Source organism: Helianthus annuus, chromosome 9 (assembly GCF_002127325.2).
Source record: "Helianthus annuus cultivar XRQ/B chromosome 9, HanXRQr2.0-SUNRISE, whole genome shotgun sequence".
Classification (NCBI taxonomy): domain Eukaryota; kingdom Viridiplantae; phylum Streptophyta; class Magnoliopsida; order Asterales; family Asteraceae; genus Helianthus; species Helianthus annuus.
The window spans coordinates 27,343,325-27,397,056 of record NC_035441.2 but is presented as its reverse complement, the minus strand read 5'-3'; the positions used below and the strand labels follow the sequence as shown (position 1 = coordinate 27,397,056).

At 39.4% G+C, this 53,732-nt stretch overlaps 2 protein-coding genes across 2 annotated transcripts; both read right to left on the bottom strand.

Moving 5' to 3' along the window:
* Positions 1-26,008: 26,008 nt before the first annotated feature.
* LOC110875442 (proline-rich receptor-like protein kinase PERK12) lies at positions 26,009-29,706 on the bottom strand. The gene is made up of 5 exons (XM_022123640.2): positions 28,573-29,706; positions 28,241-28,470; positions 27,523-27,658; positions 27,270-27,421; positions 26,009-26,613 (listed from the first exon to the last, which is right to left on the bottom strand). The coding sequence occupies exons 1-5, from the start codon at positions 29,639-29,641 to the stop codon at positions 26,248-26,250; spliced, it is 1,953 nt and encodes a 650-aa protein (XP_021979332.2). The 5' UTR covers positions 29,642-29,706; the 3' UTR covers positions 26,009-26,247.
* A 3,050-nt stretch (positions 29,707-32,756) lies between these two features.
* Positions 32,757-33,950, bottom strand: LOC110875443. Its single transcript, XM_022123641.1, has one exon. The coding sequence runs from the start codon at positions 33,948-33,950 to the stop codon at positions 32,757-32,759; it is 1,194 nt and encodes a 397-aa protein (XP_021979333.1).
* Positions 33,951-53,732: the final 19,782 nt, after the last annotated feature.

Below are 53,732 nucleotides of genomic sequence, written 5' to 3'. Positions count from 1 at the left end.
AGTTCAACCTAGAACTTGATTTCGCAAACCCCATCCCCATCACAAATTCAAGTTCAATTCCATCATACATTCCATATCAACGATGGTGCAGAACTAGGAACAGTACCAAGAGCAACGATTAACAGCAATTGAAGCCATTTTAGACTCCTTAATAGCCCTGAAGAACGATGTTGCTGCCATCAAGGAGGCGTGGATGAATAACATGAAACCTGAGGATGTACCACAAGGTCCATTGACAGATCGGGTGAAGGAGGTCAAAATCAGTGACAGTTCCACAAGGTCCATTGAACCCTATATTTCTTTTTTATGTTCTTGTTGTAATCCACATCTTAGACTTCAGATAACAAGCTTGAGCCATAGATGGAATAAGTTAGAGAAGATATTATCAAATTACATAAGGTATATTGTGATTCCTATATATATGCAAGTTGAATTTAATTATATGAGAGCCACGCTTAATTGTTCTTGAACATTTTCATGTTATTTACGCTCGTAGATAAAAGAAGCAAAAATTTGTAGTGTTGAGGAGAATTATTTTTTAAAAGGCCTCATTTTTCGAGTTTGCTTTAGGCCTGTAGGTCCCAAAATCGGAGGATGGATAACACAACCTAATCCTTGTTTATAGCAAACAAAATCACGTGTGCGGAATCCACGTAACTAAGCCAAATCAAACATGTAAGAAAGTAACGAGACAGTTTAACCAATGAACCACAATCTATTGATTAAACTGGATGAGAATACAAACTGATACAAAGACAATTTTGACAGAGTGACACTAAGGGTATGCTCTCATCTCTAACTTCTAAATGAAACAGACAGTGCTTATATATAGCAGCCTGGGCCAGTGTTTGACGAAACACAAGGTGGGTCGACGAAACAGAACTGGGCCATAACATTGGGACATGAGAAGCCCATCAGACGACGAAACAAGTCCGTTTCGTCACTGATCATGACGAAACAGAATGGAATTGTCACAAGCCTGTTTCGTCGATAAGTGTTCGACGAAACAACCTGTTTTGTCAATGGCTGCAAAAGATCAGTTGTTTGCTGCAAACAGACAGCAAACAGCAGACAACAAATAAACACTAACATATTGACAGGACTACCCTTACATGCAACATGCATTGTTCATAGACCATTACATAACAAAAGGAGACAAACAAGTCAGACACAAGCGGATAGGAGGATATCCGACTTGGTCGACGGCAAATACAGACTCGATAAACGATAAAAGACCGTACAAAATACATCGTAAATTACAAGACTAGTGACAGACACAAAAATGCATCAACAAACTCCCCCTTGTCTGTTACTCGTCTTCGGTCTTTAAATCTTCTTTCTTCAGTGTCGTTCGGACCACGAACTGCCCGAATGTATTCCCCGGTAGTAGCAGAAACAAGCGACGCGCTGAAATTTCAACGCCTGATGCGCGTCCTTGTCTTCATAGAAAATTCGTGCCGGTATAACTTGTTAATGTCGGATGCGGACATGTTGACAATCCACATCGGATCCAGCATCCTGAAATTTTCTTGATCGCCATTAAAAACGATCAATGCCTCGTGTGTGTCGGAATCATAACACCATAATCGCATTTCACCAAGAAAGTCTTGCTTCATTAGCATCAAGGGAATCTTATCCACCACTTTCGCTGGCTCATAAACAAGCTTGTATCTGCCAGTGTTGGTTGCCGGATCAAGCGTAAACTTGATTTGTTGATAGATGGGGAACTGAGGTTTGTATGACTTGTCTTTCCACCCAGACTTCTTGTTCAACTTAATTAGTCGCTCGAATAACGTTGCACCATCATATTTTGAGCGATTTATGAGCTCTATCTTTGTCAATGCGGCCACGTCATAAAATGGCAAAGATAGAATGCTCAGCAAAGAAAGTACTGGATTCCAAACTCCCGCTTAATGGCAACGCAATGTATTTCCTTCACAAACATCCAACATCGGATTCTCCCTCTAGGCTTCGCTTTCTCAAACCATAAGTAGTCAACTTGAGCAGCCTCTGGCACGCGCTTGGAAACCTTTGACAAGAACCGTTGGCGCCACGCAGAGAACGCATCCGTGGCATTTTTTGATGTATCATGGTTCTTTAGATGTTCATCAATGTTTTCTACATTTTCCTTTAGCCAATCTTCATCAAACGGGGCGAACTCAGTTCCGTCTTGTCGAACATACGAAGATTCTTCACATTTCCCTCGAAGACAATTTCTTCAATGTTTTCAATATTAGTAGATTCCGGCTCACTAGACATCTTTTCAATCTCATTGTCATCAATATCTCTCATTGCATTTAGGGTAATCAATTGCTGATGTGAGAGATCCTCGACAATTTCACCTTCTTCAAGCAATTCACCAGTGAATGGATGAATAACCTACAATGCAAGATCAGCATAGGAACATAAGATGTACCTTCAATCTGTTGTACTTCTTCAGCTGTTCCAGAAAAAGTTCCTTGAGTAGATTCAACTGCTGGTGGCTGAACAACAATAATTGCGGAAGATGTAGTGGCTGTCGGCTGCTGTGATGTAGCAGAAGGATCAGGATTCCCTTGATCCTCAGGATCATCATCCCTTTTCTTCATGATTTCTTGTTGCTTACATCGATCCTCCCACAGAGTAGCAACCCGAGTTCGAAGAAACTCATAGCCAGCATTTATCTTCTTAGCCCCCTCAAGTATTGTGGTATTTCGTGAGTCGTACCACTCTTTCATGTAGTCACATCTACTTTTAAGATCTTCAGCCAGCTTTTGAAGTATAGAGCTACTTCTTTGTCTCTCTTCGTCTGCAGCTCTCAAACGGACGTTTTCAGCTTTAAGTTGATCAATCTCAGCTTGTTGGCGTTGTATTACAGCTTGTTGTTCGCCAACAGTGGACTTCAACCGATCTATGTCCACCTGATGACTGATCTGATCATTTTTCGTGATCTTAATGAAATCAGTCTGTCTCTGAATACGATCCGCAGCCGCTTCAAGTTGCATGAATAGAAAGTTATTCTTCTCGTTTTGAAACATTTCCGAGAATATCCTTTTGACGGTCAGCACTAGGCTGAGAACTAGTTGCTCTAATTGCTTCAACCATTGATCTTTGTGAAACAGCCTGAGGAGATACTATTTGAGTTTCAGGAACTGAAGATACCACAGGAGGTTCTTGAACTGGTGCTTGAGGAACAGATTCCCGAGCAGAGGTACTCAAGTATCTTCGAGCTTTCTTCTTCTTCTTCTGATGTTCTGCATATTTTTCTTCTTTCCTTTTCTTTAAACGTTCCGCTTCGGAATCAGAAGGAACGTATTCTGGATCATCTTCCTGTCGAATCTTCCTGAATCTTTTAACACCACGTTCATCGAGATACATTTCGTATCCAGGCTCGATTAGATGATCATCATCAGAATCGGAATCAGCCTTGTCATCGCCACCGGCTGATGTATCACCTGCTGATGCACCACCCGCTGATGTACCACCTCCTGATGTACCACCTGCTGATGTACCACCAGTAGTACCAACACTATTTGGACCAACGGCACCTGTATCGTCACCATCATCACCATCATCACCTTCATCATCACTCTCCGACATGTCCGAATCAAACGGATCTGGACCAAATTTTTCACTCATTTTTCTTTTCAACTCCGGCTCTTCATCATCTGATTGACTGTCATCGTGACGCCATTTATTTTCTTCAGGAGCAACGTAGGCAGTATTTCCTAGCGCACCGATCAACTTTCTTGGAGGATCGCTTTCTTTGTATCTTTTGTGTGCAAGATTCTTGATTATCCTCAAGGAATTGAAGTTCATTGCCTCTATCTTCAGAATATCATTGTCAGCTTTAGGAAGACCATGATGTTGAACATTCATAATCATTTGAAGAAACCGCGGATACATCCAAAACTTGTTCCCGGTTATTCTACTTCCAGTTCTCGTCATGTTCTCCTTCATATTGCCGAAGATGTATTTTGAGATACTAAACGGTTTGTTTAGCACCAACGCCACCATGAAACCAACTAGATCATTGCCAGCCATGTCATATCTGGCACGTCTATTGCTAAGGCACTGAATGAGAACGTGTAGCAGAAACTTGTAGCGTAACGGCAGATCACCCTTGTTGATTTGAGTGCTGAAGATGTCTCCTGTACACTTCATACGTAACAAGCAGCCTCGCGTACACATGATTGGAATAGAATCTGGAGCGTCCGGATGGTCTTGTAGTTGTAACACTTCGTTCAGGATATCGGGAGAGACTATGACATCCAAATCGTTCACACGGACCCTAATAACATCCTTTCCATCCACTTGCACAACGCTTGTGGAATCCCAGAACGCTTTGATTAGAGACTTGTAAACCGGCGTCGAGAAAGTGACAGCATAATTGATCCGCGACTCCCTGATCCATTTCGTGATATCTTTCAGTTCAGCAAGCTTTTCTTCCGGATCCAGATAAGCGATTTGATTATGACACTTTTCAGACATAATCTCCTCTTCCGTCTTGTTTTCTTTCTTTGTTGCGGGTTTCTGTTTGCCTTCTTTCGGTGCCATCTGAAATTGAATATGTCCACAATAAGCAATAATCATATCACATATGCATTTAGACATGTATGGATACAAGTTCATGTATCCAATTGGCAGTTAACCTATCCAAACACATCTACTGTGAACACACACCAAACTGTGAAATCTGCTAAGGCATGGACGACGAAACAGACATCATTCGACGAAACAGAATTATATTCGACGAAACAGAATTTGACAGTTGACCAGCTCTGTTTCGTTGACCATTTCGTTTCGTCGATCAGTTCCTCGACGAAACGGAACATTTTGTTTCGTTGACCAGTTGTTCGACAAAACAGATCCTTTTGATTCGTTGACCAGATACTTGACGAAACAGACCATTCCGTTTCGTCGATGGTTTGTTTCGCCGACTGTCTGTTTCGCCATGAATGGGGTTTTGAACAGTTAGGGTTCCTCTGTTTCATCGATTTTGGGGGTTTCTCTGTTTCAACCGATGATCAACAATCACACCATTCATCTATTTGATAGTTATATACCCAAGACTAACAGAGAACAATCCTAGATATAACATGGACATCAATTTTTAATCGAAATCATACCTAAATCGACAAACAACAAACAAACCCACATCCCCTGTTTCTGTTACATAATCCCAAACCCAAATCAAAGCATATATCAACATGTATATCCTAAATCTATGTGTTTTTTCAAGCACACAAACAAATATCTAGGATGCATATGCAGAAATCAAGCAAAGAGGGGTGTCCGAGGGTTTCAAACAAAAATACGCGGTTCAAAATGTAAGAAACATGAACATGAACATTTTTGTACCTTTGAATTTTGTATGATTTCAAGAAAAAATGAGGATTTTGAGTGATGGTGAAAGGGTATGGTAAAAGGGTATGGCAGGGAGTGTTTGGAGAAGATGAACAGGGGGTTGCTTGAAAAAGTAACCAAATATCTGACCTGGGACCCTTATAAACCGACTCACTCGGCGAAACAGATATCTTCGACGAAACGGGACATGGGCCTCGACGAAACAGAAATTTGGGCTTAGACTTGGGCTTGTAAACTTAGCCCGCGTCGAAACCGACATTGGGCCATTCCGTTTCGTCATAACCTCGATGAAACGGCCTGTTTCGTCGAAAACCAAACTGGTTTGACCAATTTTCTACACTTTGACCTTTGACCAAGCTGTTTCGTCGCATCCAATCTGTTTCGTCGACCATACTTTTGATTCGTCGACAACATTTTTCAGAAATACCAAAGCATGACAATTTTGCACACTGACAATTTTGATTAATTGAACATTTTGCCATTTTGTTTGAGTTTTCAAATGCAAGGACGTTTTATGAAGTAGGTTTCAGGCTTCCGGCAGTAACACCAAGCTACAACTTTGGCTTAATCAAAAACGAACTTACACACTACACTAAAAACAAATTTAAAGCGTGGAAAACTAAACGAAAAGCAATTGAAAGAAATAAACAACTGTACAAGTGCAACTTTTTGTGAGTTTCAAGGATAAGGAATCATACTGTAACAACCCGCACCTTCGTGCGTTGTTACTACTCGACACACTCGTTACGCCTAGCACCGGAGATTCGGATCATAATGTAATCATACCAATTATATCGCTAAATCGAAGTATAATCGAATAATTACGCATATTCTATCGCTATTACAAACCTATTTTGCATAACACTCACGATGATGTCGAGTAAAGGCCTAATCTACCCTTCTCGATGAGCGTGAGGTGTCAAAATGTGAGTAATCAACGCTAACGAGGGTTATCGGGTGAGTACTATGACTCTAACCGTCATGACGATGATGGCAATATGAGTAAGTGGTGCCCCGATAATCATTGTGGCACATCACATCGAAGAACGCACTCGAAGGCACGCGTAACTCGATCACCGCACTGAGAATTGGATACATAAATACGTATATACGGCCCTTTTGTGATTAATTATAATAAATAAATTAATAATTATATAAATATATAAAAATATGGCTTAAACCGTCGAAATCGCACCAAAAACGGGATCAAAAGGCTTCCGAACGGATCAATTCGATCAGGCTAGTCCAATTGGTCAGACCGGCCCAATCAGATAGGCCAGTCCGATCGAATGGACCAGCCGATCGGATGGACCAGTCCGATCGAATGGGCCAGCCGATCGACTGGGCCAGCCGATCGACTGGGCCAGCCGATCGACTGGGCCAGCCGATCGACTGGGCCAACAGATCGACTGGGCCAGCCGATCGACTAGGCCAGCCGATCGACTGGGCCAGCCGATCCAACTGCTGTTTTGCCTTCCTTTCCCCTTCCTTGCCTATAAATACCCCTCCATTCCCTCCCAAACACTTGTGTTGCTGCTCCTAACCGACCAAGACGTTCCAGCCCTCAAATCTCTCGATTTCTTCCGATTCTTGTAAGTTTTCAACCCGAATCTTGTACTTTCTTGATCCAAATGCAATCCTTCATCTTTCTACCTTTCAAATCTCAATTTTTAACCGTGAAATCAACGGATTTGGGGTGTTCTAAGGTGATGTCACCACAAAGTTCTTCAAAGGTGATGACATCCCATGAAGAACAACTCAGATTCGGATGATTTACATACGATTCTTCATGAATCTCAACCAAATCAATGTTTTTCTAATCAAAAGGCCACGGATTTGGGATGTTCGGATAGATTTCATCACAAAGTTCTTATGAACTTCAAGTGTTGACCTCATATCATCAAGAACAACTCAGATCCAGGGCATTTCCTAAGTAAAATCAAGGTTTTTACATCAGATCTAGTGATAAAATGATCGATTTCGAGTTAAACACGGAAAAACCGACAAAAACGACCAGTTCCGACGAACGGGGTGATTCCCGGCCGATGAAACAGGTTGGAATTGACGGGATTTCAGTTGCTTAACACCTCATCGTAACGTCCTAACCCAAAACGCCGAAAAACGCTCGAAAAATCATCGAAAACAGCCGAACAGGATGGCCAATCGAGTGGCCCAATCGATCGAACAGCTAGTCGATCGAGCAGCTAGTCGATCGAACAGCTAGTCGATCGAACAGCTAGTCGATCGAACAGCTAGTCGATCGAACAGCTAGTCGATCGAACAGCTAGTCGATCGAACAGCTAGTCGATCGAACAGCTAGTCGATCGAACAGCCATTCGATCGATCAGGCTGTCCGATCGATCAGGACCAAGCCCATTCGATCGATCAGGCCCAACCGATCGACCAGGCCCACTCGATCGAGTGGCCTGTTCGACTGGGCCAGCCCAATTACAATTTTCAGCCCAATTTCACTATTTTGTCCGATTTTAACCCAATTTCGCCCGATTTCACGCAAATCGATACCGTTTAACGCATAGTAATCTATCACTCACATAAATTGTCTGAAATCAGGACATTCTCCGGCACCGATTCCGCAAACCTAACCGAATACGCGCTGTGAGTATACTTGACCCTTTTTATCGAATTTTGGGTGTAACATACGTTCCATAAAAACCAAACTTATCAAACGAATGATTTAATTGGACTATTTATCACTTGCGAATAACTGTTTGCATAGATATACGTGATGCTAGTACATGTATGCTAGGACTTATACTCGTGACGTCCCACCAAGACTAGTATAGTACTATTTCGCCCGACGGGGTCTAGTTATGCCATCAAGAGTCGAGCATCGAGGACTTAGCTGGTAGTATCAGTTTTGTGAGTATATATGTCGTGTATTACGTTTATGCATGTGGAAATTCGCAGCACTTTTAATCTATCATACTATACATATCAAACCTGTATACTCGCCAATACTTTTGTATTGACAAAGTTTTAACGTATGTTGCAGGTTTAGCCGAAGTTTACATCAAATCAAGCTAGGAAGTCTAGAAACGCATCTAAAATCTAGGTTGTCGGATTTGAATTGTTCGAGAGGACAAGAAATCCGTGATAACTTACGTGATTGTATTGTTTGTTAGTATGGGATGACAAATGTAATAAATATTATCGCAATATAGTTGTTATGGATTCTCTTGAGCAATCTGATTCGCCTAGTGCCGCGCCCCGATGATTCCGCCATCGGTTGGGGTGTGACAGATTGGTATCAGAGCCATAACTATAGGGAATTAGGCAAAGTTTGAGACTCGACCTAGTCCGGGTCGATGTCTTAGAAAATTGACCTAGTCTATAGTCTAAGTACCCACAGGCCGACTCTTACGAACTCGTTAGGGTTTGTTTGGGCCAACTTGCTACTCTCGATCGAATCTGTTGAAAGTTACAACTATTGTGTGAACACCGCATACTATAGCTTCACACAAAGAGCCTTTCCTAAGGCTAGAAGGTTACTTAGCCTTTCCTAAGGCTGACACAATACACATGTTTTCAAAACTACTCGTATAACAAAACCGAGTGATCTAGTCGAGACCAGGTGTGAAAACCAATAACTCTCGATAGGATCACTCACTCAGCGTATTTTTCTAGCACGAGAACTCTTTGTTGAGCTAGGAGTGACATCTACATCTCGACAAAAGGTCTCCATTTCGAAATTCTGGTGGAACTCTCGGATTTATTCGATGAGCACAACCACAAATGGGAACGAAGTTGTTAAGCCAGGGGTGAAACCCATACCTTAATCAACTGTTCCACTCTATAAAATGGTTTACAAAAGCTCTCACCAAGGACACGACCATAACAACGACTCAGGTTGTGCGAAGACTAGAGAGACGAATGTTAGGAGCTGCATCCCAGTGGAAGCGTGAGTCCTCTAGGTCAACGCGTATGCCCGAACCTGTTGGTTATAGTCGGGTTACTTGGGTAGTCAACGCCTAAACACCCAAGGCATTCCATCTAAATTTTACGTGTATGGATTACGTTTATGAGTTTTCAAATTTAAGCTTTACGATTTATCGATTTCTCGATTTATCGGATTTACGAACCTCGATTTACAAAGCGCACAACTTGCACAGCCATCGCAATCTAAAACAAAGACCGAATGATCGCAACAAAACCAACGTCTAAGTACTCGAATTCGCTTACGCTATTTCTCTCATCGCGTCCTCACAAATTCTGAATCAATATCTATGTATAACCTACAACTATATCTATATATGTATTAAATACAAAACGAATCAATTATGTGAGAGTTTAGGAACCTAGAATTTTCCTATGTGGCTCCTATGTGTTTAATTAAATTCTATACCGAGTTTTGATCGAATCAAATCGCATCAAAAGCTCAAAAATCATTATGATCGAATCTCATTCCGAATCCTTCTGTCTAGATGCCTTCCAACAACTCGATCTCGAGACGAGTAGCTAGGAGAAGAGCCCAACGACGCACCGATAAGAGGATTGCCTCAATTGTGACCAAGGAAGTGGTCAAGCTCATTCCTCAAATTGTCGCGCAAGTGCACTCTCAAAGCCACTCTCGAGCCCCGGAAGACGTCAAGACGGAATCTGCATTCCTCTACAAACACTTCAAAGCCTGTGATCCAATGCCTTTCACGGGTGAAGGAGATGTTTCTCAATTACTCCAATGGTTCGATGCCATCGAGGTTACCCTTCGTCAGAGTGGGTGCCCCGAGGACCTTCAAACTACTTGCGCCACCGGAGTATTTCAATCACGAGCACTCGATTGGTGGACCGCCGAACGCAACAAACGTGGGATCTCCGCAGCTTACGCCCTCTCATGGGACGAGCTGAAGGAACTCATGAAGGAAGAATATTGTCCTCCTCACGAAGTCCAGAAGCTAGAGAACGAATTTTGGGAAATCAAGCAAACCGAAGGTGACAATGCGAGCTATACAGCAAGGTTCAAACAGCTTAGCATAATCTGCCCAAGTCAAGTCGACACTCCAAAGAAAGCTATCGCGAAGTATATTCGTGGCTTACCAGAGTGTGTGGGTGATTTTGTCGAAGTTGCAAAACCTACTACCATCGAAGAAGCCTACCGTCTAGCCGCAGAGCTCAACAGCAAACGAGTCGTGGACGGATCCTTCTCCAAGAAGCCTGTCACACGAGCTCATCAAGCAATCATCATCAACTCATCCGACGATTCCTTTGGAGAATCGTTCGATGGTTCATCTGACCGCGCCTCGGAGGATTCTTCCAAGAATCGCTCCGACAATGCCTCCGTTAAATCGTCAGGCGAATCCGAAGACGACACTGCATCAACTCAAGAAGCCCAACCGAGCCGCAAACGAAGGACCGTGAGCCCAGACTCTTCAACAACTGGACTGCCGCAACCCGAACCTCTCCGATCAGTCCCAGTTCAGTCACAACGCGCTTACAATGGATCTCATCCCCTGTGTTTCACATGCACGTATCATCACCCGCTAGAAGCAAAATGTCGCTATTGCGCAAATTGCAACTGGTATGGGCATTATACGTCGCAGTGCCGTACAGGACCGTGACCTGGAAGGAAGTCATCAGCAACCGCCGTCTCCGCAAGTATCCACAACAACGTTATTTTGATCCTAATGTTGTTGTAATAATCCGACTTATCGCTATCATTTCTGGAACTTATTTCATATATCATCGTGTGTGGATTCTATTTCTCTTACAATCGAGCACTATCTAGACGCTAGCACTATGTACTATATTATGTATTTTATCCCTATAACACTCTTAGAACGAGGTACGGTATACGTGCAAGGGACAACTAATCACGGGTGCACACGGGATTATCTTGGTCAGTGCACGGAGATCGTAGTGAAGTTCTAATGGTGCCATAACGTTTAAAAGCACGGTCAAGGCCGTGTCAACAAAGTGTGACACCAAAGCACGGGGCATAAGTAGTAGGGGTGACGCGGGGGTACGCTTTACCATACTACCGAAACTTCGTGAAGAAAGTGCCATGTGGAGTTGGACGTTATTAGACCTATTATACTATTATGGTTAATTTGACACTCTACCATCAATCACAAGGAGTAACAAAACTAAACCGCATCACTGCGAGGCTTCTCGTAAGTCCGCGTACACAAATTGCCACATCGATGAACTTAGGTAAGTTCACCCCGAAGAGCAATTGGAGCAACGCGAGACTGGTCGTAAAGTCTAGAACGCAACTTAATCGCAGTTTTGCCGGATCAATCTCGCAATCAAATCATTCGATAAGTGGCTCGAAATCGCAATCGCATCATGTGTTGTCTAGAAATCTCTAACGCTAGTTATTGTCAATTGTGTGAACCTCTATCAGCTGGTGTGGATCGCCTATTGTGGATTCGCTAGACGAGTATCGACAATCACTCGCCGCCTTCCACTCTTAACGCGCCTCGCACCTAATCCACCAACTCGATACTCTTATCATGGTTCGCTATTACTTATCAATGCACGCATTCTACGTGTCATGTTAGCGCACACGACCTCGCTTCACGAGATAAAATTAATAAGGTTGAAACATGGTGATGTTTTGACCATATTAGCTGACTTTTGTGGAAAAAGGCCGTGTGGGCTAGCCTTAGTACTAATTGTGATGTAATCAGTTCAATCAATCGTCTATCACTCGCAACGCAACAATCGTCGCTTATCAATCTGTTGAAATCTATTGTCTATCGATGTTCGAATGTTACTTGGAAGTCATCGCAGGTGGTGTAATGTTAGGGTGCATGACATTGCTTCACAAGATAAAACTAATATGGAAACATGGTGTTTGTCATATTAGCAAGTCTTGTGGAAACGTGCCATGCGAACTTCGTGTGGAATCAAATCGAAATCTCATTTACCCGAATCAAAATCGTGTCATTCGTTGCCCAACCAAGCATACCATATCAGCGTTGTGCGACCGGACTACTCGCACCCGCTGCCTACGCTTGGTTTGCATCCAACTTATTTCTATTCAAAACTCGGTCTAGCACCTCATCGCTAGGATCAAGGGAATCGAAATTCTATCTGTGTCTTATCGGCACGCATGACACTGCCTCATGAAACAGAGTTAATATGGGTAAAGCATGGTGGATACGCCGCTGGTACTTCCTATATATAAGTGTTTTAACCATATTAACGAACTTTTGTGGGAAGGTGCCACGTGGGGCCCGATGTAAGTTATTTTTCCATAGTATTAAGGAAAACCTATTTTTATAAAATTTTTACTAAAACCGTTGGACAAATGAAATTCCTGACAACATGGAGAAAACATTGAATCAGTTTGGCTCCGTGCCCAATGAAAATTTCATAAGTCCAATTCTTTTCTTAAAAACCTTTGCAATGACCGACAGGAATCTTCCCGAGAACGAGGGTTCGGCAGTCGAGTTCCGCTCGAACCCACGTTGTAGGAAAGTTTTCTTAAAACTTATTTTGCCACCTGATTCTTTTAAAATGTAAAAACTCAAAACCTATTATCAACTAACAAAAACCCTCCCCATAGCGCTGGGGTGGACATCGATACAGTCAACGCCGCGCCATGAGGAGATTTTCCTAAATAACTTCGAAGATTAATCGAGTATTGGTAAGTTTAAAACGCTATGGAATTACTTTTGTGTGTGTTATCACTTTTAACTAATCGAATCGTATCTTCTCTCCGTTCTCACTCGTCAAATCGTAATCAATCGCTCGTTGTCTAGACGCTATTAATCCCTTCCATCAATCGCATCAACTCTTACGACCCTACTATTGGATTAATTTCGGGACGAAATTTCCTAAAGGAGGGGATACTGTAACAACCCGCACCTTCGTGCGTTGTTACTACTCGACACACTCGTTACGCCTAGCACCGGAGATTCGGATCATAATGTAATCATACCAATTATATCGCTAAATCGAAGTATAATCGAATAATTACGCATATTCTATCGCTATTACAAACCTATTTTGCATAACACTCACGATGATGTCGAGTAAAGGCCTAATCTACCCTTCTCGATGAGCGTGAGGTGTCAAAATGTGAGTAATCAACGCTAACGAGGGTTATCGGGTGAGTACTATGACTCTAACCGTCATGACGATGATGGCAATATGAGTAAGTGGTGCCCCGATAATCATTGTGGCACATCACATCGAAGAACGCACTCGAAGGCACGCGTAACTCGATCACCGCACTGAGAATTGGATACATAAATACGTATATACGGCCCTTTTGTGATTAATTATAATAAATAAATTAATAATTATATAAATATATAAAAATATGGCTTAAACCGTCGAAATCGCACCAAAAACGGGATCAAAAGGCTTCCGAACGGATCAATTCGATCAGGCTAGTCCAATTGGTCAGACCGGCCCAATCAGATAGGCCAGTCCGATCGAATGGACCAGCCGATCGGATGGACCAGTCCGATCGAATGGGCCAGCCGATCGACTGGGCCAGCCGATCGACTGGGCCAGCCGATCGACTGGGCCAGCCGATCGACTGGGCCAACCGATCGACTGGGCCAGCCGATCGACTGGGCCAGCCGATCGACTGGGCCAGCCGATCCAACTGCTGTTTTGCCTTCCTTTCCCCTTCCTTGCCTATAAATACCCCTCCATTCCCTCCCAAACACTTGTGTTGCTGCTCCTAACCGACCAAGACGTTCCAGCCCTCAAATCTCTCGATTTCTTCCGATTCTTGTAAGTTTTCAACCCGAATCTTGTACTTTCTTGATCCAAATGCAATCCTTCATCTTTCTACCTTTCAAATCTCAATTTTTAACCGTGAAATCAACGGATTTGGGGTGTTCTAAGGTGATGTCACCACAAAGTTCTTCAAAGGTGATGACATCCCATGAAGAACAACTCAGATTCGGATGATTTACATACGATTCTTCATGAATCTCAACCAAATCAATGTTTTTCTAATCAAAAGGCCACGGATTTGGGATGTTCGGATAGATTTCATCACAAAGTTCTTATGAACTTCAAGTGTTGACCTCATATCATCAAGAACAACTCAGATCCAGGGCATTTCCTAAGTAAAATCAAGGTTTTTACATCAGATCTAGTGATAAAATGCTCGATTTCGAGTTAAACACGGAAAAACCGACAAAAACGACCAGTTCCGACGAACGGGGTGATTCCCGGCCGATGAAACAGGTTGGAATTGACGGGATTTCAGTTGCTTAACACCTCATCGTAACGTCCTAACCCAAAACGCCGAAAAACGCTCGAAAAATCATCGAAAACAGCCGAACAGGATGGCCAATCGAGTGGCCCAATCGATCGAACAGCTAGTCGATCGAGCAGCTAGTCGATCGAACAGCTAGTCGATCGAACAGCTAGTCGATCGAACAGCTAGTCGATCGAACAGCTAGTCGATCGAACAGCTAGTCGATCGAACAGCTAGTCGAACAGCTAGTCGATCGAACAGCCATTCGATCGATCAGGCTGTCCGATCGATCAGGACCAAGCCCATTCGATCGATCAGGCCCAACCGATCGACCAGGCCCACTCGATCGAGTGGCCTGTTCGACTGGGCCAGCCCAATTACAATTTTCAGCCCAATTTCACTATTTTGTCCGATTTTAACCCAATTTCGCCCGATTTCACGCAAATCGATACCGTTTAACGCATAGTAATCTATCACTCACATAAATTGTCTGAAATCAGGACATTCTCCGGCACCGATTCCGCAAACCTAACCGAATACGCGCTGTGAGTATACTTGACCCTTTTTATCGAATTTTGGGTGTAACATACGTTCCATAAAAACCAAACTTATCAAACGAATGATTTAATTGGACTATTTATCACTTGCGAATAACTGTTTGCATAGATATACGTGATGCTAGTACATGTATGCTAGGACTTATACTCGTGACGTCCCACCAAGACTAGTATAGTACTATTTCGCCCGACGGGGTCTAGTTATGCCATCAAGAGTCGAGCATCGAGGACTTAGCTGGTAGTATCAGTTTTGTGAGTATATATGTCGTGTATTACGTTTATGCATGTGGAAATTCGCAGCACTTTTAATCTATCATACTATACATATCAAACCTGTATACTCGCCAATACTTTTGTATTGACAAAGTTTTAACGTATGTTGCAGGTTTAGCTGAAGTTTACATCAAATCAAGCTAGGAAGTCTAGAAACGCATCTAAAATCTAGGTTGTCGGATTTGAATTGTTCGAGAGGACAAGAAATCCGTGATAACTTACGTGATTGTATTGTTTGTTAGTATGGGATGACAAATGTAATAAATATTATCGCAATATAGTTGTTATGGATTCTCTTGAGCAATCTGATTCGCCTAGTGCCGCGCCCCGATGATTCCGCCATCGGTTGGGGTGTGACACATACCAGCTTACGGTCTTAGTCAACATGATTTTGATTTTCTGTTTAAAGCTGTGGATAAGTATACTACCTCGATTATCGGTATTTTTGTCCACATAAACTCAAGCTTATCAAACGTAATCACAATTAGGAGATACGATTTACGGTAAGGATTATACTTACAAGTCGATGTGAATCCACTCACGACACATTCCCGTATCAAGGTATGCACGAGGATTCATCTTACCGGTGAGTATACCGATTATCATCTGTTTGACCGTATAAAGATGTGAGATACTCACTTATTTTGATTTGAAAACAAGCCCTATGTGATAGAATCACTTATTGAGGAGGAACTTGATTTTCGATGCATGAGGGCACAGGAGCAAGTCCGTGAACAGGTCAGTACTTTCGTACAGCAAAGAGACGAACTTGACTCCCGGATAAATGTGATATTTTATCACTTATTTGTTGGACATGTGATTGTTGATCACTTATTGAGGTCGAATGCAATATGTACACGTATGTATAGTATCATGGAAGATCTAGACTTACGTCCCCGTTATTTTTCGGTAAAAGATACAACCATGATACCTAGATGATAAGCAGCATAAAGACCGAATATCTCAGAACCTCGGCAATCTTTCAAACGAAATTTCGGTACCAAGACCATATGCCAATGAATGGTTCCCACCTGACTTGAAGTCTGTTAGGTTTGTATCATCCTGCACATTTTAGTTTGATTGTGAGCCTACCGATACATCGTTAGTAGAGATACTTATCATTTGTTTAACATTTTTGAATACATTGACCGACCACACCAGTGAATATCATCATCTTCCTTTTTCCAAGAAACTCATTTTTGGGTTTTCTAATTTTTTTGAATTTTTGAATTTTTCAATTTTTTTTAAATTTTTTGAATTTTTCAAACGAAAAGACAGAACTTAAAGACATTTTTTTTATTTTTTTTATTTTTCAATGTTTTTGTATTTTCTTGAAATTTTATCCCCCTAAAATGCTAAAAGGTTACGAAAATGAAAATCTTTTTGTATTTTTAGAGTTTTGAAAGAAAATATTTACAAAAACGATTAGCCAAAGAAGTTTACTCGGGTATCACCTTAATGCCATTGACCAAAAGTAGATAATCAAACCGTGATTTGTCAAAAGCTTTTGTAAACAGGTCGGCACGTTGGTGATCGGTGGGGATATGAACGACATCGATTAATCTTTTGTCAAAACAATCACGTATAAAGTGATATTTAATTTCGATGTGTTTGGTCTTGGAATGCTGCACAGGATTTCTAGTGATCTGTAAGGCAGCATTGTTATCAACAAAAATAGGAGTAGATAGGAATTCAAAACCGTAGTCGCGCATTTGTTGTTCTATCCACAAGACTTGGGAGCAACAACTGGAGGCAGCAATGTATTCTGCTTCACAAGTTGATGTAGCAACACACGTTTGTTTCTTGCACTGCCACGTAACCAGGCGATTTCCTAAGAATTGACATCCTGCTGTTGTTGATTTGCCATCAATTTTGCAACCACCGAAATCAGAATCACTGTATGCAGTCAAGTCAAAGCTATCATCCCTAGGGTACCAAAGACCGGTGTCTGGGCATCCCTTCAAATAGCGAAAAATCCTTTTAACAGCTGACAGATGAGAGGCCTTCGGATTGGCTTGATATCTTGCAAGCAGGCACGTTGGATACATGATGTCAGGCCTCGAAGCAGTGAGATACATGAGAGATCCAATCATAGCGCGATAGTATGAAGAGTTGATGCTTTCACCCTTCAAATCCGGAGTAATCCCGTGATTCTGCGGAAGTGGGGTACCAATGGGCGTTGCATCTGACATCTGGAACCGGCTCAAGATGTCACTGACATATTTAGTCTGATGGATGAATATCCCAGACTCGGTTTGTTGAACTTGTAGGCCCAAAAAGAAAGTCATCCCCCCATAGCGCTCATCTCGAACTTTTCCTGCATAATACGTTCGAATTGCCTGCACAAAGAATCATTAGTAGAACCAAATATGATATCATCAACGTATACCTGTACCAATAGAAGATCTCCATATTGTTCCTTGATAAAGAGAGTGCAATCAATAAGACCTCGTCGAAATCCATTCTCCAGAAGATAGTTGGATAAGGTTGCGTACCAAGCTCTAGGTGCTTGATGTAAACCATAAAGAGCTTTGTTGAGCAACCAGACCCGATCGGGGTGAATTGGATCTTCAAAACCTGGAGGCTGTTCGACGTACACCTCTTCTTGAACTATCCCATGAAGAAAAGCACTTTTGACATCCATCTGGTAGACTCTGAATCCTTTAAAAGAAGCATAAGCAAGAAAGATCCGAATAGCTTCCAGACGAGCAACATGTGCATAAACTTCATTGTAGTCAATCCCCTCAATCATGGCGAAAACCTTGAACAACCAATCTCGCCTTGTTACGAATAACTACTCCATGATCGTCCTTCTTGCATTTAAAAACCCAGCGAGTGCCAATTTTCTTGTAATTTTCCGGCCTTTCAACAAGCTTCCAAACACCAAGCTTTTGAAATTGCTGCAGTTCGTCCTGCATGGCTTCAACCCAAGCATTATCCTTTAAGGCTTCTTTCCAAGATTTCGGTTCTTCTTGTGAAACGTAACACGCGAAGGACCAATCATTTTGAAGACCGGATTCTCTAATGGCTGAATATAAACCAGCATTCTGGTTATTTCTCAGCTGATTACGCGTCTGCACACCGCGTTGGACATCTCCTATAATGTTCTGCTGAGGATGGGTATCATGAATCCTCATTTCAGGATTTTCAGGAACATGAGCATTGATACCCAAATTGTTAAGATTAAGATCAACAACCAATTCCACACCTGGAATATGCGTAGAAGTGGATGCATTCCCTTCAGCAATGTCTACATTCTGCACATGAGGAGTTTCCAAAGAAGCACCTTGAACAGGAGCAACTGGAGCAGAAGATCCTTCTGCCGCATCATGATATTCATCATCTTCCGATGACTCATTGTAATCAGTAGCATCTTCAAATACCTCATTTTGTACCGTATTGTTAACCGAATTAGAACCTTGGGGGTTAACAATAACAGGTCTAACCAATGGAGAACCAGTAGCGTTGTCACTATCGAATAACATTCTAGCAGCTGCAGATTCTTCGTCAAAGGTTGGCAGATTAAAGGAGTCAAATAGTCCATCGTAATCGAACATCCAAGGATCACCCGGAGCTCTAACAGGACTTGTGTACCTTTGAACCCTTACTTCACTCCATAGCTCAATCTTTTTGGTTGCCAGATTCCATACACGAAAATTTGGAGTTGCATATCCAAGGAAGAAACCATCGATAGCTTTCGCGCCAAACTTTCCATCCGGCTCAATTATAGTACATGGAGCACCAAACGGTTCTAAGTAAGAAAGATCCGGTTTCCTTTTCTGTAGAAGTTCGAAACAAGTTTGCCATGCCTCTTAACTGTAAGAACTCGGTTTAATATGTAGCAAGCAGTCGACACAGCCTCCCCCCAGAATTGAACAGGGAGTTCCGACTCTACCAACATTGTTCTTGCAGTTTCAATTATTGTCCGATTCTTCCTCTCAGCGACACCGTTTTGTTGTGGAGTGTAGCGAGAACTGTATTCATGAAGAATGCCCTTAGAAGTACAGAACTCATCCATCACATGATTCTTGAACTCCGTTCCATTGTCGCTTCTGATCCTCTTAACTTTTAACGTGTAGAGATTCTCCAACATTGTAAGAAGATCTTTGAGGATGCCAGGAGTATCACTCTTGTGTGCCATAAAAGATACCCAAGAAAATCTAGAATAATCGTCAGTAACAACTAGACAGTAAGCATCCCCGAATGTTGTCTTGTGTTTCATAGGTCCAAACAGGTCCATATGAAGACGTTCGAGAGTCATGCTAACAGTGTTGATTTTCTTCAAAGGGTGAGACTTCTTTGTTTGTTTCCCTTTCTGGCACGAAACACAGATATCTTGTAGATGAAAACTTCTTACAGGCACACCATTCACAAGATTGTTTTTCACCAAGTGGTTCATCTTCCTCAAGTGAATGTGCCCCATTCTTCTGTGCCAAGATATAGACTCCTTTTCTGTGGCTTTTGAGACAAAACAAGTGACTTGTGCAGATGTCGTAATCGCTTGGCTCATATCAAGAATATAGAGATCATTAACTCTTGGAGCTGATAAGAGAATCCATTCTTTAGGAATCTTGAAACCAGGTTTAAGCACATAACAACCGGCATCATCAAAATGCACGGTGAACTTTTTATCGCAGATTTGCGACACACTGAGAAGATTATGATCAATTTGACGAACATAATTGATCTTATCGAAACATACAATACCATTGGAGATGCTTCCCTCTCCAGTGATGTATCCGCCTTTGTCTCCCGCAAATGCGACATAGCCTCCTCTAATATTTCTCACATCATACAGAAGCCGTAAGTCGCCTGTCATGTGCCTGGATGCTCCACTATCAACAATCCAATGACTATTAATAGTTCCTCCTGGAACATCCTGCACATATCATTCAAAGATCAGTTGAGGATGGGGACCCAAGCCTTAGTGGTCTTGGGTCGTCCCTGAGAATCACGAAAAGTGATCTCAATTTCTTGATGATTTTCAAAAACAACAGCTCCCCCTGAACTATCACCCGTCTTAGGTTTCCAAGTTTGTTTTTGTTTACCAGATTGAGTGTTGTAAACAGATTTTGATGCTTCTGGTTTTAATGGTTGTGAAACACTTGGTTCCCTTTTTACTGTTTTGACTTCAGATTTTAAAGCCTTTTCAACAGCTTTGATGTTCTTACGTCGTTGTTTCGTTTCTTGTTCTTTAGCAGTTCGTTTATCATGTTTTGGTGAAACGGGACGACGTTGAGGGTGAACCTTTTTAGGTGGCGCTTTCTCAACAAATTTATCCTTTGGAGTGTTTGTGCAGTTCTTAATGATATGCCCAAACTCCCCACATTTAAAACACGTTCTCCTTTCCACAAACTTAGGAGAATTTGATTGACCAACAGATGTCGAACCCGTAGAACCTGATGTACTTGCTTTCTCATCACACCCGTTTGTATGTTGAGCGTAATTGTTCTCACTGTTACGTTTTAAAATCTTGACTTGTTGTACAAAATCGGTGTTTGATTTGTTTTCAAAAGTCTCAATTTTATCTGTACCCTTTGATGCTACAAATTCGACATTACTGTTTTTCTTCTGATAACGAGCTTCTTTTGTTTCAGATTTTGATTGAGAAACGTTAGACTTTTGAGCTCGTCTTTCTGGTTGTATACCCTTAGAAGCAATAAGTTGTTGCTTTGTTGAGGGTTTGTGATTTCCAAATTGTTTTCTGATCACAGCTTTTGGAATTGGATCACATTGAGTTACAATGACTCCTAGAATTGTTTTTCCCAAAAACTTGTTTGCATTATCTTCAAACACTTTATCAATCGAAGATGGATTGACATTTTTAATTGGAAAATCGTGATCTGAATAGATTCTAGAATCACCAACCAAAGTGTACAACGTATTATTACTCTTAATGGTAGACACAGCTGTCTTGTCATTTTTGACAGGATCTATCACTTGTTTGACAACTGGTTGAACAGCAGGAGTATCAGGATCACAAAGAATATGATTTTCAATTGGAATTTGTACTCCTTTCATCCTGTCAAGTGATTTATCCTGATCACTAACATCTGATTCTGATTCATCATCAGACGACTCATAGTCCTCAATGATTGGAGGACTTTGTTTCGTAGATGATGAAGTTTCTGGTTGTTCAGATGATGTACTTGAAGAACTGTCCGGTTTGAACCCTAGGCCAGTAGTGAATTCCTCATAGTCAAGAGGCACACTGGGTTTATACCGAGGCATATCCTCTTCATCAGGCAATTTGGTATAATTATGTCTTAAAGGGGGCAGACACTTCTTATACCCTACGCCTTTCTTGTTTCTTTTCAGTTGTTGAACGTCAATGATGTGATCAAGCACAAATCGGGAGTTAGAATAACTTTCCAATTTTTGCTTGATAGCATCATGCTCGCATTTGGCAATGGCTAGTTCCTTTTTGGTTTCCTCAACAATGTTAATATAATCGTTTATGCTAACTTGTTTATTATAAAAAACTTTGTTCACTTCGGAAACGCTTTTCTTTAAGGTTTCAATTACAGATTTAAATTCCTTTTCGTTTCGAACCAAAGCCATATTTGCCTCTTTGCACTTAGACAGTTCAATAACCAAACTTTGATTATGACTATGAAGCTTTTCGGATTCAAGCTTCATATCTACACAAGACTTACAAACACTAGGAGCAGGAGTTTCAAAATTTACCTGACTCGTAGAGGCTGAGACATTTGCCATAAAGGCAGTTTGAAAAGAAAAAGATCTATCTTCAGAGAAGAACTTCTCCATTTCCTTAGATGCTACAGCAGCCTTCTTGATCAGAACTGATTTCTGACATTTCAACTCCTCTGCTTCATTTAATAAGTCATCAACATCAGAACTTGCTTCTTCCTTCACATCAGAATCAGAGTGATAATCACCCGAAATAGAACTTTCTTCATCAGAACTCCTGGTATAACCCGAACTGTCGTCACTTTCAGAAAATTCTTCCTTGTGAACGTGCTTGATGTGATTAATGATCTTTGCATAACACGCTGTTCCTCCTCCTTGATCGCCTTCCCCAAATTGTACAGACCAATCACACCCTTCGTCAGCTTGAACAGTCAATGCTCGATTGGTGTTTGATGGTCCAGACTGGTTCGGATTGTTATTCACTGCTACCATCCTTCTTTCACAATTCTCTTGATGGGCATTGACATTTGAAGTTCTCGTCTGATTTCTGAATGGGTTCTGATTGCCTTGTTTGGTTGGTCGGGTGCACTCACGTTTGAAGTGTCCCTTTTCGCCACAATTGAAACATGTGACTGCATTTATATCAAACCCGTACTTTGTATCCTTTTTGCCTTCCAATGAAGTTCTTCCAGTTCGAGCCATGAAGTCCTTTGCCCTTCTAACTGCACTTGCAAATGCCCATTTGATATCCATTAACTCCATTTCATCCCGGTCGATCTGTTGATAATCTTCATTGGTCATATTGATGTTTCCAATTTGACGAACGACCAACCCGCAGTAAGCACTGACCATTGTATTAATGAGTTCCATATGCTCCTTTGCTACTTCAATGCTAACTTGTGAGAGGTTTGAAGTATCGACTCTGACCGTGTTAGGGTTTAGGGGTGGAGGATTGTTGGTATAATTAGCTTGTTGTTGTTGTGGTTGGGCTTGAGGTGTGGGTATTGATTGTGAAAGATAGGCACTTTGATCGAACTGTGGTTGTGTAGTGGTAACTTGAGGTGGAGGTATGGATTGTGAAAGATAAGCACTTTGATCCTACTATGGTTGGGCTTGATTGAACTGTGGAAACGGAGAAGAGCTTGTATTGGATACAAACGCCGTTTGAAGCTTCGGTTGCTGAACGGAACTAGAACTAGCTGAAGGACCAAAACCAGGCAAATACATTTCTGTGGTTTGAGGAGGTGCAGCTGCAATTCTTTTAGCCTTCCGAATTCCCTCTTCGTTCTTGTGCTCCAACTTTTGAATGAATTCATAGAGACTGGCATTGGCTGCATCCAGAGCACCCGTATGTTTTAGAAGCTCAATGAATGGACTCCACTTAGGAGGTAGAGCATCAGCAAACCGAGCAATCATTTCCTGATGGGTTGCATTAACATTATAAGAACTCATTTCACTAATCAGATGATAGAAACGAGAAGTCATATCATTTAGGGTTTCATTTTCCAAGAACTGAAATGATTCAAACTCTTTCTTTAACAAATCATGGCGTGTCTTCCTAGAAGCTGCATTCCCTTCTCCTCTTGCTACCAATGCATCCCATAAGCTTTTCGTGGTCTTACAATATTCGAATTGATGATAGATTTCTTTGTGAAGCGCTTGTGTAAGAATAGCAAACGCCCTTTTCTCCAAGTCATAGGCTTTCTTGTCATCTTCAAGCATATTAGCATAACCTGCTGAAGTTGATGCTGCAACTTCGAGGGCAGGGTTGGCTGCATTAATGAAACACGTCCAAAGTTCGGTGTTTTGCCCTTGAACGTAGGTATGGAAACGTCCCTTCCATGATGGATAGTCATTCATGTGATTTAACTTTTGCGGGCGATTGTTGCTACCCGTCTCACTCTCACTAAGCAAGAGATTTTGAATGCTTTGATTTTGATTTGATACCAAGGCCCATTGACTTGCACTTATGGACGGTTGTTGTTGAGGTATGGAATTCGCTAAGTATGAGGCCATAGAGGTCTGATTCGGATTTTGACCTGGTCGTGGGTCCGTACTCCAGTCCCACGGACTTGTGCAACTCATCTTCGATGTATACAAGAAGAGTGCCTGATCAAATACTTGAAAACACAATGTTATGACCCTTTTGCAAACCTTCTGTTTAAAAATGATAACACTCTCGACGAAACACTTCCCACGAAACACACTCTGTTTCGTCGAACTCACTTATGACGAAACTGCCTGTGTTTCGTCGAAAATACTGTTGGCGAAACTCTTCTGATTCGTCGAAGATACCTTTGGCGAAACACTTCGATTCGTCGATAACCAGTTTCGTCGAAAAAGTAACCAGAGTTGGTGAATTGGTTGGCAAGACTTTTCAACCCAAACCTTATCTTGTTACTGACAAGGTACACCCAACAACATACTTATTTCACCAACCAGCATGGTCGCCCAATTTTTTTAATCTTTTATCAACTTTCAATTTAATTTTTAATTGTAAATTCAAGAAATTCTTATGAACTCTTTGAAAAGAAATCCAGAAAATATGAATATATGAAGAACACTTCCAGAAAATATCAACTTTCCGGTCACCGTCAAATTTTTCGAAACACAAGATTGCACAAGACTTTCACGAAAAACCCGGTTTATCACTAGAACATCTAATCTAACAAGGTTTTTAACAAAACTCTTTAGCAAAACAACAATATTCAAGCAGATTTTCAAGACTTTTTCCGGAAACTATGAGTTTACAAGAACACTTTTCTGAAGAACAACCACAAATACTTGATAAAACCGAACAATGTTTGATTTTAAACAAGGATAAAAGCCTAGAGCTCTGATACCACTTGCAGGTCCCGAAATCGGAGGATCGATAACACAACCTAATCCTTGTTTATAGCAAACAAAATCACGTGTGCGGAATCCACGTAACTAAGCCAAATCAAACATGTAAGAAAGTAACGAGACGGTTTAACCAATGAACCACAATCTATTGATTAAACTGGATGAGAATACAAACTGATACAAACATAGTTTTGACAGAGTGACACTAAGGGTATGCTCTCATCTCTAACTTCTAAATGAAACAGACAGTGCTTATATATAGCAGCCTGGGCCAGTGTTCGACGAAACACAAGGTGGGTCGACGAAACAGAACTGGGCCATAATGTAGGTCCGGCTAGGGGAGGTTCTAATCGCCTAATCCTTGTATACAAACTAACCCGGTTGTGCGGAATCCAACCGAGATAGCAAACCGAGATCGAACACAACAATGATAATGTAAAACACGAGATTCAACGATTAACACCACTGTATTAATACTATGAAAGTCAGTTACAGCACAAGGTTTACAAATGTTTTCTGTAAACTCTCTCAAACTCTCTCGTGTGTGTGTTCTGTGTGCTCTCTGTGTTCTCTCTAGAGACTGACTGTATATAGCACCACAACACAACAGCATCGACGAAACCAAATGAGAATCGACGAAACGTAAAACATGCGACGAATCATGATCATGGTCGACGAAACAAGTATGTTTCGTCGACTTCCATATTGTTTCGTCGAAGTGGGCTTTGGCCCAAGCAGTGAAGGCCCATGTTTTGTTTCGCCGAACTTGGTTGATCCCAAGTGTTTGTTTCTCCGAGTTGGTTTCATCCCAAGGACTAGATCAAAGTCCTTTATGTCTTTTGGCTCGCTTTTGATCTTGAAGCACACGACGGAGGAATGTTGTTGCTCAAGCCGAGTCGCATCGAGTCGATCCGCGTCCACATAAATGTATCAACACATAACACTGGGCCATGAGAAGCCCATCAGATGACGAAACAAGTCTGTTTCGTCGCTGATCATGACGAAACAGAATGGAATTGTCACAAGCCTGTTTCGTCGATAAGTGTTCGACGAAACAACCTGTTTCGTCGATGGCTGCAAAAGATCAGTTGTTTGCTGCAAACAGACAGCAAACAGCAGACAACAAATAAACACTAGCATATTGACAGAACTACCCTTACATGCAACATGCATTGTTCATAGACCATTACATAACAAAAGGAGACAAACAAGTCGGACACAAGCGGATAGGAGGATATCCGACTTGGTCGACGGCAAATACAGACTCGATAAACGATAAAAGACCGTACAAAATACATCATAAATTACAAGACTAGTGACAGACACAAAAATGCATCAACAAGGCCTCAACAAATGTTGAGCCGGCCCTAAATATAATGGAACAAAAATTACACATTAACATTCCTGGCTGTGTGGATCAAGCAACCAGCTCTTCAATCTCCTTTGTATCAACTCGTCATGCTCCTTCAAGATTCTTAGCATCTTTAATTTTGAATCTGCTTCATTGCAGATTTCAAAACATAACTGTGCAATATGACGCAATGACACTTTTCCACATTGACGGAACAAAAGGTCAATCCATAGTGATCTATTTGAATTATAGATTTGTTCTCCTGTTAGGACCTCCATGAATACCACCTCATAACCGGAGAGATTGCTCTCTAGCACTAATCCCGGCCCATCATAATCTGGATGGGCTATGTTATATTGCCCGTCTACTAAAAGTGTAACGTCATAATCTGAAAGCTTTGGCGTAAAATTCTGCAAAAATGTATATCTTGCAGAGGTAAAACTAACAAGAGGTGCTACAAACTTGGTAAATGCAAAAATAGTACTAATATATGCTATCTCGGAATGGTATGGAATCAAATCTGAGTTTCACTGGTTAGTGGTACTTGCTAAAATAACTAAGAAATCTTAAGTTGGAAATTGGAATGGATATATTAATGTTTGATCTTTGAGAAAGAAAGAAATAGAAGAATCATATGATTTTTTATCTCCCTTCTATTTTAATGTGTTCCATCTCAAGAACATATAATAAAATGATACCAACCCCTAACTAGAACTAAGCACTAAACATATGTTGATTAGTGTGTAAGGCATTGTACCTACATTGAACTTCAGCTTTCTGATCTCATGTATTTATTATCTATGAGTTTGTCTTAAGCATATTTAAAAGCTTCAATTGTCAGTGTAGATATTGTCAAGCAAATTTTCTCAAGCTAAAGATACAATAGTTGCAACACTCGAGAGTTGATATCATGATCTTAACTCAAAATTCGTTAAAGAGTTAATAAGACGATGGTTTAACGGGCTCTATGATATAGGGATTAATTATAGGAAGGTAAAGAACAGGAATCATATTAGATCATGGTCCCTTTAATTTAATGGTGATAGCATAAGTGCTCATGTTATACCTCATCCAACAATATCTTATGCCTGTACAGCGGGGACTCAGTAACTCTCGGCCATGTTCTGTTTGATAGTGTATCTTGCAAGAAAACGATCCCTCGAGCAATTTCTACTAAAATATTCACCTTTGTAACCAATGGAAGTCGTGCTACAGCTCCTGCAACCCATAAAGTTCAGTTGTCTAGGTGCACGTTCATTATATATATTTTCAGTAAAAATGGTTTGATTATGTCTGGATTACTTATTTATGTTGCTTACCGCTATGAAGGAGATCCTCAAGGTTTCCTTTATGCATGAATTCATACACGAGGAAGAGAATTTCACCTTCCAAACAGTATCCTATTAGCTTAACAAGGTTGGGATGACGAAAATTCTTCAAAACTTCCAGATTAAACTGCAATGAATAGTGATCAGCTTTCAAAACTGAGTTCTTCCATGAAAGTAGCGATGACAAACACGTATGGATGGGTATTGTATTAGGTGATACCTGACCCGATTACTAGAAACATACACATACATACCCGTTTACCTAAACCATACCTTAAACATCTTCTTTCCCTTTTTATATTTGTTTGTTCTTAAGTAATCCACTAATTTTTAGTGTTTATGTTTTTAATTTCCTTGTGTAATACAAATTACATAAAAAAATAAAATGCGTTTAAAAATCTCAACGAGTAATTTTCAACAAACTATGAGGCATATCCAATACCCGATGGTTATTACCTGACAAATACCTGAGGTTGTTGGGCTTGGTATGGGACATAATTTACAATCGGGTATGAGACTAAGATTACCAGTACTTGTCTCATTGCCAATCCTACATGTAAGGGATATATAAGGCAACACCATAAAAAGTTACATTGTAATGGGCTTACACATCCAGAGAACTTGGATTTGTACTTCTGGCTTTTCATTCTAATAAAATATATATATGTTAATAAAACCTCTACACTTAAATTGGGTTTTGAGTACTCACAGGTGCGCAGCGATATAGTTTCTTAACTACAGTGGGCAATTGAGTGTCGTCAACCCAACCTTTGTAAACCTTTCCATATCTCCCCTCACCCAAGCATGTTTCATTTTCGAAATCCCTCGTAGCAAGTTTTAGCTCATCATATGTGAACATTTTTACGTCTGTGATCACTAATTCCTCATGCCGATTCATGTTGTTGTCAAGGGTCTTTGGTGAACTTGTTCCACTTTGGTCTAAAAAATGTGAAAACAAAAGGGGTACAAGCATAGAGATGGTAAGTATTTATCTTAATAGATGTTACAAAAGCATTATATAACTTTTGAATATGGGCAAACCTGAAAATTTTCTTGCAGACAAGGAATTTAACATGTTAATCCCCATGATGAAAAGTTTGTGTATACTAGAGTTTTGTCTAGTCAGTGGAACAGTATAACTATGAATCTTCAAAGAGAAACCCATTCTGCCTGATGACTCTTGTAGTTCAAGTAAAGCCTGGAGTGAGGTCACTACCTCACTCATGGTAGGCCGTTCTTTCGGAACACTGTGGACACAACGATCTGCAATTTGAGCGAACCGTCTTAAACATAATGGAGAAAGTGTTCCTTTGATATTAGAATCAACCATCTGATCAAATTTCTTTTCTTTTACACATTTTTGAGCCCACCTTACTAAACTATATTGTTCCTCCCTAATTCGTTCATCAACTGCAAGCCTTCCGGATAGAACTTCAAATAATACAACCCCAAACGCATACACATCTGTTTTCCTTGTTAATTTTCTTGTACAGAAATACTCTGGATCAAGATACCCGAACGTGCCTTTAACACTCGCATCAACATAAGAATATGAATGACTTGTTGGGCCTATTTTGGACAAACCAAAATCCGAAATCTTAGCTCCCCAATTCTCATCTATAAGAATGTTTGCACTCTTCACATCACGATGTATGACTCCATGTAGAGTGCCAGTGTGAAGGTAGTCCAACCCATGTGCGGCACCTATGGCTATCTTGACACGTTGCAACCAACTTAAAGGAGTACCAGCTTTGTGTAGATGATCATACAAGGTTCCCCGTGGCATATACTCATAAACAAGGATCATCTCCTGGTTATCGTCACAAAAACCAATAAGTGACACCAAGTGAAGGTGGCGCAGCTTAGAGAGCATCTCTATTTCAGCCTTGAATTCTGGTGCACCCTGATTAGACATAGAATCCAGCCGTTTGACCGCAACAACGTGACTCGTTTCATCGGTACACAAACAACCTTTGTACACCTTTCCGAATCCTCCATGTCCAATGACTAGTTCATCATCAAAATTGTTTGTTGCAGATTGGATCTCTACAAGAGAAAAACGGACACAAAGTTGTGCTGATGTTGATGACTCTCCAGTTGCAGAGTCCATTATATATCCTGGTTGGTTTCTTAGAAAATTGTATTAGAAGTTTGGATCATATATAAAGAAGCACTGGTGAAGATTATTTCAAGGAAAATCAACAAAAGCGCGTTTTCAATCATCTGAAGGTATATTTTCTGAGAAGTCAAGGGAGCCATTCATATTATATGTTAAAAACCTCAAATAATCAATCAACAATTAAGTATTTATAAAGTGTGAATTTCTGTAATAAATAAATAATCAGAAATTATCAATCAATGTAATTTAAAATATGAAATTATAGAATGTGACACTTAAAATAGGGAGTTAAATTCATGTGGTGATGAAACAAATTGTGTTTTGTTTTGGAAGCATTATTCTTATTATTTAATGAATCAACTATTAATGTTCAACTTATTATTTAATGAATCAAATATTAATGTTCAATAAAACGAAAAAAATAAAAGGACAAATGTTATCTCTTTTAAATCGGATTTTAATTAAATGTTTCTGTTAAAGAGATATTTTATAAAAAAAGTTTTTATAAAAAACAAAACTATTTCAATGTAAACATTTATTTATATTTGTATCTTTTTACTTTTCACTGTTACTTTTAATTTCATGCATTCTTTATTTTAGTGAAAACTTCTTAACCTCCAGATATGTTGGAAACTCCGGTCAACCATGCACGAATTTGTTACTAAAGAAAACATAACAATTGCTAGAAAAAGTCTGCGAATGCGTTTTAATTAAAATCGAATATGTAGGTAAGATATGACATGATGGTTTAAAAGTTAAAAGAAAAACGTAGATGTAAAACTTTCTTTTCGTAATCGTTTAATTGAATAAATGAAATATAATTTAAAAACACATTATAATATATTTTAAAATAATTCATCCAAAAATGATATAAAAGTAAAAAAAACAATACAAAAAATATATATGTTAAGTATAAATACTTTAGATCATTTTTATACATTAATAAATAAATAAATATGATAATTTAAAAGTTATATCTTAGAAAATTAATTATTATATGAGCTTAAAAGTACAAAAAAAAATTATTACTATCTCAACAACAATAAATTTATAGAAAAGAAAAATAATAGAGTTAATCGAAATGAGTTTACTTTTATCTAATTTTTATTCCGGTTATCAAAATGTAAATAGCATTATGAAAAAAAAATAACCTAGAAATTTGAAGAAAAAAAAGGAACAAGAAGGTCCAAATTAGTATGGTATCATTTGTTTCAATAATTAGGGCATATTCTTTTCTTAAGTAGTGTATTAATGGCATATTCTTCTAAGTATTTTTGTTAAGGGCATATACTTTCTTTTAGTATTATAAAATCCTTCGGCTTTCTTAACTTTTTTTTTTCTATTGTGTTAATTTCTCACATTGAATTTAACACAAAATTTACAGGTTAAAATTAACATAAACAGCTTTTATTAATTTCATAAACATATTTACCTAGACATGTCATGTTCAATTGGACGTGAGTCAAATTGACTGAGAAACAAGCATCGCATTTTATAGCTTAGAAGAATTATATAGCTAGCCTAAACATATGTATTATTTATACATTTGTACCTTTCGTTGCAAGTCAAGAGTATTAATATGGACAGGGAAAAAAATTAAAATAGAATTTCTAGTTAATGAGGTGGGGTTCATATGTCTTACATGACTTAAGGTTTATATAATATGTTTGGTTAGTTGCAACCTATTAACTCAGGATTATAGAGGGGGCAATTCTAACCCAAAAGCTATTATATGGGTCAATTTAGGTAAAAGAATTTAGAAAAGGGGTTGTTTTGGGTAAAGGAATTTAGACGAAGAGGTCAAAACGGGTCACTTAAATATTGATGCTTAGTTATTATTTCTGAAACTTATTAAGGTTGAACATAAAGACATGTATTGCTGTATAAAACATGTTTAAAATTGTTGTTAATAATTCTGTTTGTTGTATAAAACATGTTTAACCTGTTGTTAATGATTCTGTTTGCTATTAAAGTTGTATTGAACCTATTTAAGATTTTGTTAATGATGTATTAAACCTGTTTAAGCTGTTGTTAATGATTCTGTTTGCTATTTAAAGTTGTATTGAACGTGTTTAAGTTTTTGTTAATGATTATGTTTGTTGTTAAACCTGTATTTAACTTGTTGTTAATGTTGTCTAGAATCTGCCGTATAGTGTTAATTAATCTATTAAGTGCAAGGTTTAAAAAAAAGTAAACGAGTATCCATGCGTTTTCCCTTCGCCTCACGAGGCGTAATTATTGAGGCGGAATGAGGCGTAAGGCTGAGGCGGTATTAATAAATAAATATTAAAATTATATATATCATAAAATAATAAATACTTAACATCAAAAAATGACTTTTCTCATCAAATCAGCAGTTAAAAACATAAAAGAAGATTCAAATTTCATCAAATACTTAACATAAAAAAACACAAATAGTTTCTAATTAACTCAAATAGCATAACAAATATCATCTTCATCATCCTCACAATCTTCCTCAACCCAGTCATCATCGTCATCCTCGTCAATCAAATGAAGGGCTTTCCTTTTCTTAGATGAGGAACTTCCACCTCCTCGCTCAATTATCCCACCACCTCTACGTGTTTTAGTTGCCCCGCTACCTCTTGTTGTTCTAATGACCTCGTCACTTTCCTCCACATTTGCCGCATCATCTTCAATTGCATCTTCATCATCATAATATCTTGGGTCGGCTATCCACTCATCATCAGACATGACGTTTTCAACAAGTAAAGGATCTTCATCTTCTTTTAAATTGGACCTTGTTACAAATATTTGCTTTAGCTTTCTATTGTATATGATGAACACCAAATCGTCCATCCTCTCAATGGTCAACCGGTTTCGTCTCTTTGTATGGACTTGATTGAACGTACTCCAATTACGTTCACAAGCTGAAGCCGAACACGTAAGACCCAAAATCTTCATTGCAAAGGCCTTGAGTTCTGGGGTATCATCTCCATATTCTCCCCACCATAAAATTATATATGTTAAGAAATTAATTAGTTAATTATTTAATTTATACAAACTATAAGTTTATAATAACATAACTAGCAAATATTTTACCCGGTGGACGTGTTTGATAAGTTGCCAAAGAACCCCTATAACCAAATTATCCTTTCTTTTCCTTGTAAAGAATTAGTTGTTCTTCAATCTTCATGTACACTTCGGTATCCATCACGAGTCGTTCCATGACATCATACAACCCTCTCTTAATCTCTGGATGCTGTGAAACGTCGGGACTCCATCGAAATTTAGGATTTAGATAGTAGGCAGCCGCATGCAAATCGCGGTGCATTTGAAAGTCCCATTTTTCATCGATGATGTTCCATATCTCTTTGTAAGAAGCGACGACATTATTCAAGTTCTTTGTAATCTTTTCTTTGCACGCGTCCATCGCTCCATAGAGAAATCCCATTGCGGGTGTTTGCTCACCATCAACGATCCTCAACACTTCAACTAGTGGGCTTGTGGTTTGAAGGGTATAGACCACACTAGGCCAAAAAGATCTCACATCCATAATTATTATCTTTACATTTTTTCCATCGTCTTTCGTAGCCCAAGCACAATTCTTCCAATCATTAGAAACGAACATTTGTTGCAAAGCATCTTTAGAATCATAAAGACTTTGAATCGTCAAAAAATTCGTGGCGAATCTTGTGGCGGCGGGTCGAAGAAGATCTTTTCCAAGAATCTTTCTTGCCAAACTCAACACCCATTGATGATTATAAATGAAATTGCTAACTTTTTTTGCTTTAAGTAAAGCATTTTTGTGTTGTGGTAATTCCTCAATTTTTTCAAGCATCAAATTGATGCAATGGGCAGCACATGGGGTCCAATACAATTTCTTCCTCTTCTTCATTAACATCTCTCCGGCCTTTTTGTAGTTACTTGCGTTGTCGGTCACCACTTGAACGACTATATCTTCCCCAATCTCTTCAATAACCCCATCAAGCAATTCAAAAAATTTTTGAGCATCTTTAACGCAATTTGATGCATCAATCGTTTTCATAAAAACCATTCTCGTAAAAGAATCTCCCGATATCCAAAAAACTTGATTCCGGTGCGCTTTAGCACTCGCCGGTGGCATTTTTTCGGTCGGTTGTGATCCTCCTTCACTCACCACATGCACATGCCGATTGCTAACACTAGCGCTAATACCGGTGTAATATGCCCCACTTTCGACGTTTTCTTTAAAATTGCATTGGGCAGCAAACTTAGAATCCTGAAAAGCCTTCAAGTACTGCTTAATTTCGTCTTTCACTTCAGCGGCATCTTTGTGTGTACCGGCAAGATAATCCTTCATTCTTTTCACTCCTCCTTTAAAATCTTTACTACAAAAGTTACATTTCATGTATTTGTAACCCTTTTTACACCCGATGGCGGTATGTCAATTTCTACACAATACTTCCAAGCGGGATCCTTCCTTGCATTTTTACTAAACATCCCTAAAATCTAAACAAATTCAACAGTTTATATAGTTTATACAGCAAGTATTATATTTATATTAACAGTTAACAGCAAGTATTATATTTATAATTTTATATTAACTTTTTAACAGCAAGATTGTGACAACCCAAGATTTCAAGGTCTTCCTTTACGCATTGCTGGTTTACAATTCTGTTTGCAACTTGTGCATAATTAATATATGATTAAGGAATTATTAGGGTTGGTTAATAATCATCAATTACTCTTCATAAATTATCTCATCCATCGTAATCATCATCACATGGCATCCAACATAGGATTGTGGGAAAGGAATTTTGTTGGACTTCTAAGCACAGGCAACCATAGTGGGTTGCACATGGGTCGATCATCAGTGGACCAAAATAAAGAAGTACAGCCATTTTTTTAAAATAGATAATCATCACGTGAAGACTTGGAACTCTAGGATCGTGACGCTGACCCGAATGAGTCGTTCAGAGGAGCTTTGATCAATTACAGGTGCGGAAAACAAGTAATTGACTTAGAAACAGCTGATTCTTCACTTTTAACACTGATTGTATTGATTAGAACGTGAATACACTCAGTCTTCACATCGGCAGCACTTCGGCGTGGAATACAAGGCAACAAATACTTGATTTCGCTCAGGATGACCTATATATAGGTCACCTGCTTTCGCCCCAAACACCACAAGACACCAGGAGCGAAATCAGCTAATGTGATTTCGGGCGAAATCACCTGAAAGACCCTTAGGATCGAAATCAACATCTTATCTCGCTAATCTTTCCGATTTTCTCGTAAAACATGCCCTAATCTATACAATGTAATCTAAGACTCGATACAAGACAAAGTCGACAGATGTAGTGCACTAACAGACTGCCCCTCAGATGTTGACGAGTCGCACGTGTCGAGTCTTCTCAAACTTCAGTCTTGATCAGCGTCTGGGCTTCACTCTCTTTCTCTTCAGATTGTCTTCAGACTCCCCTTTGCGATATGCTGGCATTTCTTCAGTTCTTCAGCATCATCAGCTTCAGGATTGTTGTCTGGCTTTCACAGGTACATGATCATTATCCTGGCTCAAGCTTTGTCCATAGTATCGAAACCTGGCACATTCAAGATCGTCACTTGGCTCTTGATCTACTCAGGACTCAGGATCGATTAACCTGGCTCAACTCAGCCTGCACAATCTCTGCCTCACAATAAATTTCACAAGTTTAAACATTAAGGTATACACCAACACTCACTCTCCCTCAGAACAAAACACATATGATGAACCACTTGAAAACTTAGATTTTGAAAATTTTAGATTCAAATTACACACTCCCCCTTAAATTTTGCTCGTCATGTTTAGCACTCTGAATTTTGAAAATCAGTTTTTCAATATCAATTGTCGAAAATCTTTTTGACTTTTTCAAAATTTATGCTAAAACACACTAAAATCTTTTTGGATTTTCTGAAAGAAAGTAAACGCAGAAAAGAAATATTTACAAACAATATTTTTGTGAGTTTGTGTAAGAGGATCATATCAGTATTTGAGACATGTCAACAACACCGTTAAGCTTGATTCATTTTCAGTTCTAAACAATTTACCTAGATTGTCAGTATGTTTATCCACTCAAATTTTTACACAAAGTTCAACTGTTTCGAGATACGTTGTTAAATGTCTTAAGAACTAACTTATCCGTGTGTCCCACTACTTGAATATACTCCCGTATCTAGATCCCAATATTCAGTCTTACAGATGAGTATACCATAGATGATATCTGTCAGGGGATTAATTGCGAGGGCCGTGAGAGCTCAGGTCGCTACTTCCGTATACGCAAAGAGATGACGGCTTCGACTTTTCGATGTGTCCCCTTTAGAGGATCTTTTGATTACAACAGCAGTGATTATCAATTTTATTGTTTCAAGCTGAGGGCGTAGCTGTGTTTCAAGCTTTTGCGGAAAGCATTATCCGGGGACTAGGTCAGTATTTCCATACAGCAGAAGTCCCAGGATAATACCCCAGATATCACTGAGCATAAAGACCTAGTATCTCAGAATAAGGGACCTTTCAAACAAGATTTCAGGGGTTACCTATATATCCAAGAAGTTGTTACCCACAGAATAAGCAAGTTTGAATTTTTAGGTTTATATCTCGTCACAATCTACTAATTGTACAGAATAAGAAGTTGTTCATTTTTTGTTTTATCATGTTTTTGGCTTGTTCAAATTTTCTAATGTTTTTGGATTTTCTGAAATTTTCTACTCCCCCTAAAATGCAAACACATTAAAAAAATTGAAAAACACGACTAAACTCTTTACCAAATTGAAAAATAAAACTATACAGTAAGTTGACAACCGATATCGAATCACATCAATTCGCCATCCACTTAGGCATAAACAATCAGAACTCCCCCTTTCAACAAACCATTTTCTCATTTAGATTTCAAAACACTTAAGTTTGTTTTAATCGAAATGATTTTTCCGGAAAATGAGTTTGTTTTATCACATGTACGTTTACCACTTGTTAAGATCGGGGAAATGGTTCATCATCTTGTTCATTGTTTTATCAGGTTATAGTAAATCAAGTACAACTTAATGTCCCTGATTTACCGTTTTGCAACTAAGCAACCTCTGTACCACTTGTAAGAATAAACATTTGTAGGTATAACCAAACAATACCAATTGTAGGAATGTCACATCTACATTAACCATTTTACCAACTTGAAGATGCCGATTCCTGCTTCGCAATTACCAACCTGGAAGCTCCGGCGTAGTCTTTCATCCTATAAAATTTACACTTATTTAAACTCTTTCAAACAATCTATTCAAAAACTAGAATGATGCCGATTCCTGATCCACGATTACAAATTTGGGATCTCCGGCGTAGTCTTAAGACTTTTAAGGGAAACAAACTTCCATCCAAGTCTTTTCAGACTTGATGGTTTTCAATTCTTGCATAGTAGGGTTGTAAGTTGCCTTTTTAGTTGCATAAAAATCTTTAACCCCCTTTGCTTTCCCATTAAGCATTTTCCAAAAAATTTTCTTTACATTCCCATTGAATGTTTTCTCGACATCAAACTCAGTTTTCTCGGAGTAAAACTGACCCGAGATTTCAACCTTACCAACCTTTTGTTTAACCTCTTCAAACTTCAGTGATGGAAATTCATTATCACTTACTGAATTTTTTACCTCACCTTGTGGCTCCTCTGGCTTTGTGGAACCAGAATCATCACCGACTATCTCATCAACCTTTTTAACAACCCACACTTGGTTGTTTTCAGCTTTCTTTTTGTAAGTATTCTTTTTAGAACACTCACCAACCTCATAAGTTGAATTTTCAAAAATTTTAAGTTTTTCGGTTGGTGGTTTAATATCAACAACTTTTTCTTTCAATTTCTCAGAAACTCCCTGTTTTGTCTTGGCATTTTTTGGGCAGTTCCATGCAATGTGACCAACTTCATTGCATTTGTAACAGGTTCGAGTCTCTCTTGGATGAAACACTCCAGTTCCATTCCTTTTCTTCTCAGCAAGAAACTCCTGGTTTGATTGTCTCCAGAACGGTTTCTTCTGTTCATCCTCAGCACTTCCACCTGAAACAAATTCTGTTTTTGTTTTAGAATTTTTCTCATTTTTATCATTTTTTGGTGGAATAAAACCTAATCCTTTCTTTTTGTAGCTACGATTTTGGTTTGGTTTCTTTTGAAAACCAAAACCAAAATTGTATCCCTTTTTCTTGTTTAATCGTTGTTGAACTCTTGAAGTGTAAGGTCTTGGTTTTCTATAAAGATTTTCATCTTTTATTTCAGAAAGATTTTGATTTCTGTTAGTTTGAAAACCTTTTTGATCATATCAAATCGAACACTTCTTATTGGAAACTCTTTTTCAGAGTATAATTTGTCCGAATCATTTAAAGTGTATGCGACTTCAAATGTTTCATCATCCAATTTTGCTTTTGATAATAAAAATTCTTTACTGTAAGACCGTTTGACTGGCGACTTTTGACTATTGACTGATGATCTTGACTCTCCAGACTCAGATTTTGACTCGGACTCCTCATCAGTATCCAACACCTGATCGACCACCTTTTTTATTAACTCAGACTCATGATCAGTGTCAGACGAGGTGAACGTGACATCAATATTTTCTGGTAATTCATCAGTTGTGTCGGTTCTTAGCTTTATATTGACTGCTTTTTCAAGTTGCTCCTCGTTTGGTTTTCTAGGAGAATATCCTTCCCAGATCGGAGGCAGACACTTGTTATAACTAACAGTCGGTTTCTTACCACTATCTTTCTTCTTTGGCTTGTCATCTTGAAAAGCTTCCATACCTGTAACAGTTGGATAAATTCTATCAATAAGATAATCAGAACTAGAATAACTCTGCAATAAACGTCTGATTCTCTCATTCTCAATTTTCTCTGTTTCCAACTCTTGTTTCCATTTAGCACTCTCTTCGATGTAGAAATATATAGCTTTCTGCTTCGACATCATCACAGCATTCATCATTGTCAAAGCTTGTTCTCTTTCAGAGTTTGTCTTTCGAAGACCAGTTACCGTTTTGTTCAAGACATCATAAGATTCTTTTACATAGTTTAGATTGAACAGTAACTGCTCCTTCTTCTTTTCATATTCAGAAATTATATCATCTTTTGCTGCACATTCCTTGCATGCTTCCAAACACTTCGTGCAAGGCTTGATGACTTCAACAATCTTTTCAACCTCGATTGTTTTCACCACTTCAACCACCTTTTCTGCTTCTTTTACTTGCTCTGTCTCAACCATCTTCTCAGCAACACTATCAACATTCTTATTCTGAACAACATCTTCAGTCTTCATTTCTTGTTGTTCTTTTGCAGTTTTTTTCTCCTTTAGCTTTTCCAGGCGATCTGCAAAATAGAAATGAAAACTTTCAGGAGGCAGATGAGATTTTGCAATATTAATATGTTTTTCTTCCTCATCATCACTACTGCTATCATCAGTTTGTGACTGATCAAACTGTACAGATTTTTCAGAAATAGCATCTGATAAACCAGAATCTGATGGTGTTTGATCAAAGACAACTTCCTTTTTTGAACTAACATCATTTTGTATACTCTCATCTGAACTCTGTGAGTTTTCATAAGCACTTAATGAGCTTTCATCAGAAACAACAGACTCTTCCTCCACACTCTTCATAGTCTCACCAATAGACTTCATCCATGTGGCAAACATGTCTGGTTCTCTAACAATCTTAGCGATGAAAGCTTTGAATTCTCCCTTTTTGTCAACAAACATATCCCAGCTGAAGCCTTCAAGTAATCTTTCATCATCTTGATCGACTAAACATGCTTTGCTTTCAGGTGATATGTAGTTGTTCCAGTTAAAATCCACCAAACACGCTCTCTTTGAATCCTCAATCTTTCTACCATGAGCCACCTGTGGTTCTTACTGTTGACCAACTTGCTGGTAAATGGCTTTTCGGTAGTAGTCATCTTTTCCAAACGGATTCTGAGCTCCACTAGCTTCCCTGTTCTTGCACTCTCGCTTGAAATGGCCTTTCTCCCTGCATCGAAAACAAGTAACTTTAGATTTATCAAAACCTAAAGTAGAAACATGTGCATCAAGAAAGTCATTTCTCCCGGTAATTGTCTTGAACTTTTCAGCACGTCTAAGAACGCTAGCAAGACACCATTTGATGTCCATTAGTTCCATTTCTTCAGCGTCTATCTGATCGTAATCCTCCTTTGTAAGCATAGGATTCCCGATCCGTCCTGCAACTAGACCTTCATAAGAAAGAAGCACAGAACCAAGTAAAGCCATGTGGTCTTTAGCAGTTTCTTCAGAAAAACTTTGACCCTCTGGAAGATTCAAAGCGATGTTGCACTGGATCACATAACCATTCCCTGTCTTTGTGCTCTGAGAATGAAAACTTGTATTTGACTCTTTAGGATTGACACTTGGAAATAATGAGAATCCACTGCTGCTGTTGTTTTAACCCTGATCAATCTTTTCAGTTGAATCCCCAGCGCTAAATGCAGTCTGGATTTTTGGACTTCTCTCAGCTTCTGGAACTGGAACACTGCCTTTGTAATACATCTTTACATCCTATTGACCACTTGGACTATTCATCCTCGCGATCTTCTGCTGTTCCAAATCCTGACTCTCAATCTTTTTGATAAACTGAGAAATCGTTAACCCATCATAAACTCCGGTGTTTTTCAGAATCATCAAGTAAGTTCCCCATTCTTTTTGCGGTAACGCATCCGCCAACTTGTCTACCCACTCTTCACGATCTTTTGTGATACTCAGCATTGACATGGATCGCACTAAGTGGCAGTAACGTTCAATCAGCTTCTTTGTGTCTTCTCCCGATAGACTGCTAAACAGATCAAACTCTTTCTTGAGCAACGCTTTCTTGCTCTTAATCATGTTCTCACTACCCTCAAATTTCACACAAAGAGCATCCCAAATAGATTTCGATGTTTTGTCATGTTGAAGCAGTATGAAGATGTCTTCTTTGATGGCTTGTTGAAGCAGACTGATCATCATTTTCTCAGCTTTGTACATATTTTGTTCTTGATCGGTAAACTCTGATAACTCTTTGAGAACCTGCAAATCTGTTCGTGGTAAAACATATTTCTTAAGAATACATTCCCAAGACCTAAGATGATTTGCTTGGACCCAGTTTTCGAATTTGTCTTTCCACCCGTAATATTCTTCGATACTCATCAGTTTCGGGGGTTTTTGAGTAGTTCCTATCTCATTTTCCAAGTTCATGGCTTGAGCAATGACAGTTGGAGCAGATGGAGTTGCAAACGCGTTGCAGAAATCGTTATCCATGATTCGGCAGCATGTTTTTCAAAAACAGGTATTTTGGAGTGAAATAAACCCAATTGAACACTTGGAGCAAAATCACCAAAATGCAGCTTGGAGCGAAATCATTAGATTATTACTCTGGAGCGAAATCAGATGAATCCCTGAAGCGAAATCACTTCTATTGTAACCAAGAGCGAAATCAGAACAAAATTTCAGGAGCGAAATCAGATTGGACTTTGGAGCGAAATTAGATGTTTGGGCAGCTTGGAGCGAAAACAGGCCACTATCTCAAGCGAAATCACTAGTTATCCTTTCGAGCGAAATCAGCTCGGGGTCCACTTTTGTCCATCTTTAATCCGATTTTAGCTGTCAAACTTTCAAGGATTTGTCTATATCCAATTTCCTATTGTCTATGAAATTTTGAGCAAGTTTTGACTGGTAAATCAAGTTCAGGTGAAGAAAGAAGGTGTAGAAGTAAGAAAACTCAATGTAAATAGGCTGAATACTGCAGAACTCCTCCAACTGGCTCTGATACCAATTCTAGGATCGTGACGCTGACCCGAATGAGTCGTTCAGAGGAGCTTTGATCAATTACAGGTGCGGAAAACAAGTAATTAACTTAGAAACAGCTGATTCTTCACTTTTAACACTGACTGTATTGATTAGAACGTGAATACACTCAGTCTTCACACCGGCAGCACTTCGGCGTGGAATACAAGGCAACAGATACTTGATTTCGCTCAGGATGACCTATATATAGGTCACATGATTTCGCCCCAAACACCACAAGACACCAGGAGCGAAATCAGCTAATGTGATTTCGGGCGAAATCACCTGAAAGACCCTTAGGAGCGAAATCAACATCTTATCTCACTAATCTTTCTGATTTTCTCATAAAACGTGCCCTAATCTATACAATGTAATCTAAGACCCGATACAAGAGCAAGTCGACAGATGTAGTGCACTAACAGGAACCAAAGTCAAAAACATCATCATTCTCACATGGCTTTAACATCAATTCATGTGTTTCACCAGTAGGGAAGTTTCGTCGCCATGTGGGTTTCGTCACTGGCCCGAATGTCGTTGAAGCCCATTAAGCGTCCGGCTTATAGATTAGTCCATATTTGCTTAGTATGTTCACTCCTCACAAAACTCAACGCGTTGTAAACCCTAGCGCCCCCTGGTACTCTCAGTGATCGGTGACAGGAGACCCCCCCCCCCTCTTCGATGCATCGTTCCTTTTGATCGGCTTTTGGTTAGTGATTTCATATTTGTATTAATCCTCAACTATTTGATCTCGTTATGGATGAATGTGTTTAACAACATTGCGTGCATGAGCTTTATAAACGTGAACGTCTTGTGTTACGGAAACTTGATTAACAATTAATTGATCTTATTCAAGTTAATCGGATTAGTATAATTTGTTATCTTGAGTTGGTTTCTTGACACCCTTAGCCGAGGGTATACTCATTGATTGGTGTGATTATCAGTAAAAGAATAATCATGATTTAATGTTTGCAATAATAGGCACGGTTACGAGTATATGGATACCGAATATAACTAGAACTCTATGTGATGTTGTGTAATCCGAATTGAATATTTCTTGCTGATAGTTAAGTAATAACTCCTTGAGATGTTGAATCACTAGATCTACGTTAAGCATGAGTTGATGTCATCTTGACCAATATACACGTGAATCAAATTATGAGTTTGTGGATAACATTGTGGTTTGGTGGGGCATATACGTATGGTAACATGTCTAGGCATAGTATGCTTGTAATTATGAATTAATAATCAATGATTTCGTATGATAGCATGGTTATAGATGTGATGTGATAATATGTTGATTGATCTTTATGAACTACGATGTTGTGTAATTGTGATCTGATCGTGTAGTATGGGTAATATATATTGCACAAGTTAATGTAAATCAATAAGTGTTAAAGGGTACCCACTTGACATGTTAGGAATTACATTGGAAAAGGTTACCTGATTTAAAGATGGTTAGGATTATGTGATGTCAATTGTATGATAAACGTGTTAGATTCATTGGTTGTAAAAGGAAAGGTACTAATAATCTTGAATGTGGTTTGCATAAACTCTAGTTCAATTGTAACAGCTAGCCAATTCACTGTGAAAACAATACATGTTTAGACTTGGGCCGGATGTAGAGGGATAGAGTAAACAGGGAGCCCACTTGAACTGAATTTGGGCCTCTCTTGTGTAGCGAACTGCCGTGGGCCTGGGCTGTGTTTGGGCAGCGGGTTCACGCTTCGGCCAAACTAACTTTGGTCCGGCATTGTTTGAGTCACGTATGATACAATTGGGCCAGGGAATCGATGCACACTCTTAGGGTAACACATTTCGAGTTGGGCAGGGTAGTGTAACAGATCACCGAATACGGTTGGGCCCAACATCAACTGGGCCGCACAGATATGAATTAAATTGATTGCCAAATGTGAAAGTGAGACGCGAGTGGATTATGTGAAGCGTATGTGACTTGAATGTTTATTATGTGACTATTTGATGAGTGATACACTATATGCAGTCTGTTTCATGCGTGGCTTGATAGAATGAGATTCTAACTGTTAGTGGTAACCACAATAGGGGCTGATTGATCAACTTGGAACACGTATTTTAATCTTACCGAGCAACCTAAGGTGAGTTCATTACTCTTGAGCATGCGTCCCGGTGGTTGGGACAGTTAGTGGGTATCCCGGGGAGGGATAAGTCTTTTGGGTAAAAACGGAATGTTGGATAATATACTCATCCTATCACCTTTAATGCCCCCCCCCCCCCGTGTTGTTTGGTTACCGGGGAGGTAACATGGTATTAGTTAGTAGCGCTACTTAGGTTTGGCAACCTCACCCCGTACCTGGGAGGACGGGTGTTGAACTAATGACCTAATCATGACCAATGCTTTGATAGGAGCATTGGAGAAAGGGCAATGTAAATCAGAAGCCGTCTTGTATTCGGTTTATTATCAACACTACTTTCGGATTTAAATTCAATGGAGTAACTAAACACTTGGTAACTAACGTTTTCGTAAAACTATGAACTCACCAGCGTTGTCTTTCGCAGGTCGTTAGTTGTTTTGGATTGGAACTTGCTATCCGGTGTAGCTGGAGTGGTCATGGGTCGATCAGGATGGATACATGTGATGGAATTATTGATACTATATATATTGGTTTTGAAACAGTTTAACTTTGGTTTTTTCTATTTTGCTTCCGCTGAACTTGTTGGATTTCATTAAAATCATTGTTCGTACATTTCATTAATAATTGGAAATTTCATTTTTAAACTTGATATGAGTTCAACATGATTAGTGGCTCGTTATTGGTTTGTCACACGCCTAGCGGGGTTTTCATGGGTGGTATTTTGGGGGTGTGACAGTTTGGTATCAGAGCCACTGGTTATAGTGAACTTGGTTTTAAAAATGTTTTTATAAAACCAGACTATAACCGAACTTTTCTGAAAGCGCGAATACAACCATGACACTCAGCTCCAGACCGCAAGGTTCGTCTCTTGTTTACTCATTGTACTGCATAACTAGTGAACACTTACATATGACATTGCATGTAATTGCACGTTTAGCACAACAACATGAATTCATTACTTGCATGCGTTATGATTGGTAGTATGGTGTTTCCTTAGACATTCTTGACTCACGTTTCGTGGTGTTCTTTGCTAGCTACACGAGTTTGAGGACCCATTTGACATGAGTTAGGAGGCGTTGAGATGAGCATGCAAATCACAATATTATTGTGGGTGCACACATAATAATAATGTGGGGTGCATGCGAGTCCTAGTGAGGCTTAACAAGTGAAAAGGAGTTCCGTTCTGTTATTTGATCGATGTGAAACACAACAGTCTATAAAGATTCATAGCAGTGATTGTCTCTTACTTGAACGTGATCTTTTCACTCCACTCTGAATACTTACGAATCTCGAAGCTATCGAGCATACCTGAACACCCATCTGAAAGTCTAGCGAACTGTGTAGAATGCTAGGTGTTTGTACGGACGTCCCTGAGTTGGATGTCACAGCGTCGAATGATTGGCCTATACCTCCCTCACTTCTCTCTGTTTGCCGAAACTTAATGTATTGACGTCTTAGATCCCGAAGTGCGATCACTTCTGCAACACTCTCGTAATGGACCGTGTATTACCCAAGCAACTTGCAGCCTCGGTGGACAAAAGGATGATCGTAGTATCTCAACGACTTCAGTATTAGAACGGCCTTGGTTTCTGGAAACGAACACCAGCAAGTTGGCTTCAGTGGAATCCTTAACCCTAGTAAGCAACTTGTGGGAGCCAACACTTATGAATCAATCGGGAGCATTCTACACAACTGATAACAACTAACTATAGGGTGGAATGTGTAGCTGCCCGCACCAGGAATAACGCCTTAGGACGTGACACGGAAATGTGACAAGATGGACCCAGTTGGTGAAAGATTTTAGGGCCTCGACTCAAGCAACGACAAAAGAGGCAACAATCACGGCAACATCAAGGAAGTCGTAATCATAGCTTACAGCATGGAAACGAAGTTGACCTCGACAAGGATTGACTGTGTTAAGTCAAAGTGCCAACATCCAAGGGAACAAAGGCGGTACTAGGAATTCTCGCAATGAAAACAACAACACTGGAAATGATGCTTACGGAAGGGCATTTAGGATTGGCATGAGCGACGCCAGGCATGATAGCAACATGGTAGCTAGTATGAGCAGCTAATCGCTCTGTCTCTGTTCTGTTTAGCGCTGATGCCTCTGGAAACCAAACCTATTGTGGAACCGACTGATGGCAAGTCAATGGAAACCTCCTATATTCGTTAGGATGCAAACTCGACCTCGTGAGACAAGTGTTTGACATCTACCCTTGATAGTTTCGTTGCAGTAGTTAGTGTGGATTGGTTATCCAGATAACGCGCGGATATACCTTGTGAAGAATCGTCGTCTGTCCTAAAGCATCAGTGTGGTGTAAAGGTTAGTATCATTTCAGCAATGAAAGCCAGGAGCGTCTACGAAGGGACTACCCCGCTATGTTGGCAACCGTTACTAATGTTTGGACTAAGGAATGAGGATCAAGGATCCACCAAATGTATGTGATTCCACTCAGCGTGCTACTTGAGGAACTTTCAGGTTTACTTCCACAACTGTTAGACAGAATCTCAGTTTGATCTCGTGCCAGAGGAAACCCTGATTACTTGTATGCCTTACCGTCTTGCACCAGGAGGGTTGCAAGAACTACAGGAGCTGTTGGACAGGAGTTTTGTCGAGCCTAGTTCTTCGCTTTGGGGAGCCCCAGTTATATCCGTGAGGATAAGCCTTTAAATGCAACTACTGGATTCGAGAGGTATATTTTTGGTCATGCAATCAACGATGTGGGAATACACGTTGATCTCGCTATGATCCATTTTGTTAGAAACTGATCGGCACCAAATATTCCTTCGGGGACACAGCAATCCCTTGGTTTCGCTGGATACTATAGCAGATTCATCGTGGAATTTTCGAAGATTGCGCAGCTTCAACCTCCTTAGCGCAGTGGGGAGTTGTGAATTCATGGGAAACAAAACAGGGGAACGTTTTTTCAGCTTTTGAAACTCAACTCTACCATGCACTGAGTATTGTCTTTACCCGAGAGTACGGGTGATCTGGTGGTATATCATGATGGTCCGAATCAGAGTCTCAATTACACGTCGACGCAACACGAAGAAAGTAATAACTTACTCAGTGGGTTTACAAGGAGATTTACAGGCGTCGCAACCTGGGGTGGAAACCATGGCTTTAGATTTAAATGGGGGCATTACTTGGACGTACCAAATGCATTACTTAGACCGATCACAAGGGCCTCCTGTATACCGTTGTTTCGAGGGAGCTAAAATCATTGCGACTATGGAACTTGAGCGTGTACGCGCTTTGTAGCTCACTATCGACTCTAACTTACCTGATCAGACTCGTTTTGTTCGAACTAGAAGAGGATTTTCAAGTTGAACCCATGTGGGCATGAAGAAGCAACCTTTGGTAGGTCGAACGATATGCGCTACCTCATGGAACGAATGTGGATCTTATTATATGGCAACTGTAGGGGACTCGTGTCGAGCAAAGCACACCGACCTCGATATTCTAGCCGTCTGGGTTTTGATGAGAGATACTAGGATCTATAAATCCCACACTGGTGATCGGGCATGAAGGCCTGCCTAGCTACGTATGTGAATGATGTTTGACTGGTGGGAAAGTCAAGGTGGAGTATCAGCAACCAGAAACACCCATATGGAAATGAGAACAGATTGCCATGGATTCTGTCACTAGTCTACTTACAACTCAAAACGGAAATAATATCACCTGGGTGATCGTTGATTGTCTCACGTTACCAGCACAATTTCTTGCAACCAAAGAAACTGATGAGTCTTCACAGCTGTGAATGTTCCTCTGAGAGAGGCGGCTTTTGGGCACGAGGTGCCAACTCCTGTTACCTTTGATTTTAATCTATGCCTGATTTATTGCTTATCACCGTAGGACAGACGGTCAGAGTAAACGAACCATCCTGACACTCAAAGACATGCTGCGAGTGTGTGTGTGATTGACATTAGCAAAATTTGAAGAACACCTGACTTTGCTTGAGTGTTACGACAACAATTATCGTTCTAGTATTCAGGCAACTCTGCTTGAGGTATTGCATAGATAGTAATGATGATCTCCTTGTTGGATTAAGGTAGGTGACAACCTAAGCACAGGTCCGGGACTTGTACTCGAAACTCTTGGGAAGATTGCTTGGATCGAAAATCATTTGGGCGGCAGTGCGTGGCCGTCAGGAAAGTTGATAAGCTTAGGAAACACTGTGAGTTCGCGGTAGGCGATCGTATCATGTTGAAAATCTCACCCTGGGAGGGTGCGGTACGCTATAGGAAACGTGGCAAGCTTAGTTTGCGGTACGCTAGGGCACTCTGATTTCTGGAACGAATCGATGGTATGTCTCACAAACTCGAGTTACCTGACGAATTAGGTATCCTACATGATGTCATCTATGTCTCGGACCTAAAGAAGCGTATGTTCGACGTAACACTTGTGATACCCTTGTTGAGGAACCCGCTGTTAACACTGTCAAATTTCAATCGTGAGAGTTCGATGGAACTCGAGACGTGGACCGAAGTCCACGTAGGAATGCAAATAATGGATAAAGCTCTGGTATCCTTAATTGCTCAGGCGGTTGAATCAACTTATGCTGTCATTGGCGAATTTCGGGACGAAATTCCCTTTCAAGTTGGGGATGATGTGGCATCCAAGGAAAATCCACTGTCATCCTAGTCTGTCACTTCATTTTCTTGAGATTGCTAATCAAATTTCGGGACAAAATTTCTTTCAAGTTGGGATGATCTGACAACCCGAGATTTCAAGGTCTTCCTTTACGCATTGCTGGTTTACAATTCTGTTTGCAACTTGCGCATAATTAATATATGATTAAAGAATTATTGGGGTTGGTTAATAATCATCAATTATTCTTCATAAAAGGATGATATCTCATCCATCGTAATCATCATCACATGGTGGCCAACATAGGATTCTGGGAAAGGAATTTTGTTGGACTTCTAAGCACATGCAACCATAGTGGGTTGCACATGGGCCGATCATCAGTGGACCAAAATAAAGAACTGCAGCCATTTTTTTAAAATAGATAATCATCACGTGAAGACTTGGAACCAAAGTCAAAAACATCATCATTCTCACAGGGCTTTAACATCAATTCATGTGTTTCGCCAGTAGGGAAGTTTCGTCGCCATGTGGGTTTCGTCGCTGGCCCGAATGTCATTGAAGCCCATTAAGGGTCCGGCTTATAGATTAGTCCATATTTGCGTAGTATGTTCACTCCTCACAAAACTCAACGCGTTGTAAACCCTAGCGCCCCCTGGTACTCTCGGTGATCGGCGACAGGAGACCCCCCCCCTTCGATGAATCGTTCCTTTTGATCGGCTTTTGGTTAGTGATTTCATATTTGTATTAATCCTCGACTATTTGATCTCGTTGTGGATGAATGTGTTTAACAACATTGCGTGCATGAGCTTTATAAACGTGAACGTCTTGTGTTACGGAAACTTGGTTAACAATTAATTGATCTTATTCAAGTTAATCGGATTAGTATAATTTGTTATCTTGAGTTGGTTTCTTGACACCCTTAGCCGAGGGTATACTCATTGATTGGTGTGATTATCAGTAAAAGAATAATCATGATTTAATGTTTGCAATAATAGGCACGGTTACGAGTATATGGATACCGAATATAACTAGAACTCTATGTGATGTTGTGTAATCCTAATTGAATATTTCTTGCTGATAGTTAAGTAATAACTCCTTGAGATGTTGAATCAATAGATCTACGTTAAGCATGAGTTGATGTCATCTTGACCAATATACACGTGAATCAAATTATGAGTTTGTGGATAACAGTGTGGTTTGGTGGGGCATATACGTATGGTAACATGTCTACGCATAGTATGCTTGTAATTATGAATTAATAATCAATGATTTCGTATGATAGCATGGTTATAGATGTGATATGATAATATGTTGATTGATCTTTATGAACTATGATGTTGTGTAATTGTGATCTGATCGTGTAGTATGGGTAATATATATTGCACAAGTTAATGCAAATCAATAAGTGTTAAAGGGTACCCACTTGACATGTTAGGAATTACATTGGAAAAGGTGAGCTGATTTAAAGATGGTTAGGATTATGTGATGTCAATTGTATGATAAACGTGTTAGATTCATTGGTTGTAAAAGGAAAGGTACGAATAATCTTGAATGTGGTTTGCATAAACTCTAGTTCAATTGTAACAGCTAGCCAATTCACTGTGAAAACAATACATGTTTAGACTTGGGCCGGATGAAGAGGGATAGAGTAAAGAAGGAGCCCACTTGAACTGAATTTGGGCCTCTCTTGTGTAGCGAACTACCGTGGGCCTGGGCTGTGTTTGGGAAGCGGGTTCACGCTTCGGCCGAACTAACTTTGGGCCGGCATTGTTTGAGTCACATATGATAACAATTGGGCCAGGGAATCGATGCATACTCTTAGGATAACACATTTCGAGTTGGGCTGGGTAGTGTAACAGATCACCGAATGCGGTTGGGCCCAACATCAACTGGGCCGCACAGATATGAATTAAATTAATTGCCAAATTTGAAAGTGAGACGCGAGTGGATTATGTGAAGCGTATGTGACTTGAATGTTTATTATGTGACTATATAATGAGTGATACACTATATGCAATTTGTTTCATGCGTGGCTTGATAGAATGAGATTCTAACTGTTAGTGGTAACCACAATAAGGACTGATTGATCAACTTGGAACACGTATTTTAATCTTACCGAGCAACCTAAGGTGAGTTCATTACTCTTGAGCATGCGTCCCGGTGGTTGGGACAGTCAGTGGGTATCCCGGGGAGGGATAAGTCTTTTGGGTAAAAACGGGAATGTTGGATAATATACTCATCCTATCACCTTTAAAGTCCCTCTGTGTTGTTTGGTTACCGGGGAGGTAACATGGTATTAGTTAGTAGCGCTACTTAGGTTTGGCAACCTCACCCCGTACCTGGGAGGACGGGTGTTGAACTAGTGACCTAGTCATGACCAATGCTTTGATAGGGGCATTGGAGAAAGGGCAATGTAAATCAGAAGCCGTCTTGTATTCGGGTTATTATCAACATTACTTTCGGATTTAAATTCAATGGAGTAACTAAACACTTGGTAACTAACGTTTTCGTAAAACTATGAACTCACCAGCGTTGTCTGATACACTTGTTGCATGCTCGCAGGTCGTTTTATGTTTTGGATTGGAACTTGCTGTCTGGTGTAGCTGGAGTGGTCATGTGTCGATCAGGATGGATACATGTGATGGAATTATTGATACTGTATATATTGGTTTTGAAACAGTTTAACTATGGTTTTTCTATTTTGCTTCCGCTGAACTTGTTGGATTTCATTAAACTCATTGTTGGTACTAATGTAATAATTGGAAATTTCATTTTTAAACTTGATATGAGTTCAACATGATTAGTGGCTCGTTATTGGTTTGTCACACGCCTAGCGGGGTTTTCATGGGTGGTATTTTGGGGGTGTGACAAAGACATCAAGTATTATTAAGTATTAACAGACTAACAGCAACTCAGCAAGTATTAATGTATTTATACCATGGTTGCAAAAATCGCGACTAGCCGGCGATTAATCGCTGACTAGTCGCTAGTCGCCCATCAACTGAGTAATTTTCAGCTAATCAGTAAAAAAATCGCTAGTCGGCCTAGTCGCCCCTAATCGCGAGTAGTCGGTCGGGAAAAATCGAAAAAAATCGGGAAAAAACAAAAAAAAAATCGGGAAAAACAAAAAAAAAATATCATAAAAAATCGGAAAAAAACACATATCACGGCCAAAACCTCCCAGATTCCGGTCAAAACTTGTCCACTTAAAAAATTACGTATAAAAATATATGTATATATGTATAAAAACTTAAAATTGTACATAAAAAGTCCGATCCGATTAATCCCGATTAATCCCAAGTAATCCCGAGTAGTCGCTAGTCCCTACCTCACCGACCCGCTAGTGACTAGCGAGTTCTCCAACCTTGATTTATACAGCAACTCAGCAAGCAAGTACTATTAATAGGCTAACAGCCAACTCAGCAAGTATTAATACAAGCAGAGATAATAAAACAATTATTAAACGATTATTAACAACAGCAATATTATTAACAGCAGCAATATTATTAACAAGCTACAACAATATATTTGAGCAATATTATTAACAGCAGCAATCTAAAAAAACGATTATTAACAGCAAGCAATGTTATTAACAGCAGCAATATTATTAACAAGGTATTGCAATATGTTTGATCCTTTATTAAAAAAGGATTCTTTTGAGTGTGCACTAACAGTAACTAAATTAACAGCAAGTATTAACAGCAATATTATTAACAGGACACACTAACAGGAAGTAAATTAACAGCAAGTGAATCAGCAGTGAATTACGATTGAATAAAAATAACAAGATCAACTAACACAATCAATAAAAATTAGCAAACAGCAAGTGAATCAGCAGTGAATCACGATTGAATAAAAATAACAAGATCAACTAACACAATCAATAAAAATCAGCAGTGAATCACGATTGAATAAGAAAGCAGTGAAGAGAACTTACTTGTATTGAAGATTGAATATGATTGAAAAAAATAATTGCAGTGAAGAATCAGTGAGTGATCACGATTGAAGAATAATGCAGCCAGATGCAAGAATCCTTGTGTTTTTTGGATGTCTAAAATAAAAAACCCTAAGGCTATTTAAAGAAACAAAAAAAATAATGGCGTTAATAATTTTTTGCCGCCAATATGGTTTTGACGCCTAAAAAACCCTAATCCATCATTTATACCGCCTAAAAAATATACGTACGCCTCGCCATGTTTGTACCGCCTCGATCTGAAACTTACGCCTCACTCAACTGGGGCGTCTGTATAATATCTGAACCTGAGGCGCCGCCTCATATGCGTTTTTCCTCCGTTTCGAACGGAGGCGCGCCTCAGTACGACCGCCTCGGCCGTTTTTTTAAACCATGATTAAGTGGGAATTTGATTATGTAATTAGCACTTCATTGTATACCAGCCATGGTAAATAAAACATTTTTTACTTAAAAATATATATTCTTCAATTAATTGGTTCATTTAAATTGTGCAATCACAAATTGTTTTTCCGATCTTAATGTTTTCTTTAATTTATATTTTGTAGGGAGACCATTTAATTACGCAAAGATTACTTACGAAACAAGCATTTTGAAGATTGTGAATTTGTTGTTTTATCGGTCATTATCATGAATTAAGCTTAAACTTTATTGGATTAAAACTATGTTTAATACTTTGAATATTCAAGATCTTGGATTTATAATCACATTAAACCAGTATGTAGGTTTAGGGGCGGAACAAGAGGCGTCATGAGGATCCGCTGACCCTAAGTCACTAAAGTTTCTTGGATTTTTTGTGCATAACGAACAGACACAAAAATCTTATGATGAACCCAATTAAAAGTTCTGTTTTGGTCGCTAAGCTCCCTCATATTCAGAATGCATCATTAGTGGCGCCCCACTGGGGGTGTTTGGAAAAGTATTCAAAGAGCGAGACTGCATGATTTGTTTCTAGAAGATTAGCTAAATAATTTGATTAAATGCTTGATAAAATCTCTTTTCCATTTCCATTCAAGAGTGCTTATGTGTTTCCACGCTCCTTTGTTATCGTTTGAATTTTGAACAAGAAGTACACACACGTCCACTTCTAAAGTATATTCTGGAATAATCGGTTCTTTCAATTGAATAATTAACTTTTACCCTCAGTAGATCATTAGTATATGAATAAGTTAGAACTCCGTTTATTACACGGGTTGAATAAATGTAATTTTATATATCTAACATCTAATAAAAGACTCCAGAAAATGTCATGTGTCAACACCATATTAAACTTCAAGATAATTTATATTAAGATTTTTAAATTATTGATATTATTATTTAAAACATAATTTATCTAATCATGTAAACTCACAAAAAATTAATATAAATATTTTTTTTAAATAATTATATTTAAATCAAAACATATCGGCCTGACATATTCATTTAATATTAATGTATATTGCTAAGATTAGTATAAATAATTTTTTTAATAAGTTATATATTAATCAGAACATATCTTTAATTGTTCATGATCAAGACCTGATATATTAGTTTGATATGAATGTATATTTATATTGCTAATCAAATATTACCTTTTGTATTCAAAATATGTGTACATATTTAAATAATTGGTACTATTATTTAAACATAAATTTTATCATGTTAC

Excerpts from the sequence above, each read along its gene's own strand:
- LOC110875442 (XM_022123640.2), bottom strand. The coding sequence starts at position 29,641 with ATGGACTCTGCAACTGGAGAGTCATCAACATCAGCACAACTTTGTGTC. Across the intron at positions 28,471-28,572 it reads GTCTGCAAGAAAATTTTCAG|ACCAAAGTGGAACAAGTTCA; the intron begins GTTTGCCCATAT and ends CACATTTTTTAG. Across the intron at positions 26,614-27,269 it reads ATAAGATATTGTTGGATGAG|AATTTTACGCCAAAGCTTTC; the intron begins GTATAACATGAG and ends ACATTTTTGCAG.
- LOC110875443 (XM_022123641.1), bottom strand. The coding sequence starts at position 33,950 with ATGAAGGATTATCTTGCCGGTACACACAAAGATGCCGCTGAAGTGAAA.